We start from the raw sequence: 59,461 nt of genomic DNA, 5'->3' as shown, positions 1-59,461 counted from the left end.
CTAAAAAAAGCATGAAATCAGTGATTTGCAGGACAGATTCTGTAAAAAAAAATAAAAACAGCCGATGACGACTGCAACTACTTTCATTAGTGAATGCGTTGCTCATATCAAGTGGATGCTGGGCCGGAGGGGCTCAGCAACAACCCTTCACTTGTGTCCTCTCGATAAATATTAAATAAATACATTTTAAAAGACATTACACTTCGGCATTGGAACACCAACAAGCTGAAATGTACCTCTAACTGAAGGGAAGTCCATGTTTAACAGCAGCATCATTTACTCCAGTTTTATCGACATAAATATAAAGTGTAAAACTCATTTTACAGGCATCTCATAACCTCTTAAAAACAAATGGCGCTCTCAGACACAGGATGTTTCCGTGTGTTATGTGCATTTCATGTTTTTTTTAGCCCAAAGAGTAAAGAGTTGACTTCATGGAATGGATCAGGAAACTAAAATCTGTACCAACTGGATGAACAAAAAACACACAAATGAAAAGCACACTGAAGATGAAATGAAACTGAAGGAAGTTTGGAAAGGGAGAGAAAAAAAAAAGAGTGCAGAAACAAAGACACAAGCTGAAGTTTCACTTCACATATTTCATCACTTCACACGTCTGACTCTGGAGATTCATTTGAAGACGTTACTTCCCTGACCGGAACGAATAGAAATTGGAAGAAAGATACATTTAAAGAAAAGACAAGTGGAACTGCAGCTAGACGGCGTCCAAGAAGAGCCCCTCTGGTCCTCTGGTCTGTGCAGACCTGGGTCCGCCTGCTGAATGTGTGAGTGTGTGATACATTCTTTAGGGGTGGTGGGAGATAAATAAGGCCTCGTATTCCTTTTCACACCCCACCCTCGTCACCCTCAATGATAAACCCCCCCTCTAGAGTCCTGGTTTGGGTTGGAGCAGTACGCTCTGGGGAAGAGGTTTATCACAGCGTCTACAACCAGATAAGTCCCGCTGAGCTTAGGAGTTCTATCTCAGGTCCATGGAGCCTGCTGAGGGTCCACTGGGAACTGGTTGAGTCCAGTAACGTGTTAGCTCAGCGCTTCAGCACCGGGCTGCCTCGCTCCGGATCTCTCTGTAACGCCTGCAGGACCTGAGGAGATGGAGGGAGGGTACGGTTAAAAAAAGAAGAAGAAGAAAGCAACCTAAAAACCCTAAAATGGAAACCGCTGCGTCGTCCTACCTGTGCCCACTTCCTGTTCCGGCTGGTCATGTGGACGGCGGAGATGTGCTGAAAGAGCTGCTCGCCGGGGAGGAGTTCGGGCAGGCGGGTGAGGAACTGAGCCATGTGGATGAAGTCCATGGTGGTCAGGACGTCCTGGTAGAGACGCAGCAGGCCCAGCCCCGTGCGGAACAGGAACTCCTCGCTGTCTCTGCAGAACACGTCCCACACCCGACACGCCAGGTCCAACGGCAGGGACTTGCTGTACAGGGTGAAGATCCTGGAGGGCCGGCAGGAGAGGAGAATAAGAAACAAGAACGCATGCACATCTGAACCGAGCCTCGTGAGAGGGGAGCGGTTTGTTACTCACCAGTCGATTAGGTAAATATCGGGCGTCAAGTTGTTTTTCTGGAAATGTGCAAAGAGCTTCGGTAGGTTTTCTTCAAAGAACACTTCAAATGCCGCAAAGTAAGTCAACATCTGTGGAGAGAGGGGAGGCGGGTCTTACACACAAGAACCAGGACTGCTCCTATATGGTTTCAGCCCCAATTACAATGATGTCTCAGTTAAAAGTAAAATTCACCACGTTTTACATGGATGTCCCATCGGTGTTGATGGGAAATATAGTTCATTGAATCATTACATTCCTCAGCACATGCTATATTGACAGAGAAAGAGGGGTTGTCTTGCTGCTCACTGAGCCGTGCCAGCAGTGCCTCCACGTACCAGCATGCATTGCGTGCTAGCTTCAGATGCTCGGCTCTTCTTGCTTGCCTTTCCCCGCTGCATTTCTTATGCCGGAAACTCCGACTCCAATACATCCGGCTAAATATCAGAGTCCGCCAAAACACAGTGAAATGTATCGCCGTCCAGAACATGCTCTGTTCTCAAATTTTAAGATGACATTTTCTCTTAATACAATCGAAGAGGACAAGGAAGTGCTGAGACTAGAGATTCAAGCAAGTCCATTTAACATCAACACTTATGGGACATCTGCGTTTTAATAACCTAAACATATGACTGGGCGTGCCCATAAATATAAACGGTGATGTTTCTAAATAACACGTGCGTATTAACATGAGTCGTATGTTGAGTTTATGTGCACATTCTGATGGTTGAGAGAAAGAGAGAGGGAACTAACAAGGCTGTGGTCGACTCTGAAGAAGGCCATCTGACAGGGCTTGTTGAGCAGGTTGGCAAAAGCTATAAAGGCGTCAGCTGTGTCAAGGTTCAGGATCAGCACTGCTGCGATGAACGACATCCCCTGCACCTACACACACACACACACACACACACACACACACACAGTTTGTACAAGCAAACAGGAGGAGGAGGATAACTGTGGTCTAACAGGGGGCTTGCAAGCATAAAAAAAAGTGTTATAATGAAACGTATACTTTGACTTCCGTCCCTGAATGTGAGGGCAGAGAACAAAACACCGACGGCAAGTTAACACCTGCAGGAGGTGCATTTTGCACCAAATGTAAATCACATATGAAACTAATCTACAATGATAAACAGCTGAGCTCCAGTCTGGATATTTAAGATGGAAACAGAGATGAAATGCTGATGCAGACAGATGCAAAGAACGAAATAGAAACAGCTACACAGAGGTGAGCGCGCGTGTGTGTGTGTGTGTGTGTGTGTGTGTGTGTGTGTGTGTGTGTGTGTGTGTGTGTGTGTGTGTGTGTGTGTGTGTGTGTGTGTGTGTGTGTGTGTGTGTGTGTGTGTGTGTGTGTGTGTGTGTGTGTGTGTGTGTGTGTGTGTGTGTGTGTGTGTGTGGCAGCACAGGGGTTGGGGTCAGTGCAGGAAGTCAGTTCATTTCCACCAAAGCAGACGCACCGTGGGACTGCAGCAAACCGCAGCACCTCCAAGCACAATGCAACTTTGAAGAATTACAGAAGTGCAACCATGACTTCACTAGAAGAGCAAAGAACATCCAGCTCCTTTTTAACAGCACTGGCAACTTGGACAGGTTCACACTGGACAATGGATGATGATGTGAGGGTTAATGAGTGATGTGGAACTTCAGAGAAACTGACTGAAACACAACCACCACTATGAATCCATCACTGTCCTAATTTAACACATTCCTCTCGTTGAATCAAGCGCATGTGGTAGAATATATATCTGTGTCATTTATATTCTACATTCAGGATCAATAAAGCAGCAGGTTGTTGGTATTGGGACGTGGTGGACTGTTAGCCCTGTTGGCTCCTCCATTTTATGTTTACAACCTTCGCGCTCATAGAAAGATTATTACTAAAATATGTGAAAAAAAATTATCAAATATATATGATATGTTAGTCAGATATGTTAGTCAGATATCAGAAAAAGACAATGCCACTAAAAGATGCACAGTTCAACATTGTAAGAACATTTGAAAATGATAGCTTTCAGTCTTTAAGGTTGTATGCAATAAAGGTTTTCAGGTTCTTACTTGAATATAATCATTAAATGACAGCTCATACAGGCCACAATCAAACTTTGGTTATGGAAGATAATAAATAATAAGCTCCGCAGGTGTTGCGTGGGAGGATCCAGGTCTGTGCTCTGTCATTCCTAACCATCTACAATAAGTATAAAAATGTGCTTCTGTATTACAGCAGGATTTCATGGTGCGTGTGTGTGTGTGTGACTTACGTAGCCAACATCTGGCCTGTAACAAGTGTATGCTCCCAGAATGCTGTGCAGCACATCATGATATGGCCCGCCCTGACGATTAACAAAGAAATAATGAAGACCATGGAACAAAAAAAGGCAAAACATTTTCTCAAATCATGACAGACAACATGTTTTCAAACAATAAAACAAAGTACTTTGTGGGAGGGTGCTGAGCTTCTCTCACTGACCTGCTGGAAGATACACAGATGGGGGAAGGTTCTTGAGATGTCCAGCTTGATCAGCTCCAGACTCGACTCCCGATCTGACGAACCGGGATCTGGAAGGCAGAGCAAAACATAGGAAGAAAATCTTAAAACGTGTATAGTATAAACTTTCATCCGACATCCCAGTTCGCCCAGATGATAAGGAAAAGGCCACATGAGATCTATTCCGTCTCTACATTACATTACATTTAGCTGACGCTTTTATCCAAAGCGACTTACAATAAGTGCAATTCAACCATGAGTACAAACTCTACCTTCAGGTTCGATCTCTAAGGAATGTGCCGGCGTGCTGCTCCACTTCTCTTTGGCCCGGGCCAGACAGATGCTGTACAGCTCTGCAGGGACACAAGACAGCAGCACGGGACGATCAATACGAGAGAGCAGGAGGAGGACATGATGACTCGACAGAAACCAAATGAGGCCATGCTCTTCACATTACTCTGCAACAGTGACTCTCAAGGTGATTAAAAGGAAAAAGAGATCCCCGTCCCCTTCAATTGTTAAAAGTTTTACAGTTACTATAAATCAGTGGTTGGCCGTCAGGGCCTGCTAAGCCTTCTCTGCTGGCCTAAACAGAATCACAAAGTTATAGCTATTTTATAATTTAATTGTTTTTCACAAATACACTACATGTATTATAATATTTTTTCCCTATCAGCTTATTTTCTCATTCCACAGCTCCTGTCTTTCTCTGTTGCTCTGCTGGGTGTATTCTTTGATGTGCAGCGCTGTTGTTGCTGCCAGGAGCCAGGACTGGTCCCGCGCCTCTCCAGCAGCTGCGGCGGAGAGGTCTTGTTAGATTGTTTTGTTATAACTAAATGTGACTTGTTGTGTGGTTTTGGACAACATGCATTGTCCGTTAATGACGCAGCAACCCGACGGGGTTGGGCTGATCAAGTCGGTCAGCCAGGATGCCTCTAACCTTGTCGAGGCATGCTGCTCCACGGAGTGTCCGCTGTTAATAAAGCGCCTTTTTTTCTCGTCAAAGTGTTTAAAATAGCTCTGCAGGTCGGTCCACACAGCCTGTGTGACCTCCCTCCATGCCCGCAATAGTTTAAAAAATTGTCCGTATAGCAGAGTGAGGGTCTGACAGTCTGTATGAACGAGCCGTGTAGTGGGCAGCGCGTCGTCTATTGAGTGGGCAGCGCGCCGTGTAGTAAGTTGGTCGGTCTGACAGTAACTCCCGGGACACGGGCCTAGGTCAAAAATGCACGGCCCGCCACTGCTATAAATGAACAGCCAACATTTGTTTACATTTGGCAAATTGGCTTCAGTGAAAGCATGCAGAACTAGCTTGTATTACTTCCTGTCAACGATATAACCATGCATGTGCAGACGACTAGCACTGGATTCCTTTGATGCCGAGGAAAACCCAACGATTCAGGTAGGTTCTTGAGTTATGCACGTATTATTTGAAATGGACATCGAATGGAATGTGGATAAAAAGCAATCTAAAAATATTTGTATGCCGTCTGTGTGTTCAGATTTCCCCCTAACTTATATTACACTTCGTTCTCGAAATGCGGGAGCAATTGTCGCCACCTAGCACTATTATACAATAGTGGCAAACGCTGAGCTTTTTACTTGCATTAAAAGCAGTAATAGTAGTTGGCTGGCTGCTTTCCATACCAGTACAGATAGAAAACTTAAAGGGGGCATGTCAGCCTCATTTTCAGGCTCTTACTACATTCAAAAACACATTATTTTTCTCACACCATCTGTCTGAATGTACCTGTATTCATCCTCCGACTGAAACGCTCCGTTTTAGCGCCCGTCTCTTTAAGCCCCGCCTCCTGTCAAAACCCAGTCCGCTTTGATTGGCTTGCGAGAAAAATATGGTAAACTTTGCAATGGTAGTTCTCAAGCCGTGGGTGGAGATCCTCCGTAAAGCTACTTTACTCGAAATGGGGGTATACTGTCACTGAGCTGCCACTGAGACCGAGCTTTGTACGAGTGCGTTTGCGCGGAGTGATAACGCAGAGAACGGTTCTCCATGAAAGGCTGAGTCGTACAGAGCGTAGTGGACCAGCTCAGCAGGCAGCAAGCGCTTATCTGCAGGAAGCCCTCAGGAGCCCAGGAGCTCTCGCAGAACGGTTTGACGTTGGTGCTCTTTTAGTAAGAGGAGAATTAATCTGCAGTGTGTGTGTGTGATCTCCATCGAGACTTGAAAACTCATTGAAATGCTTCTTGTTCCCTCTTGTATTGGGATAATCATTGGACCATGCTCCTTAATGAACACTCTTCCTTCCACTCATTCTCTGTGTGTGTACATACTGGTGTAAGTGGTCAGGTAACAGTGCAGTGCAGTTCAGGACCACACACACACACACACACACACACACACACACACACACACACACACACACACCATGTGTGATGTTGAGCTCGTTGCCCACGGCCAGGCTCCACACTTTGCCTCTCACGCTGGGCGGGAGGCCCTGCCACCACAGGTCTCTCACTCGCCGGGATGTGCACCTGGGGGAGAGTGAGATGTGGGTTAAATGTGAATAAAGGAAATTGAATTTATTGATCAGAACCACAAGGTGGCAGACTTTTCCTCCACTGCTGCAGTCACCTAAGGGGAAGGAAATGATTTCCCTTCAGAGCAAAACTAACCCTTAACCCAAACATCTTTTACTCTGTGCGTTTGCCGCGTATGTCACAATGAATAGACTTAGTTGTTAAAACAAGATCACATAAACCTAAACGCTGGCCAGAACCGCTCCGAGTAGTACACTCAGTCCGAGTAGTACACTAGCGACAACATGGAGTGGTAAAACTCGGAGGCCCTGACATTGATGTTATTTCAAATCAACACGCTGGAAAGACTGTGCGGCAATTATGCTTGTTAAACAGGTTTTTGTATTGTTCATCTCATTATGAATCATAATGTTTGCATGTGATTTCTCCCCGTGGCACTCGTCTACAGCAGTTGTTCGCCGTACGCTCCCAATATGGTGCAGACTGGGACATCACAATAAACGGCAAAAAAAAGTTGCCTAATTATGATTTGGTGGAGAAAACAGACATATAGTGATGCCCGTGTCGGCATTAAAGGGATAGTTTGGACTTAACCAGATATGGATTTCTTTTGGTGTCTACTACTGTATGGCGGGGCTTAGAGTTCATCTCCGTCAGCTGTTGGATCAGGAGGACGACGAGGGAGATTACATTTCATTTAGCTGACGCTTTTATCCAAAGCGACTTACAATAAGTGCAATTCAACCATGAGTACAAACTCAGAACAACAAGAATCAAGAAAGTACAATTGCTTCAATAAGGTTAAACTACCAAGTGCTATAAGTAAGTGCCATTTAAGTGCTACTACGGTGCTTCTTTCCTTATTCAAGGTGTAGTCGAAAAAGATGTGTTTTTAGTTAGCGACGGAAGATGTAGAGACTTTCGGATAAAAAGGAAACTCTGCATCGCTGCCGTTTGAACGGCGCCCGGCCTCCCTTCTGCCGCCACTGATACATAAACACACATCACTTCCTGTCTCACTCCATATTGCTCGGGTAGATTCTAAACTGTTGTTGCTTGTACTGACAATGTACTCCAGTTGGGCAGGATCTCCTGGTTCCAGATCTGGGCGGCGGTGCCAATGCTCTCCTCCAGTTTACAGCGATCCTCCAGCTGCTTCTTTCTCTTCTGAGCCTCCTTCAACTCTACAGACGGGGGTGTGGAGAGAGTCGGGTCGTTAACAGGAGAGGTGGACAGCAGGCTTAAGAGAGACATCGTCTGGTCCGTCCCCCAGAAGCTCTGGAACAAGACCAGAACCTGGATAACTCACCTCTCTTCTTGGCCTGGGCCACCATCTCCTCATACTGCTGTCTGTGTTTCTGTGCCTCCTCGGCTGGCTTGGCAGGCAGGTTACTGTAACACACATACATCAAGCAGAGGAAATGGATTAGCGCCTATGTGTTCTCGGAGCTTTGCCTGCATTATTCATGTTGAGCAGGCTTGTGATGTAATAAAACACTGAACGTCCATTTAGCTTTTCTAGAGCTTCCAGTCATATTGCATCTCGGGCTGTCCCGGAGGTCATTTTTCAAACATTCCAAGCTTCATTTTAGCTTTGTTTTGTTATTGTGGATATATAAATCAAATGTATGGTGCCATTAGATTGCTGATGAATGACATAATTACAAACATTGTTTTTCAATACATTGACTTTTGAAATGTACAACACCCTGCACTTATTACTCAGAAACAATCCCACCACTGGAATAAGATAAAATAATCCTTTATTAGTCCCGCAGTGGGGAAATTTACAATTTTCTCATTCTACAACTAGTATAACACTACAAATATTCATGTAGCCTTACCTGCAACCGAAATACTGATGATTATACATCATGAACAGAACAAAAGTTCTGCGCAATGTTGATTGAGAAATTCGCCTGGGCTTTTTGTACTGATGAAGATCATGAGTGAAAGCTCCAGAACTGCTAATAAATTGACTCTGTCAAATATATATATATATATATATATATATATATATATATATATATAAAAAGAGGAAATGTACTCAAATTGCATTATAATCTTCTGACGAAAGCTTCAGAAAAAGCAAGTGGACGTGCAGTTAAGATTTATTTTTCTATTATCATCATTTTATGACATTTTCATTCTGTAAATTTCATTTACGCTTTATTAGCTCGTGTCAGTCGAGGTTCATGTGATTTCAGGACATTTTTCTGCTTCAGTGTGCTGAATCTCACTGTAGATTGCTTGTGTCATGATTGCACCACTAAAATACTCTTCTTCTGTCTTTCTTTAAATGGAGATAGATGGAGGGTGCGCTGGAATACTCTCGAATAATACTAAGTCAAAAACACTGACACTTTGCAATATACAGCATGAGCACTTCTCTAGATGAGTTTTACCAGCAGGGGGTGACGGTAAAGAAGGAAAAGAGGTGGGAGGTTGCATGCTGCAGCTGAACTTGCCAGTCATGGTGTGATAGAATAATCTTCCTTGTGTACACACAGCAAATCAGGCAAAATCTTGTGGCTGAGCAGCACCACTGAATGAAACATGAGGCCGAGCGTCTGTCTATCTGTATGTATGTATGTTAACAAAACGAAAAATGAAACAAAAAGAAACAGGGTAATGGAGCCAGTCTGAGAGAGGGCTATTAAACTTTCAGCAGCACCTCTCTTTTACCGTCTGTAATACAAACAGAGACGCAGCACAGCAAGCTGGAACAATACTGAAAGTCTAATGACAGAGGAAGGACGACTGATAAAGAAGGAATGAGGGGAAGATAAAGACAGAAAGGCAACATACGTGGCTTTGTCTCAAAAGCAAACTCCACTGGCAGTGAGAGAGAAAGAAAAATGTGGGATAGTCTAACAGGTTGAAGAGTGTGTGTGTGTGTGTGTGTGTGTGTGTGTGTGTGTGTGTGTGTGTGTGTGTGTGTGTGTGTGTGTGTGTGAGAGTGTGTTTACATACGCAGGTCTGTCCTCCAGTATGAGTGCGGTGGTGGAGAGCGGCTCAAAGTCCAGGTTTTTCCTTACACCGTGCCTGGGAGATGTCGGGTTGCCAGGTCCAGCTCTGCCACTCTTTGTTTCATATTCCTGACGACGGGGAAACCCCCCCCCCCCCCGCATATTTAGACAAAGAAACGTAAAGACTGAAAGAAGACAGCCATCATGGCGCTGAGTTCTATTCCTTATCAAAGTGCAGATAGTCATGCTTCAAAGCCAGAGAAAATTGCCACAAGGGCCACAGCTGACCGCAAAGCTACTGTTGTGGTCAGGCACCGAGTGCAAGGATTTAAAAGGTTTTGGAGAGGGAACGAAAGGAGATGATAAAAAAGATGCGCGGACTTGTAGGTGTACATTAAGTCACACAGAAACAGTGAGAAATGTCTCGACAACCTTGAGACAACGCTCTTTTGGCCTCTGAGCATTTGTCAGCTGCTGTCTAATGAGTGTGATCCAGGCCTATAGAGAGAGGAGGCCATGTGACACCCAGCCCGCTACAACCACAGGGCACTTTGGCACAATACTGACTATCAGCTGACAAACAGGTTTTGTGTGTGAGAGTGAGTGAGTGGAGCTCTGAACTTATATCCAGAATTAGGGAGGTGATGGGTCTCAAACAGTTCAGGGAAGACGTTACATTGTCTCTCTAGTTAATTAGGACGCCACTGTAAATAAGGCAAGTGCAATACAAGAACATGCACACACCCCACTGTGTGTCCAACATGGCCTCCAGTGTGCGTTAAGCTGGTTAATAATGCAGGCCGAGAGCTGCAGGCAAGCTTAACACTGTGCCGCCACAGGGATGTTCACATTGATCAGCACCGGCCACAATACAGACAGAACAATCCATTCCTACAATGGGAGTGTGTGAGTGTGCATGCATGACTGCTCGTGACGCGGCCCGTGTTATTAATCCGTCTTTGTGTTACTGCCTGTTGTACCAGAGGCTTAAAGACAAATAAAGGTAATTCAAATAGATTCAGGAAGGCAGGGCGTCAACGAAAAAAAGTAAGAGGAGGGACAGAAAAGACCTAAAGCCGGCATGAATGACTAATATTAGTCGTAATCTCTATGACTAATAGCAGGAACAAGTCTACAGCCTGTAGCCAGTGTTGGGGGTAACGAGTTACAAAGTAACGGATTACAGTAACGTAATTACTTTTATAGGTAACGAAGTAAAGTAACGCATTACACTCAAAATATTGGTAACTACACTACTTTACTAGACCTCAGTAACGCGCGTTCCTACGTTACTCAAGACATTTGTACCAGTCCGAAAAGAGTAAGAGTAAATCATGTAATAAAACAAGTTACACTGTCAAAAGGCTTTTCAGCCTGGGCAGTATTGTTCTGACCCCAAGGAGGAACAGGCTGTCGGGTAAAAGATTCCAGAGACTTTTACTCATGCGATACAATCGCTATTTTGAAGGGTTAGGGAATAGAGAAAAATGATAAACTTCATAGGATACAGTGCACTTTCTGTTTATTTAGGCAATGATGAAGTGGATTTTCTGTTTATTTAATTGCATTTTCTGTTTCTATTTTTTGGGTTAAGTGCATTTCTGTTTCTATTTTATGGGAAAAAGTGCCATTAATTTTTCTTAAACCACTACAATGATTCCTATAACAAGCTGGTTTTGTTCTTAGGAATCGGCCCCCATTTGGTTTAGTGGGGTCTCATGTTTCCAAAAGCCTGTTTTCAATGTGTTATGCTGTTTGACCTGAACGTCCCCACCATACACAGCCTCTTGTATCCTGTTGTTTGTGGATTTTAAAGTGAGGCATATTTCTTTGGTCAGACAGTGTGAACAGGGTTAATGTTCGTTCAAGTTAATGGCTGAGTTTTATATGCCATTTTGTTTTACATGTTTACAATTACAATACACTATGTGGAAAGGCTAAGAGATGCCCTTTATTGAAAATAAAGTGATGAAAGGGCCATGATGTTTGTCCATGTATCTTTGCGGTTAATTTGGACATTTGCTTAAAAAAATGGAAAGTAAAGTAACTAGTAGTGTAGTTACTTTTCAAATGCAGTAACTAGTAAAGTAATCTAGTTACAATTTTCAGAAGTAACTAGTAACTTGCAACTAGTTACTTTTTCTGAGTAACTACCCCAACACTGCCTGTAGCAGCTCTGTGAGGCTGCACTTCTTTTTGTACATGTGTGCTTAATCCAAAAACAAGTTGTGGTTTAATGGGCAGGTTTATGCAGGACAATCTGCTTATCTAAGGGGCAGATATGAGAGTGAATGAAACAGCGAAAAACTTAAAGTTGGCTTTAAAAAGGGGGAAGTAAACACAAAATATCAGTTCCTCATCATCTTATCTGGCAAAGACTCAAGAAAGGCCATGTAAAAAACAAAACAAAGACGGCTACATTTCAAAGCTAAGTTATCATATAGCTGGGAACATGCTAGCACTAGTCAGTCACGATAGCTCTCGAGCTAGTTTGTTAATGGCCAGTTCAAGGGGGGCCGGGGGGGGTTCAAATAATAGGACGCACACAGCTACAGGATAGCATACTCACTTTTACCGATAAAGCTCAAAATTCAACACCTATCTTTGTGTATAATTTCTTTGAGTATTAGCAAACAATTTGCTCATACAGCTAGTTAACAAATTGCCAGTTCAACCTGATTTACTTTATCTAAAACACTTTATTTTGACCAACAAGGTGGAACACGAGATAGGATGTGTGTGAAGCTGTAGTACAAGGGGATGAGTGGTCGTCCCGCAACCACAAGGTAGCCGGCTCGATCCCCAGTCCTCCCATAGCTCACATGTCGAAGTGTCCCTGAGCAAGACACTGAACCCTCAACTGCTCCCCAGGCGCCTCACAGGGCTGCCCACTGCTCCCTATCCAGGGATGGGTCAAATGCAGAGAAGAATTTCCCCAAGGGGATTAATAAAGTGCATGTTTCTTTTTCTTCTTTTCTTCTGAGAAGTGTGCGTGTGGAAGGGAATTTGTGATAATGAGTTGCAAATAGTGGTGTAAAAGTATTTCAAGTAGGTCGGGGTGAGAAACTGGATAAGTGATTAGCTAAAACAATAACAATTGAACATCGGCGCCTCAGCGAACACCGGAACAGAATCCTGTCAAGGCTAACCACGCTACAGCACATTCCTCCGCCACTCAACAACCAGTCTTACTGTCCTACTAGTGGCTCAGTGCTTCAGATGGAAGGTTTATTGGACTTCACACGGCTCCCTCTGGAGGTACAAACACAAAAGGCTCTGGATAACTTTTCTCCACATGTGTATTACTTTCTTCAACCTTTCAACCTTTCTTCAACCTGTAAACAGACTTTAAAGCGGAGCAATTGGTGGGATTCCCCCTCTAGTTTCCCAGCCAACAGATAGCGAATACATTCAGCCCATAGTTTACTTTCCATAAACAAGTGTGTATCTCAATGCATCCCTGTGACCGACACTCAGTCTTTCATTCAAGAATGAAATAAAAACAATAAACAAATATTGTCATCTATTCCTCAACAATGTTGATAAACCCCTCACATCTATGATGAACTGTACTCTCTCTGTGCGGTAGCTTTAAGCTGCTGCAATAGCAACGGTATCCCATGATAACCTGCCACCAGGGCAACCGGCTTCGTCACGCTGGCTTTCTGTTCTCCAATTTCCTGGAAGTGGTGAAAGAGCTCCCTGGGCGCCTGGCTGCACCGACTGACTGACTGTCATGCTGGCTGCTAATGGCCTTTAAAACCACCCCCCCACACACACACACACACACACACACACACACACACACACACACACACACACACACACACACACACACACACACACACACACACACACACACACACACACACACACACACATACATTTCTGGTACCGATTTAAAACTTGCCGTGTGGCCCTCTAGAGTCCGACAACAATACTCAAGTACGACTTGGGTAAATGCATGTCATATGCAAAAAAAAAAAAAAAAAGGAGCAACGGAGGCCTGAAAAGACACGGCTGTTCCTAGTGCTGGTGAAGCCGTCCTCCAGTACTGCCTTGGCTCGGCATCTTTGCATCACATCCTCATGAAAACACCTCCGGCTTTCTCAGTGCAAGCTGCGGGTTGAAAGGCCCCAGCAGGGCGCCTGGCCTGGTTTCACTGCGTGCCAAAAGTATTTTCCAAAGCCCATCAAGCGCAGGACAATGTGTGAATGAGTCAGTTGGCGTCTGCGTTGTTTGGCAACAGCTAGGTGCGTTTGTTTGGCAGCTACTGCAGGACGGGTTCATCAGAGACGGGACTCAAAATGTTGATTCCGCCGATTGCGTTTGACAGTTAATTACGTTTAAGAAAGAAGTTATTCGTGTACCAGCATTGAGAAACGGACTGGTGGGCTGGAAAATGTGAGTCACTGCAAGCGTCCCATTGTGGGATTTAAACACGTGAACTTCTGACACGGTCAAGTTTCAGCACGGCGTCCTTCATTTCGCTTCACACATATCTCCAGAGGAATATACCTCATGATCAACCAATTCCATTTACTGCAAAACTGTGCACAGATGTTGTGATCTGATTATTCAGTGACAGAAAACTGCAAATGACTCCCATCTCGGAGCCGATACAATATTGAATGAATGACTGATGGTTTAATTAGAGTCAGTATTTTGGTTGGCACACTGACAGCTGAGCTACAGTTACCACAGGGGAGAGGAGTCTGTTGGGAAGGCTGTGATGATCAAGACAAAGTGAGGAAAAGGCACCATATCCAGGCAAACCACGAGCACTGGCGTCAAACGCTCAGAGACAATCAGAGTGCTTTTATCGTTTGTATTGTCCAAGCTTTCATGGAAAGCGGAAATAAACAGTCCCACTGATTCAGCTGTCAAATGAGCTCTGCATCTCTTGGAGGAAGTCCCTTGACACTTGTCCCTTGTCTTTTACAAAGACGCTGTTGCACGTGCTTTTGTTGTACTAAGTTGAGATCAATGATGTTGCGTTGCGCTCAATAAAGATGGGTTGTCTCCATCGACACATTTCGGGAAACTTAAACGCGCTCGTCTTTGGAGAGACGTCGATGACTAATCATCCCCACCACGAAGCACAGAGCCACGGCGAGCTGAAAGAGGCTATTATGAGAAACCCGAGTCGTCCTCTTGCTCCGCAGCGTCCCGTTCACGCTTCGACTGCCAATGCCCTCTGATTCTGCCAGACAAGGAGAGCAAGACAGAGCGAGAGAGAGAGAGAAGCGGTGGGTCGGCCGAGTTGGTCTACTTGTCCTTGCGGCGCAAAATGCTCACTCACCATGAACGCTGCTGTTCCTTACAGCCGGCCAGTCCTCCGGTGGGGGTTCCTTTTTACAAAACCGTAGCCCAGCGTCATTGCTGCTCCTGAAGGGTGGGGGGTGTTGCTCACTCCTGGCAACAAGACACCCAGGAGTGAGACGACGAGGAGGAGGAGATCAAAACGGAGGGAAGATGGCCAGTCAAGCTGCCAACGTAGGGACACACCCCGCATTGGAAACGATGCAGCAGCAGCATGATACCCACGTTTTCCTCCCCCTCTCTCTCGCCCGCTATCTCTCTGAGCAGTGACTCACGCTACACTGAGCGCCTCTGCATCAGGTCTGCTGCTGCGTGCGTGTGCGTGTGTGTGTGTGTCAGCAAATCAGCACGGACGTGTGTTATAAGTCCCCATCGCTGCACCGAGAGGAGCTTTGCTTTCTGCTGTGTCCTCGCAGCCGCTCTAAATCAATCCCAGAGTAACGGATCAGGTTTCAGGCACTCAGCCTCCTGAGGTGCTGATACAGAGTTACAAAGCTGGTGCTCCGGGAGGATCTTTCCTCTTGTTTACAGCTTATTGGATGATTGTCACTTTTGGGAGTCTTGTAAGAGACGGACATGTTTTTATTTACTCTTCAGCATTCAGAACTTGTCTCAGTGTTCTGCGATTGTCAACCCTGGTTATGTCTAGTTATTTTATCCATAAACAGTGACAGGGTTCAGGAAATATTGCGGTTCATTCCCTAATCGGAAGATCCCCCACTCCTGTTTTATAGTTTCCTTGGAGTTCATCATTGGAGTGGTTTGGGTACCAGTGGCAGTAACAGGTATTGCTGCGATACAAAATGCCGGATTGGGAATCAGCGAGCACGCAGATCATAATTCAATATCCTGTTATATCATTTGTCGGCCTGTTTGCACGATTTCAGTGTAAAACTGTGCCAAACTGCTGACAGACTAAACAATAAAAGAAAACTCTATAGCCTAGTTGTTCATGTTTTACAAAGGATTTAACCTGAGCTAGGCCATGCACCATTGATAGCAATCATATCCATTTCCGCCACATCCATTCAGGGTTTATCGGTCTGTGTTCTTGGCGTATCTCAAGAACTGCTCATCCGATCTACTTCACACTTGGTGGGCCTTTTGCTGAGGAACCCGTGGAGTGCTTTGGCAAAAATCGATGCAATTTGGACATGCGACACGTTCAGCATCAATAAACATGCAAACAGTGCTTTATGTAGTAGTGGGGGTGGAGCTTCAGGGCTCTGCGGACTTTAGCAGGCCTTTAAAAAGGTCACGGCTCATTGACTGCGGTTCACTTTTGCTGCTGGATGCTGATTTCCAATGGAAAACCAGGAGGGACTTCATGCTCTAAATTATTTATTTTTCACTTCCCAGCAGTAAGACCCAGATAAATGAAGGGAAAACATAATAGCAGATGCTTCCATACAGGAATTAATACGCTACAACCCCAACAGTCACCAAACCGCAATCTATGCCAAAGAGCATGGAAGCTGCTCTGGAGGCTCGTGGTGAACCAACACCTCAGACTCTTCATGGTGGTTTTCCTTTTCAGGTCTCATCTGTACACGGCACATATACCTCTGATATAAAAAGATACATTTTCCTTCATTTACAGCTGAACTGAAACTAATTCTACACGTTACCACGTGACCACAATGGTCTAGTTCCTGCTTCAGAAACACTTCCATCCAGACCAGAACAAAAAACTAGAACACAAAAGATCCCTTTATGCCTTTAAAGTAGTTCCTATGTATCAGCACAAAACATTAGCTCTCAAAATCCCTCAAGTCTAAAAGTGATTTAAATTACTTAAATTAAAACTCCTGTTGGGAATATTGTCCAAATTCAATTCAGCCCCACTCCCAAATCTCAGTAAGGCACAGTGGGATTTAGACCGGCAGCTCAGCAGGTAACAGAATAATTACTTTCTTCAGCAGTGAGCAGGCATCGCACCGAGGCCTCAGATATATATTAAAGTCCCCAGACTAAATTAGAATGTTCTCAAAGGGGAAATGTTGCTGGTGGAAATAGTGTGTCTCGTAGCAGCTGAACAATAACCATGACAAATAATGCAACACACACACACACCTGACCCCGCCTTTGAACAGCAGCGTCGGAGCCAAGACAAAAGCTTGAAAACCTAGCCTTGTTATCCGATTCCTGAGGTTCAATATAAGGTTACAACCACAGATGAGGTGGACTTCACATATGAAGCACATGCAGGTGCGTGTGTGCGAGTCAGACAGCGTGTCAATCCTAGGAGTATACATAGCAAGCGATTTAAAGCCAGTGTGTGACATATTTAAAAAAGGACTGATGTAACTGATTGATGTAAACCGCAGGAACTGCACATCAACAGGCTTTCAGCAGCACAAAGAGCACGGGGTAAACAAAAGCACAATAACAGGCTTCTACGAGCTCTAATTACAGGCTGCCATCGTGTTCTTTGGTTTATGCCACCAGTAGGTGGATGCTGTGCTCTTTAAATCGGCCCAGAGACACGTCCACGACCGGCTTTTTGACTGGCAGTGGGAGATTATGCGAGTGTTCAGTCACCAGCAGGCGATTTGACAAAGAGCTCTCAAAGACCGTACATTTTTAATTTCAGCAAGCTGAGCTGCACCAACACTACACGTTTCTAAGCTGAGAGTCTAGCACAGATAAGTAGTAGGATTCTCCTCAATTGCTGGTTTAAAACAAATATCTATCTAAATCTATTTGAGCTAGTACAAGATTGAATCTTTTCATTGCATGTTGGCTTTTGTGTTGTATGATTCATTATTTTGTCTTCCATGTAGAGATAAAAATCCTGGGGAAGCTACTTGACTTTTTTTTAAAATACTTTTTATTCTGTCTGTATATTTAATATTGCAATTGTATTCCTCTTTACTATTTTTTATTACCGTTTATTTATATTACTTGATTTTTATTTACTATATGTCTCTTTACTACACTGCTGCTATAATCCTACAATTTCCCCATTGCGGGACTAATAAAGGATTATCTTATTTTAGCAAGTGGAGCTAAAAGCCATCCTTTGGAAGGAGTGATGCTAACTTCCTGCAGCACTCGACAGCGAGCTCCTGGAAATGGAGGGAGTTACAAGAGTTTAAAGTGGCTACATGTAGACCAGGGTGCCACACACTTCTGGGAAATCTAGTGAAACTAGTAGCAACACTGCGAGGAGCATTGCTACTCGCTATCCTAATCTGATTGTCTTAGATCCACTGTGGTTTAATGTGTCATTTCCATTATGTTTCTAAAACTGATAGGGGTTGTTTCTTTCCAGCATGCGGCGTTCTAAAAATAGCTGAAGAACCCAAATGTCACTGATGGGAGTGCTATTGCCCGGGGCATTGTGCTCCTGGTATTGGAGAACACCACAGAGAATGTACACGGTATGTTCCTGACATTTTAGACCTCTAGAATGTCTGAGCCTTCAGTTGGTGTGTAATCACGAGTCATAATGTTGGTTGATAGCACATCGTCTCATGGTATATTGATGAGCTCTGCTAGAAGATATCATTGCACCAAAAGCCAGTTGCTCATACATTTGACGTTTAAACAGCTTCACCGCTTCAATGGAGTTCTAAAATGTTAAATGTTGAAGTAAACTACACTTTCAATTAAATACCCATCTAATATATTCAATATTTGGGGTTTGAGGAAGTCAAATGTAATACTTCAGACATGCAGTTTGATGCTTTCCACCTTGAGGTAAGAGGCTGAGGTCAGAGCATAGAACCCTGGGATCAGAGAATCCCAAGGTCAGAGCATAGAATCTTGAGATCAGCGCATCGGACCTTGAGGTCAGAGCATAGAACCTTGAGATCACAGAACCCTGAGGTCAGAGCATACAACACTAAAATCAGAGAACTCTGGAGGTCAGAGCATAGAACCTTGAAGCCAGCGCATAAAATCCTGAGATCAGAGCATAGAACCTTTAGGTCAGCACATAGAACATTGAGGTCAGAGCATAGAACACTGAGGTCAGAGCATAGAACCCTGGGATAAGAGAATCCCAAGGTCAGAGCATAGAACCCTGAGGTCGGAGCATAGAACCCTGAGGTCGGAGCATAGAACCCTGAGGTCGGAGCATAGAACCCTGGTATTAGAGAACCCCAAGGTCAGAGCATAGAAACCCTGAGATGAGAACACAATGTCGGTCTGTGAACCCCTGAAAATAAAGATTCTACCTTCTGTATTCTCTTCGGGTCCTTGATGGCGCCCTCCCGCGGCGGGATTTTCCCGAACAGCTTCCACCCGGGATCCCTCTGCTCAGCCGGCCGACTGTCCTTCACCCTCCTGGCAAACAGGCTCCTGTGGGACCGACGGAGAGGAGCGGGAATTAGATTGGAGGAACAAATTAGGTCATAACGGCACAAGAGCAGATGTAGAACGCAGCGCCATGATGGCAGTCTTCTCTGGGTCATCGTGTGGGCCCCTAGGGAGTCGCAGGAAGTGTGTGTGTTTGTGTGTCTTCTGAGATTAGCTCGCAGGGATATGTGGACTTAAGAGTGGGAGCACACAGGCCATCCAGAGAGCATTTTAACCACCTATAGTATGTGACATCATTTGAGCTGGCAGGCTGGACACGGTCACTGGATTAATACAACTAGACCATGAACGCATGACACAATAATCAACCTGCAAGAAATGTGATGTAAAAAAACTGCCACACAGTCGAGGCAGCTGCAGGCTGGAGATCACTGGCTTCTGTGCGTTTGTTTTGGAGACGTTTCATCGACCCTCTGTGCTCACAAATCACTTGTTGAAAGCGGATTCATCCACGCACGGCCATAATGATATAAGCACAATAGGGCTTAGGGCTGCAACAACTGATCGATAAAATCGATTATCAAAAGAGTTGGCAACGAATTTCGGTATCGATTCGTTGTGTGATAATTACGCCATTCATAAATCGCGGAGAAGAAAGAAAAAAAAAAGAGCAGAGCAACTGGCCGCCAGCATTTCTGAGATTGGAGTGAGACACGAAGAAAAGTTTAGACCGTGATCTTCACAACAGAACATCTTTGATGTGACGTGTTGAGTCTTGGCCAATCAGCAATAAGATGTGTCCAGCGTCTTCATTTCCCTCCAAGTTGTTTTTAATGGAAGCTAGTCAGCTTGCTATCACGTTAGCTAACGTGTATTGTCGTTAAAGTTACGTTATGTTCCGTTACAGTTAAGTCTTGCTTGGAAAAAAACGTAACGTGATGAAACATGCCGTAATCTGGTTCAGTTCACGCTGTCACTCGTTAACGTAAAAACCGGCGGATCTGGCTGCAGGTTGTTTATTTTTTTACTCAACGTAGAATGAATCAAATCACGTACTTGGGCTTAGCCAACAACGTGATGTCGTGGTCATAAGAGGCCCAGATATTGATAAGATGATGTGATTGAAATAGTTTAAGGAAGAGGACGATATGTAGCGCAGCTTGATGCATGGCTGAGATGAAGTGGAGCTGGGCCTGGAGCTGGGGTCAAAACAGACGTGAGAGGAGCAGTACAGCTTCCCACTGTCCCAGTGTTTCATACATATTGATAAAGCAGGGCATGCTAAATGCAGCCTCTGTTTCAAGGAGATCAATTACATACATGTGTATGTTTTTTGTGTTAGTACATTTTTATTTTATTTCTGTAATAAACAGATCAGGGATGTTCAAGAAGCAACCTGTTTGTGCACTTTCTGAAGATGTTTTGCACTGTCAGCTCTGTTTTTGAATAAAGGGTTGGAAATTAATGCTTTTGTTTTTATCCGATTCATCGATAAAATAATCAACCAATTATTAAAATAATCGTTAGTTGCAGTCTTAATAGGGATGCTGTTGGAGAACTCTACTGTGTATACGTTAGTCAGGACTAAAGTGATCGGATTTTGACAAAAAAGTGAAGTGGAATTGTCAAAAAAAATACACCAACTGGATTAATACAATTTAAATTGACATTTTGGATGGGCTGCACCAACAAGGATTATTTTAATCTAAGATGACTTGACCAAAACGAAGGGGGAAAAAGTATATTATTATTCAACAAATAAAGACATTTGCATGCTTAACTTTCGACTGCGCTGTATTCCTTAACGAAACATTAGTTGTTTGCTAGCGAGCTAAAAGTCAGTTAGTTTGCCAACGTTACTCATGGCTCGCCAAAGAAGCTCTAATTTCTCTGAGAAAAAAAAAATTATGGTGACATGATCAAATCACAGAAAAAAGAGAGACAAAAGCACAGGAAGGAGAAAACTATTCACAGTAAGTAAAACAAAAACATCCTTGAGTGAAAGTTTAAAATGAATACTTGATCACATGTTAAACGGTGGAGCTTAAAGTTTACAATTAGAATTTGAAAAAGAATAAAATGTAACCAAGGTTCAGAGTAAAAACTAAAGAGGTTAAAATTCAAACCTTTTTTTAAGATACTTTGAGTGCACAAGATTTGAAGTGAAACCATTTCATAATATGGTTTTAAAATTAACAGGAAAAGCAAAGCGGTGTGACCTGCACCGTAACCCTCGTATTTGTACATCACGGCCGTGCTTGCTGTGGACTTTACAAGACTGTGTGGAACACAATCAAATAAATATATTAATCCTAAAGCGTATTTAAATGTGCAATTCTGCCTCGAGGATGATTATTTAAATTTTTTTTTTTTATTTATTAACGCTGACTCAGCAGCAGTTTTTATTTTTCCATTTTTATTTTCCTTATTAGAATCAAACCGTCTGTCGGGGTGTGTGTGTGCGTGTACTCATACTTAAGGCTTTAAGGGAAGCGGTGAAGTTCATACTGTACGTCTGCTGTGATCAGTCACACAGCTGCTCCTGGAGAACTTTTATTTTTTAAATAAATAAGGCAGGAAACTGCAGCTGTCAGTCCACGAAGAACCAAAAGGGAGAACGAAAAAGAGCAAAACTCTGATCCAAGAGTTTGACTAATAACAACGTTGTGAATTGACAAAGAAAAACAACTCACTCAAGGTCTGCTTACTAGTTTTTATTTGAGTGTTCAACTCCACTTCGAGATCTTCAGAGTTTAGACACATTCCTGACCCATGCTCTTGTCATCACATTTTGTCAAGTGACCAGAGTTTGATACATAAAATATATATATCAATATCTATATAAACAGAAAGACTTAGCTGAAGTGGTGAGCCACCGTAAAACAACGCTGCATAGCTCAAAGAGCAGAGGTCAACAGAGTGCCACCTTTACGAAGTTAAAACCTGACTTTAAGGCTCAACTTTGAACACCTCATACGGCAGATTCTCCTGCAAGAGCTCGTCGACTGTCGTGCTGAGCAAGTGTTCACAGAGCGGGAACAGGACTTGCATTCAGACCGGGTGCGACACTGAAGGTCTCGGCTATGGTCGAGTGCTCAAGTGGAGCGGCTGGGAAGCAGCTGGCTGCTCGTTGGTGCGTTGAACGCTAGCTGAGGCTTCGCACCCGCACCGGTTTGTGGTCGAACCGCCCGAGGATTTTTGACGGCTTTCACCAGATGTGTGCTCCGTCTAGGGGTGTGCAAACAAAGAAGGCCACGCACGTCAAGTTCTTCCCATCAGAAGGGACACCAGTGAGCAGGAAGAGGAGCTGTTTTTTACAACATTGTTTGGTCTGATATAAAAACAGACCGTCCAGCACAAAAGCCACATTATCCAACTCCTGCTCAAAGCTCTGCTGCTCACTTACTTACAAAAACACAGAGAAATTATCAACTTCAGACCACAGTGGTCAAGAAATGTTAACAAGATGGCAGGCATCCTACCTGTCAATGTACAGGAGAAGGGATGGTGATGCCATCCTGCTCTGTGGATCTAAATTCTTCTCCTCCACCCCTCACAAAAAGCAGAAACAGGCACCAGGAGGTTGAGCGGTGGATGAAGGAAAGAGCAAAAGGTGAAGCTCTCCTTTAGGCAAGATGAAGGCTCATGTCTTCCATAGCTTTAGTTTCAGAGAGAGGGGGGAAATAAAGTCCCACACAGCCGCGGAGTTGAGGCAGAGTGAGATTGTGGACTGACTTAACAAGTGGAGGGGGGGAGGAATGGGTGAGAGGAGACGGAGTCTGAAGGGCACCGAGGGAATGAGTAACTTCTCCACGAGAGGAAGGAGGGATAACAGAGAGAGAGATTATTGGGAGTGGAGGAGGGAGGTACGGCCCAGTAACGCATGATGGATCACATTCATTGATTTAATCTCAAATCAATCACGGTGACAAAAAGAACAAGAAAAAAACAGTGCCGCTGAAAACGAATGTTAGTTTTGCAAGTATTTGGTCAGAAATGTCAAACTTTGACCTGCAGGTGGCGCTAGAAGAAGAATCAGAGGATCTCCAGAATCACGCTCTGGCACCACAGATTTATGAGCCACATTCCATGATCACTCCATCGTGTACTCGTTTCACTTTGGACCAAAGGGTTGAAATAACCAACTGACAGCTGCAATTTTCCTGCATCCACTTAATATTATATCATTAATATGTAATAATCCAGCACTGCCAGGTTATGCATACCAGCTGACTGGTCCAAACATTAAGTTTGACTGTACGTTGTACAACCCTCTATATGTTCATTCGAGGAGAACTCTGGGCCTCAATGAAAAGAAGGAAATGAAAAGCCGACTGGATGATTAACGGCTTCATGTGATCGAACCACTTCAAGCAACTTCAGACAAACTGCTGAATCACTGATGTAAACTCATGCGTCGTCGACACCGCCACAGCAAAGAGCACACCTGTTGTATGTAAAGGACCGGCCTCTCTGGGTATTGATGAAGGGTCTTGGTTCGACTCAATAGGTTGACTGATGACCCAGCCGCTCCGCGGTCCTGGCTGATTGCTTTTTCAGTGAGCTTATCGCTTTCTTTGAACTTTCTCTTTGGTTATTCAATTTTCTTTCCGACGTTGTATTTTACAGTGTTTTGACTTCGTACAAACGCTGAATGACCGGGTTTCTTATTTCACTTTTTTTAATTTTTTTATCTCACCCCCTTTAAAGTTCCATAACTGCATCTTTGTGACGCAGCAGGTGCCCTAATCTGTCCACAGAGGGACAGGCATATGAACACTTGACATGAGTATGCTACACTTCCTCTGTGGAAGCTGTGCTACAGAAGTAGATGGGTAGAAAAACACTGAGTAGCGGGCCACCAGCTGGCCCAAACCCTGAAGTAATCACAGACGGGATGTAGCTGTAATGTGCAAGAGCGGTGGAAGCGGGGTTTGGAAAGCAACTTTGAGCAATGCCTCCTTCTGAAAGGCTACAATAAGGCCTCTGGACAAAGAGTCTAGAATGAGGCTGAGGCCGCCTACAGGCTTCTTTTTTCTATAATAAATAAACAATTACTGATGATTTAAGCTTTTTCAGATGTGCCGTTCAAATAGATTAAAATGTATTTAAGACATTTGACACGTTTTAATGTTCCGTTTTTTGTGTAAAGTGTAATTTTTCCCTCTCAAGATCAGCTTGTTAACATTAGTGGGACATTTGACTTTCGACCAGTTTAGCATTAATAAGCACGAAATAAACATTGTTTATACATCTGCTTTTAGTAACTTTTGTAGTGTATTATGACATTTTAGGGATTTTTTTTAGCAGTATTTGTCAACATTTATAATCCACAAAGACATATTTTATATTATAGACAGGAGTAATTATAAATGATGAATTCATGAATAAACGGTATACAACTACATTGCAGTGTGTTGCAGTTAATACAAAATCTATTACAATTTCCCCACTGAGGGACTAATAAAGGATTATCTTATCACGTGTTAATAAACTGTTTACTATTGTTAAATAAGGAGGGGTAAAAGTGGATAAATGCAGTGCAGCTGCAAACAAATTATATAGGAAGAAAGCACAGATGGGAATGATAATTCATTTCTACACCTTGAGTGTGTACGACTCGATGGAAGTGCCATATCTAAAATAGTTTTTGCTTATGAAAACAAAAAGCTGACTTGTCTTGATTGATTGAAACCTATTTTGACAAACCATTGCAATTAATGGAGCCAAGTAAATGATTGTATTAAGAGTATGGAGCCAAGGTAGGGAATTTACATATTTTTTTAGGGGGCAATTTTTGCCCCCACCGACTGAAATCCAAGGGCATTTCAATAAAAATTGGGGGCACTTTTTGAAACTTGTGAAATAACATTTAACCTTTGTTCAAAATAAATATACTTATTTAGGCTTACAGTATATGAGCAATTGTCATCAAATGGCAACAATAAGACTATTAGGCAGTAGTCTACAGATTCAAAGTGTTTTCTTAGATTTTTGGAACAAAAGAACAAACAAAACATAAATCAGACAATCATATTCAATTGTATTCTTATTTCTTTGAGGGAATTCATTGTTATTACATTTAAATAACTATTAACAATTATAACTTTGTTCTTTCTTTTTGTGATTTATTCCATTTTTTTCTACCACAAATTGTCCCCAAAAGAAAACTACATATTGTATCTCAGAAGAGTTTGATGCTTTTTCTAAAGTCTTTGAGCACCGGCGTGTCGCGCATGTTGTCCTGTGTTTCGTGCAAGAGCTGTGCAACAGCTAATTTCTAAGTTCATTAAATTATTATAGTTAGAGGAAATTATGAGGGCATTTTTTGCTCCTCTCCTAGTGATATCAGGGGCAAAATTATATTTTTTAGGGGCAGTTTTGCCCTTTGCCCTTGTGTATTTCCGACGCTGTATGGAGCCACGCATTTGTAGTGTGCGTCAAGCTAAACGACCGACTAATAAAATAAATGAAATGTCCTTTGGAGGCTGACATTCTGAACGTACCTGTTGAACAAGCTTGCTAGAGGTCCCAGTTTCTTTTGTCTGGCATCCTCTTCCTGTTGTGTGACATCGGATCCCGGTTGTGGCCGCGCTGGACTCCACAAGTCTCTGTGGTCTCCCGGTGACGAGGACTGCGTCACGTCGGAGAAATGAGCGGCACCGCTGTCGTCCGTCTCCAAGGTAACAATGGCGCTGGAGTCAGAAGTGACGGTGAGACCCAGGATGTCCTCATTGGAGACCGACAGCTCGGTGCTCATGCTGGACACGCTGCACACAGAGATGTCATCGCTTCGGTTCAGAGCTACGCCACCGAGACCCGTCCCTGTGGTGGCGGACAGTCGGAGGGCGGGGCTAAAGAGGCGGATGGAGTCGTATGCGCTGCGGGGGAAGGTGGAGGATTTGCGGATGCCGTTGCCATCAGAGGGATCGTCATCTAAAGTCAAAGTGGCAGGAGTATAGGAGCTGGAGTCCGGGACAAAGCCTCCGTGTCCTGGCCGCTGGTGGCCGTGGGGGATGGGCTCTGGAGGGTTGATCTCCAGAGTTGGGATACCAGAGTCCTGGGAGGTCAAGCTGTGGCTGTCCTGGTTCAGGTCTGAGTAGCTCTTCTGGGGGCTGCAGTAGTAGATGGGCGTGGAGGAGCAGAAAGGCCTGTAACTGGGAAGGGTGGACTCGCTGTGCAGGATCGTGCGGTTTTCCTGGTCGTGGTGGTTGGTACCATCGTGGAGGTCAGAGGCCGTCAGGTCTGTCACTACACAGCCATTCTCCACGATGACTTCTCCAGACACACCTTCCGAAAGAATAGGAGAATCAATTGAATTGATTTGTATACATTTTTACAACAGTTTGTATGAAGTTTACCATGAACTAAAATGAGTAAACGTACAATAACATTGTAGATTGATTGTTCTAACATCAAGATGGCGCCGCAGATGGCAGCCTTGGTAGTGCGCTCTCGTACTTTTTTTTCACTTGCATGTTTTGCTCTATACACCGTAGACACAGCAACAGGGAGCAATTAAGGGATCAAGTGTCTTGCTCAAGGACACAACGACATGGCCTAGCAGAGCCGGGTTCGAGCCACAGACCCTCCGATTGAAAGACGGGCGTGCTAACAACTGAGCCACAGTCGCCCTTTGGTTTAATGGACTGCAAACCATTTTATTCACCACAGGGGTTTTCCTCATTCATCCTGGCCGGTGTGTACATCCCACCTTTACTGTTTACATTTATCTTGCTTAATTAATGAATACACTCTGCGGCTGTAAATATATTTCATTCAAGTTAGTTGTGTTTGTTTGTTTGTTTGTTTGTTTGTTTGTTTGTGTGTGTATATATATATATATATACATACATACATACATATATATACACACATACATACATACATACATACATACATACACACACACACACACACACATTTCATCCCTGTTGCTGTATTTTTATCTTGTGCGTTTATTTGTATCTTCAAGTTGTACGGCGCTACTATGACAAGAAATTTCCCCTTGGGGATTAATAAAGTATCTATCTATCTCCGTGAGTGAGGCACTCCAACACCTGGCTGAGCAGATAAACAACATGGAGCACAAACACCCAGACTCCACTATACTAAAGGACGCATATCGCTCAGTCCCTCGTGCAGCTATGGGACTCTCTGATCATTGTCTGGTTCATCTTCTCCCGTCCTAGAAACAGAAATTAAAGCAAAGCCTGTGGAGAAGACTGTGAAGAGACCCAATGAGGCCAAGCTGGAGCTACAGTCCTGCTTTGCCGCCACTAATTGGAGTGTTTTTGAGACTGCTGCTACAGACCTGGATGAGCTCACTGACACTGTGACATCATACATCAGCTTTTGTGAGGACGTGTGTGCCGACTAAAACTTTTTACACATACAATAAACCCTGGTTCACTGCAAAACTCAGGGAGCTTCGTCGGGCTAAAGAGGAGGCCTACAGTGGTGGGGACAGGATTCTGCACAACCAGGCCAAAAAACACACTGACGAGGGAGATCAAGGGAGCTAAGAGCTACACCGATAAGCTGGGAAAAACGTTTTCAGCCAATGACCCCTCGGCAGTTTTGAGAGGCCTGGAAGTACTCACGAACTACAGGAGACAATCCCCCCCACTGAGGACAATCACCGACTGGCTGACGACCTGAATGTGTTCTACTGCAGGTTCGATAAGGCCACTTCCTCCCCACCCAACTCCCCAATCATCAAACAACCACCTCCACCCTCTGCCTCCTTCTCACCTCTCCCATCCAACACCTGTCTGGCACTGAGGATCTGCGAAGAGGATGCGAGTCGGCTCTTTCAGACAGAGGATCAGGAAGGCTCCGGGCCCAGACGCTGTCCCCCTTTCACGCAGATCTTTAACCTATCACTGGAGCTTTGTGAAGTCCCCTCCTGCTTCAAGCGCTCCATGATCATCCCGGTCCCCAAGAAATCCTCCATCACAGGATTAAATGACTACAGACCCGTCGCCCTGACTCTGTAGACATGAAATCCTTTGAGAGACTGGTGTTTACCCACCTGAAGGACATCACAGGGCCCCTGCTGGACCCCCTGCAGTTTGCCTACCGCGCAAACAGGTCGGTGGATGATGCAATCAATATGGGACTGCACCATATGCTGCAACACCTCGACTCCCCAGGGTCATATGCAAGGGTTCTGTTTGTGGACTTCAGCTCGGCATTCAACACCATCATCCCGGAGGTTCTTCAACCTAAACCCTCCCAGCTCACCGTGCCAGCCTCCACCTGTCAGTGGATCACAAACGTCTTGACAGACAGAACTCAGCAGGTGAGGCTGGGAAAAATCACATCCAGCACCCGGACCATAAGCAGTGGCGCCCCCCATGGATGTGTGCTCTCCCCGCTGCTGTCCTACCTCTTTGGTGAGAAATACTGAATGTAAAAATAACTTCAAATCCTGATCTATTGTGTTTTCATATTATGTATTTATTTTAAGTTTCTTTATGCATTTCATGGTGCTATAGTTCTTTTATTTCAGCCTCTCATATTTACATTTTACATGGAAACATTCTAAACTGCGCTTTTTAACTGAACATTAACACTATACGATTAGTTAATGAATGATCGCCAGAAAATGTATCGGCAACCATTTAAATCATCGTCCTTTATCAACCAACAATGTCAAACATTCACTGGTTCCATTTCTTCAAATGTGAGGATGTGATGCCTTCTCAGTTTATCTCAGGCTCCGGGGAATTATGATTACGGTAAAAAAAAAATAATTACAAAACGACAATAACAGCTCTGCAAAATACAAAGGTTTCATCTGACTAAGCAGGGCATCAGAGGAACTGGGTGTGGAAGCCTCGAGAGGTGAAAACTAATCCCACAGCATGAAACTGGAGTCTGCACTGTAATGTGAACACCAGCTGGCTAAGCTAAAGCTAGCGTGGCGGGCCATGGACTCTCGTTTCACCCAAATCGTTGACGCATAAAGCCAGATTCTTATCCAAGCCCTAAACCCTGACCTGCCAGTTGTCTCGTGAGTGTGGCAGACTCTGTCCCAAAACAAAACAGGTTTGATCCTGTGCCACTGTGGAAATAATTTACAACAATAATTAGTGTTAGTGAGCTGTGAGGCCACGCCAACATAGACATGCATGTTCTTGTCTAGGAGTCCTTATTAAAACAAAAAGGGATCGTCTACTCAACTGAAACACCCATATGTGCACACACGCATGTCTTTTTCTGCGAGTCATGATACTGTTATTACCAATATGACCAGTATGAACTCAACATGACAAGCGCATGTGGGAAACTGCTGGTTTTCTAAGAAAGTGATTTGGGTTAAGACACAATGTCAAATTCTAAAAGGGGCACTCGGGAGGGCCAAAGATTGGAATGCATGGTGTGATGCATTTAATACGAGGCACATGACAAGTTGCCTGGGTTTCCCAGTCTGTATGCCTCTTTTTTCCAAATCAGCTGTATGTGCTTTTAACACATTACATGTTTTTATTTTATGGCATTTTTAACGGTCTTCCGAATACATTTGGCAGAATGGAGGTTAGTCCAGTAAGATCAAAATTAAAAATATTATCTGAGCATTTATATGCATAATGCAATTCAAAAACTATTTTAATAGTCATGGCTCATTAACTGTGGGGGTAAACGTTTAAAATTTGATCAAACAATTAATAAAATAATACCACTCGATGCTTTAAATGTATGCGGAATTGGATACATTTGGCCGAATTAATGACTGACTCGTAATTGTTTGACGCCAAAATATTTGTAAACTGTGTGGTTAAAAGTTTAAAAATAAATAATCATAAAATGGACTTTAGTAATTTAAATGTATGCCGAATTGAAGACCGACTTTAAGTCATTCACAAAACGCCACATGCCATGGTGTATCGACTGTGTGGACGTACAATATTCTTGTTATTGTCTGATCTAATAACTTTGAAATGCACTTCGGCGTGACCTGGCACGTCCCCAGGGGAGACACGCGCGTAGTGTCGGGGCAGAGTTGGTGTGGCGCGCGTGTCAACTACACAGCAAAGTCTGTGACGGCGCACGGACGTGACCTACCACAGCGGCTGTCTCTCCGGTCCTGGGTACCGGGGGTCGTGTTCGCCATGTTTGCCGCCGGTTGATGCTACAGGTGGGTTGCAGGTCGCCGCCGGCTCCGGCTGGAGCGGTCCATGATGATGATGCTGTGACTACCGCCCTCAGCTCCCCGCCTCCTCAACGCAGCTTAGAGTTCACAAACAAGCACAGGGGTGAGTTCATGTGTCAGGACGAACACGTGAAAGGGGAGGCAGGGGAAAGCACAGCAGGCTGGTTAACATAAACACCACGTCTACCGGGACTTGCTCGCCCAAGTGCACTTGCCGCTGATGCCGACTCGACGGTTGTCGCAGCGCCTCCTTTATGAAGTGCGGAGAAATTAAGTTAAAATGCCGGAGACGTGTTGTTGCTCTCAGCGCACCGCCGCGGGAGACGAGACGCTGCTTCGGCGTTCCGGAAAACAAGCGCATTTCTAAAGTTCACCCGGTGTCGGTAACATTTCGTACCTGTTTTGACGTTTCCGCCGCCATTTTAAAAAACAAACTTGTGCCGTGAGTGCGGTGCAATCGAGTCCTGAATGCTCACCGTCGATAGGTTCACCTGTGTGGAACTGAAGGCATTAATAATCGACCTGCGCACAGGCTCCTATTGCGAGGATGTTTTGGTCGGGAAGAGGAATCCCCAGAATGCAATCGTTACACGACAATTGTTTAATGTGTCAACTGTCATGAAGGTTAACATTTTGTATTTAATTTTTTATAACATTTAGTATTTCAGGTTCCAAAACAGTGATTTCTGCCTCGATAGTACCAATATATACATAACATAACTAATATAGTGTATATAGTAAATAAAATGTGCATAGGAACTTTAATTCTAGGCTTTAAATACTTTGTTATAATCCAGATTACAGAGGTTAAACTATATCATATCAGTACATATTCATATAAAACACATCAGATATATATCACTCTATTCCTAATCCGGAAAATGTGGTCTAACACATCAAGTAACACCCAATAAATGCTGAAGTGATGGTAATATTATTTCAGTGCAACTATTGGATGCTGTTCTGGTCACCAGTAAATAAACAGCCCCTTTCGGTTTTTGAGTGACAACCCACAACTAGAATGTGACTTTCAATTGGAAAGGTCTCACAAATGTTTAAGGTTTTCACTACAATATTAAGCATCAATGAAAACGGTCTAAAGCCCAATATCTGACGTGTTCCTCCTCCGGCATCGTCACCCTGCCCTCTAGTGTCAATTCGAGGCCGAGGATTTGAAATGTTTTGGTTAAATACAAAAAAAACACAGGGACATTCATAGGCTGAGGTTTGGTTTATTCCTTTATTAGATGTTAAGAAAAATCCACAATGAAACAAAATAATTTTCTCAGGGTGAACATGAAATCAGAACAACATCGCTACTCGGGACAGATGGGGTGTGGGGGTCGGGAACAGAGGGAGAGGAAGGGAGGAGAGTTGAGGTGGAAATGAAAAGACAAGTTTTCAGTGTGGGCTATGTTCTTCAGACCGCAGAGCAAACAAAACCCAGCGACCCCGTCACAGTCGTCCCAAATGTATATACCCTCACTGAATACATTTTCCTGTCGTATGTGTTTTTTTCTTTTTCTTCTTTTTAACACGGCCTATCAAAATGGAAATCAAATGGAGAAAGGTGTGACGCGTTCCTTTCAACTCCCATGTAAGTGCTTTCTTGTGTGACTCGGCTTCTTCTACACATTCACTCAGATTCACACGCAGTCGTGAACATTCTTCCAATCACTGATTTAACCTCACTTTTTTATATTTTTTGGAAAACCAAAATATTTAGTTAAATCCAACATAAAAAAATAAAACAGTGTGATGTTTGCATGCTGCATTTTAAAAGAGACAGTCCATGGTTTGTTTGTTTACCTCAGGCGTCCTCTCACTCAAAAGGAATCAACATGCAAAAAGAACTGAATGAGTTTTCTCCGTATATTCTTGGATGTTTACATGCCAACGTATTGCATAGGACTCGGGGCTATAGAACTCCCCTCCACATTGCTGATGCAATCTACAATGGCTTTGTTATTTCCCCCCTTAAAACTATAGCTAGAAGTTAATGACTGCCTCCGCGGTTTGAGTTGAGAAGCTTCCGGTCGGGTCTATGCTCCGATTCGATATCAAGTTCTAGTATCATTTGCCAGCTCGTTTACATTGCTCAGGAACTGCCTGATCGGTACATGTGCAACTCTGGCCAAAGTGCGATGTCTCACTCGTTGGCTACTTCCATCATCGGCTCCATGGGGGCCTTAATCGATAGACGTAGCTAACTAGTGAGCCATCTCGCTTCTGTCTCACCTCTGTTGGAAGTTGCTCGCGAAAAGTGTAACGTTAGCCAGAGCAAATCGAAAAGTTACAATGAAATAAATCTGCTAAACTCAGAAATAAAAGAAAGTCGTATACCATTCATTCCCCCTATGCATTTGTCTGGTACTGGGCCGATAAGCAGGTTCAGGTATCAGAATCGGGAAGGAAACAAAAAAAAGATGGTATCGGAACATCTCTAAAGTCCTCCAGTCTATAACTTCTGCTCTACAATCAAAGAAAGGTTTTACACAAATGCATCAATGTCACAGGTCTGAGTGTAGAGTATGCAGTATGCTCATATCAAAAAATTCCTGAGTGTGGGTTGACTGTCAAAGAAAGGTGACAAGACCCTGAAGTTGGATTACCTTTCGTTAAGCTACTCGTGGGGGGGGGAGGGTGGGGGTGTCCTTTGTTTTTAACTGCTGTGGCATTGGACTGAACAAACTTATGCCTGTGCATATTCAATCTCTGCATTGTTACATGAGGAGGCCATTTCCAAAGCCACGCCTACACTAGAGACACCCATCACACAGGGTTTAATAGCCCATTAATGGAGGGATGCTTTCAGTTATCAGTTTTATTTTCATGGTACGTGACAAAGAAGTCACCCTGCTACAGTCCTTGTGACCGATTTTGGGACGATACAAAAAAAAAAAATCATGGACTTTCTTCGTTCTATATTTACTTTAATATAATATTCCATCTCTGCCAATAGATCTCACTCCTATACCGGTTCCTTTAGATAGAAAGAAAAGACCGTTTGACTTTCAAAGCACAGGTCACAAGGGGGGGTGGGGGGCAGTCAAACCACACAGGTGCTCTTCAAATTCAGGGGCCACTGATGCATTTGCATTTCTGTGGACGCATGTCTTCTGCATACGTTCACACTTCCGAGATAAAGTTCTCGTACACTCATTCTGAACCAGTGCCTTCACAAGTTCTGTTGCCAATACACACACACACACACACACACACACACACACACACACACACACAAAACACACAAAGTGAAACATTACTCAATATTTCAACAGGATATATTGTAAACCAAAAATAAAAAAAACACACCTTCTATGGAGAGAAAAGAAAAAAGCATTTGTACCGTAGTGTAATTAAGCCATGTTTTTGGTTTTAACCTCCACTTGTTTTGTTACACGTGTGTTTAGTTGCAGCCTGGACAGCTAAGCGTCCGTCCGGTCTGCTTGGGGACAAGTGACTGAATGGAAGTAACGTGAGATTTAATACCTGCAAGTATTTCGGCTTCGACTGTTACTGGCCCGACAACTAGAGGTTACTGTAAAGTCAAAACCAGGCCACATTAAGCGAGACCGCGATCAGGCTTAGCTGTTTTTTTCTTTTCACAATTTTAGCAAAAAAAATAAATAAAAAAGTATTCATGGAGTCTGACGGTCCGGACTACAAACAATAATAGGCTACACCGTCTACTTATCATAGCCATATTATGGAACTGCAACTTCAAAAAAGGTTTTTGAACATATTCATAGCACCAAATAGTCTGTACCGTATAAATTACAAGAAATTAAAACAAAGTTTCATTCAGTTGTAACACAGGCGTCTTTTTATGATGGGCCTTTACCCAAAAACATAAACCTTTCTTTTTATTCTTCCCAAATTATTTTACAGCATTGCATTTCAAGTAGATTATTAGTATTTTATTTTCAACAAAACTCCTTTTGATTTACTGGGTTTTTTTCTTCTTTTTTAAAGGATTTGTTTTGCCTCACAAACCATACTATGTCTACTAGCTTTTGTAAGACTATCAGCATTAAAAAGAAAAATCGGACTCATTTATGATAACTTTTCACACATGGGGAATTTAGGGATATTGAGAAGAAAGCTGCACACATTCTCTACTTCACATTTAGAAAGTCATCCCAACACACTTTTTTTTGTTTGTTGTAATTTTTTTTTCTTCTTTTTTTTTATTAAACTCAAATTCTTACACAACATCAACATCCTTGTATTATTCTTTCTGAACACAAGATGGAAAGTAGAGGATGCGATAGCAGTCATTTCACACAACATTATGTTCAACTAGAAAAAGAGGAGTGAGACTGGCTGGACGAACACACATGCACAACCATTCAGATACCACCAACTAGCGGGATCCTAGCTCAAAAGCAAAAAGGTGGGAACAGAACCGACGAGGAAAGAACAAAAGATTGTCCCTACTAGCTAACTGTGAGACTTGAATGAGGACCAGTGTATAGAATAATCAAATGGAACAAATTCTAAAATGCCTAAAATGCACGCCTGCACATTGCATCACTCGAAGACAGAACATATTTTTTGACTTTTTCATATTTTCTCTCGCTTTTTGTTGATCTGATTGTTGATTACACAAGGTTTTAAGTTAGTAAATGAAAACCTGCAGGGTTATGTGTGGGTTGTTTTTTTTTGGGAGGGGTGTGTCAGAAAATTAGCCTACATTAGGTTTTTACAGCTCTGAGATGACCCTGAATCTTTGCTGGTAGAGGTCCAGTCACCAAAGGAGAGGTTGGTTTCCCCTCTATGACAGACATCCTCTGCAAAACTGTAGTATTCAAATGTTGCTGCTCCCTGGGAGAGAGAGAGAGAGAATTCAGGCAAAAGGGTTACGAAATGTTTAAGACGGAAACACGTAAAACTCCACGCTGCATCCGACCGTCCTGCTGCTTCCTTCACCTCCGGCAGTGGTTGTGTTTTCAAACTGACCGCTCAGGTTCTGTGACCATAAAATGGGGATTCTATTTACATAGCTCACACGTTTTGGTGGCCAGAGGTTTACAGGTCTGTCTGTTGGATGTTTAAGGGATACTTCGGAGCTTCTTTAGTGCGATTGCATGCGGTCTTTACGTTTTGTTTATACTGCTGGAGGTAAAGTGCATCATACAACCACCACTTAAAACATCCAAACTATCCCAGCCAATATTTATCCAACACGTCGGCCTTTTCTTCCACGAGCTCCTTGTGTGTCATGGAACCTCAGTCACACATTTCTATGTAATGCCAGCAACACATGACAATGAAGCATTTCAATGTGCTGTTCACAGAGCACCGTGGCCCTGTGTGTCTGTTGTGGGAGATGGATGACCTCTGTTCAGCCCGCCACGATCTTCATATTCACATGCCGTTTTCAATAATAGGGAAATAAGTGGCAGAGGCAGTGCTCACTGTCACTTTGCTGGTGAATATAATTCGAAACAATGTAAATATTAAATATAATAATATATAATGTCGTACTGCACTACAGATGTGTGCAGTACATTCTGTCGTAGTTCGGGGACTGAGTTCAATAAGTCGCATGTTGCCTTCTGACTTAAACTCTTGAAACAAGTTTGTCAATACTGATCATCTCTCAATTTGAAATTTATATTTCTTTTTTTTAAAGTATGAACTGTTTGATGTGAATAAAATGGGGGAAATGCAAAGTGTGTTTTTGAAGGCGGGTGTACCTGTACACTGAGATCCAGGGAAAAGGGGTGAACAGAGTGTGTTCTGCCACCAGCACTCGTCTTGCTGGTTGCCAGTTCCTCCCTGTCCACTTATATTTAACAGAGGGAACTAAACGAGACAAATGAGAAGTGGTTAGTGAGTTTCTGTTTTTTTTTTTTTTTTTTTTACAGGTGATGACAGATTATGAAACACTGTGTGGTTAGGCCAGCACTTTTGTTCAAAGGTTTTACTGATTACGAAATGTTAAGAATCTTAAAAGATCATTTAAAGAAACCCTCACCTCTGGTACATCTCCAACAAAGTCATAAGCAATCCCATACTTGGGGATCTGACCTGCTGGTGCAGATAGATAGGACTGCTTTCCTCCTGAAGACTCCTCCTCCTTCTGAACCTTGCTGACAGAGACCTCAGTCTGTCCACCTGCAGTTGATGCAGCTGCTGCCGTTTTGCAATCTAAGCAAATCTCTTGCTCAGCGATGGGCAGGAGGGTACTGGAGCCCTCCTGTGAATCCAGAGAGGTCTGGGCACTCTTCTCCATGCCAGACTTCTTTAATCTGGGTAAGAATTTACCAGATTCCAGTTCTGATTTCCCGTAATAAGGGCCCTCGCATTCTGCATCCTCCTCCAGAGGTTTGAGATCGGCCTGAGGATCGTCGAAGACGTCCAACGGCGCCTGGACGGGGAAACTCGTCTCCTCTTTGTCAGTCTCAGCCTCTGAATCACTCACTCCACCAGGAGATAACTCTGAGGCCGATATCGGTCGGAAATGAGTCCTGGGGGAAATGCGAATGGCCCTGTACTGTGTCCGGTTGATGCCATATATTCGTGGGTGGAAGGCATCGTTCTCTGAGTCCGAGCAAAGAATAGATTTGGGCTTGAACCCCGGACTGAACGAAGCCATGTCCTCAGGCTCAAAAGAACACTCAACGTGGAGGACTTGAGAGAAGGGACTGTTCAGGTTAAAGGATGCGAACGGGTAGTCTAAACCGTGCTCCTCACTTTGCAAGCCTCCGTAAGATCCAAGCAAATCTTCATGGAAGATGAAAGAAAATCCCTTGTTCAATCCATCTCCGCCTCCTCTGATGGCCTGGTCACTCTGCCCGAAGGACACAAGAGGCCTCCACAGGGGCCTGTGCCCGGGGGCAAAGCAGCTGCCAGTGTTCATGAACACGTCTGTGCCAGTGATGGTAAGCATATCTGAGCTGGAAGCAGATGCAGCGGCACACTGGAGCAGGCTATCTTGGGTGTCACCTGGCGGCACGACAGCCCAATTCTTATCACCACTTAGTGTCTTCAGCTCTCCGTACACCCCTCCGAGAATGAATGATGTACTCTCCTTGTCAGAGTTCAGGTCCCAAGGCTTGGACGGAGTCATGTAATCCCCAGCACCATCTACCTTGGAGAGTTTGTTTTTGGCTAAGTCCTGTTCTTTCTTGCCTTCCCAAAGGTGATACTCTGACCTCTGCACCGCTTTTTTCGGAGGCCCAGGAATCGGAACTACCTTTGCCTGCTCTTCCAGACAGCTGCCGCAGTAACCGCCTGACTCATCAGAGAATAGCCCCTCGCTTGCCTTTTCTGCTCCTGGCTTTGACGTTACAGATTTGTCATCTCCTATTGCCGTCCAAATGTCCTTTATAATCCCTGAGCTGTAGTCATCACCGTGTTGTTTTGCGTTGTCCGAAAACATGCCAGTGCTGTACTGTTTACTCTCATCCTTCTCCAATGCGATACCACAAATGGATTCCAATTTGGATTTTTTAGTGAGGGTCTTGTTGGATGTTGTGCTAACACTGACCTCCTCACACTTACGGCCAGAGTTTTCTTGCAAAAAATCCAAGATTTCCTCCTCCAGATATGTACCAGAGAGAGGAGGGATTATACAATCAATCTCCTCGTTGCCAATTTGAGCAGCATCCTCTGTCGGAACATTTCCTTGCTCGTTGTCTGACCGAGTCTCCTCTGAATGCGACCACGGACTGCAAGTTCGCGTTGAAAGGTTAGAACAGTGTTCAGTTTCGTCAAAGGCACTATTTTTGGTCCATATTAGCAAGCGAGACTGTTTATTAGAATGTGGGTCGAGACAGCTACTAGAATCTGTGTTGTTTTCGTGTCCGACGGCGAGCGAGTCACGGGGAAAAGGAAAAGTGGGGCTGTCATACTGCAGCTCGAAAAGAGAGAAGCAGGATGAGTTCAAACCGGATGGTTCACTGGTGGCTTCAGAGACGGCTGGCTCCTCCAGATTTCCAGAAAGTTTGCTCAGAGCGAATGAAACACTATCGAGGAGGGGGGAGAGTCGGATGGGAGAGTCTCCCACGAAGCTTTCTCCATCTATATCTTCTGAAGTAGATGGCGAATAACATCCCCACACTTGAGCCATGCTTTCAAGATCCTCCATTAAGAATCCAAGAGATCCTGGAGCTTCCTGTGAGTCTGCCCGTATTGCACTTTTCCCTTGCTGCTCAAAGCCATCTAACACTAAACAACATTCTGCCTCTACGTCTCTTTGCTCTTTGCTTTTTTGTCGAATCATGCTTAAGATCCGACTCTCTTGTATAGAGTCTGAGGCACTAGTATCCAATATGGATTGATAAATGTCAACTTCATAGAAGTGAGTGAATTCAGACAGATGCTTGTCATCTAAATCTCTACTATCCTCTGTCTGAGGGCAGCTTGAGGTCCCGGTGAGTTCAACAGTGTCATCTTCTGCGTCGCCAGGCCCTTCCACAAAGTGCCCATCCACAAAGGAGCCTGCTGCTAGGTATGCTCTCTGGTAGCTCTCATTGGCAATGCAGATTCCCTGGATCCTCTCCGGCAGCCTCTCCATGTCGGTTGACAAAAGAAAGCCATCAGGAGAGTCTACCTTGTTTCGATATTTTGTTTCCAGCTTGCTTTGTCTGCTGCTGAAAGGTACAAAATACTCTGTGATGGGCTCAGTGTACCAAAGTGGCTCCTCCATGTATTCTTTTTTGTTTCTGACCTCAGCTCCGGACTCTTTTGTCTCCTTCCAGCCTGGATCTTTACGAATCTCCTCCAGAGGTCTCTTCCCCTTTTTGTGAAGCTGTAGTTGCTTGGCAGCGCCTCCAGTGGCGCTGCTACTGCTCCCTCCTGTGATTCTACGCTCCTCTTTGTTGATTACCTTCACCTGGAGCTTCACCTGCCCGCTGTTGCGTGTTCTCTTGTTCTTTGCAGCCTCCCTGGATTTGTGCCTGATTCTAACTGCCTTGCTTCTGGATGACTTCAAGTCACCCTGGTTCCCGCTTGAGCTTGAGCCCTCCTCGCTAGAGCCAGAAGACCAGGATCTGGGTCGGTATTTGCCCTCAGATCTGTGTCTCGTCTGTCTCTTCGATTGGACGGTAGATTTCTCCTCCGCTGCTGCACCCCCACCATGGTATCTGTTTTCTTTCTCCTTCTTGCTTCGTCGCTGCAGGCCTCTTTCGTTGGTCACAGTAGTGATGGTGCCACAGGCTTCAATGTTTCGCTCTTTTGCAGCCTCACCTTCACTGTTGCAATCTTTTGGGGAAGAGGTGTCTGTGCTGGTCTGTGGGGCTGCGGAAGATGATGAACTTGAGTATGTGCAGGCCTTAGCCTTGTTCCACACCGTCATGATCTCTTGGAGACAAACAGGTTTCTCTGACAAAGGAGGAAAGGCTTCATAATACCTGCAGACACAACAGACAGAGAGACAACTTGATTGAAAGGCAATTCAGACAGCAGTAATGTCTTGTAAATACACATTTATAGATCCACAATATTCATGTTGTAGCTTACATTTCCACCTGGTCCTTTGAAGAGGGGGACTCAGCTCGCTCGGGAGACTGAGAGCCATCAGATTTCTTTTGAATCCGTTTTTCCTCTGTAAAAAGCATTGAACATTAAAACATCAGCAATTATTATTCCAATACTTCCCTTTTTCTTTTCCAATTAAAAAGTTTAAAATGTGATGGTAAAGGGTATGAACCAAACCTTTCTGTTTGTTTTGGATGTCCTTTAGTTTAGAGCAAAGCTCTTCAACCAGGCTCTCAATTCCAGAGTTCTGCACAAATGAGAAAGAGAAGAAACAGATTTTTGAGAACTCAAACGTAATATCATGAACAGCTGAGATCAATTATCTTATATACTTGTGAAAAGTGACAAATAGGGATGCACAACTTTTTCAGTCCCGATACTGATATTAATACCTGGGCTTTGGGTATGAGCCGTACCGATCTGAAACCAGTGTTTAATTAATATGCTGCATGCCTCACTGTGTGGAAGTGACTGGGATCATTCTTTTATGTGTGAGGCGACACCAGGCTTTACTTCATCAATATGGCTTTCCTAACTTTGTCAAATTAAATGTAACAAATAAATAAATATATAAATTAGATGTAAATTTACTGAATTGTTATTTATCATTAAAATAATAAAGAGAAGGTGGGTCAAAAAAAGTCTTCAAAATTAATAGGAATTACAATTCAAGTGTAAAACTTTTAAAATGCAGCAACAAATTAAAAAGCAACTTGGATCAGTGTTTTTTTTTTTTTTGACACTTCAAAATGCAGACAGGAGGAATCAGGAATCGGACCGTCAGTTTTGTGATTAAAGGACAAATCCACTCTACCTCCTGAGCCACATCTGCACTCTGGTCAATGTCATGGTACAGTGTTACTGGTACTATATTATAGTTATATATTGTAGCGATCAGTTGACATGACAAAATCCTGCTCGGAGATTTTTAAGCGGACACCGAGTACCAGCCCTCAAGTCTTTGCTGAAGTTTTGCCTTTCGTGAAGAAAACCCATTACAATATAAAATACAAGCCATGGCCCAAACACAAAAATAATATATATTTTTCTTACTCCAAGACCACAGGAGTAACAAGATCCAGTAGCCTTAGTTAAGAATGCCGTTCCCAAAAGCTACAATGAACCTTAATGTGACCCAAAAGAAAGAATGAAAAGGTATGAGGTTGACACAGGTCAAACCAGCTGACTTGTGAGAGCTTAGGCATGCTCGGCCATAACAGTGCTATATTTAGCTATGGTGCAACAATGCTTTAAAAAATAAAAAAATAAAAAAGGCCTAAGCAGCAGTACAAGTGATTGCCTCACTATGTTTTGAAATACTGAACATTTACTACATATCCTGTTTAGCTTAATTCCCTCTCACATTGAGCCGGATGATGCGTGAAAAACCAATAAACACAAGCTTAGATCAAGTAGGCCCTGTCAAAGCGAATGGTCTCAAAACAAAATCACATACCGAAACATATCTGCTCCTCACGACCAGCCCTGCCAGACACTTTAGCTCACTTGTTTCCTGTTCACTCTTCCAGAAAATAATATTCCTTACCATGCCACCACATGAAAAGCGAAGCAAAGTTTTGTCCTGCCCTGCGTTTCCTCTTGCATCATTGTGCTAATGCCGGTCAGCTGACAGCCGACCGACTACGCTGCTCACTGCTGCAATTCTGTGCAGCGTGTGCTGGTTAAAAAATAGACTGCAGAATCCAGTCCCCGGAGAGGAGCTCAACACTCCTGCTTTTGCCTTGCAGACCCTTCCCCCTCCCCTCCAGCTTAATGTTGTGTCATTCTCAACTAAACTCACCTCCCTTACTACTGCTGGCCACAGACAAAAATGTCAGCAAATCTCTCTGTAGCTTTTTCTGTCACACAAAAGGTTTTTGAATGCATGCATTATAAGTAAGGATAGCATTTCTTTTATGTCAAAAAACTACTTTGAAATACTGACCTTAATATAATCTTTCTAATGAAGACTAATTTAAGGTATGGCCACCAAGGCAAATGAGGTGACGATGCATGGGCAATGAAGATCTTCCCTTGTTCAATGCTTTGGCCTCGCACATTGACATGGCTTTATTCAGTGTCTATTCACCGTGATTTATGCAATTAATATCTGCATGACTGCACCATAACAAACAAGGAATACTACTGCAACGTGTTCATGACAAGCCTTCTGTACTCTTTCTCCTCTACAGTTTCATATAAGACGAGGCAGGTCAGACTGCTCCTGCTTCAATGCATGAGTAATGACTAATTTGCATACCTCCAAAGCCAAAGTGATTCAAGCTAACCATTATTTTATCCTACAGTAAGAGTCAGGCTGAGTGGTAATGATGCTTACTTCATCAGATGCAGAGCGGAGGCATTGCACAGCAGCTTGCTTCTTCATTTCCTCAAGACTCAGGTCGGTCCCTCCTTTCTTCTTGCTCTTGCCCCATTTCTTCCCAGTTCCCTTCTCCCAGCCCAAGAAGATGTCGTTTTCCTTTTGCACAAACCGTGAAAAGTCATTCGCAGAAGACAAATGAGTGTTTAACAGTGGAAAAAAAACTTTCAAAAAGCATAAAAAGATTACAAAAAGTATATAATAAATGATTATCAACATTTCTATACAAGCTTTATACCAAACTTGCATAGAGCCCTTTGCACACACTGTGGGGTCGTTATTTCGCCTCGCCGTTCTGTACCAAAGGTATGAACAGAGTTGCTCCGCCATTAAGCCGGCGTTGGAGGTATCTCAGAGCCGAAACGCACACATTAGACACACACATTAGACACACACATTAGACACCAGCGCTGTTGTGTTACACGTCCCGGCCTCTTTTGCTCATGGAATGCTGACATGCTATCTGAAATCACACACTGGGGTGACATTGCTGCTTGGTTCAGTGTAAAAGAGCTAAGCCGTCGTAATGGCAGATCTTCTTTACCTCTTTAAGGTGGAATCTCTGTTTGAAACGGGTTTATGAGAGTTTAGCCATTGATATGAGTGCCATGATGTGAAAGAAAAGCTCCATTGTTAACCTCTCCTGGCAAATTGATGTCTTCTTCTAACGAGGCCATTATGTTGACACACTATCTTCCCTTCCTGAATAAAGCCCACGGCACAATCATTTGACAACGCAAAACACAAACAATGACAAACAATAATTTTCTAAACTTTTTGACAAGACGAGGAACTTATATTTAAGGTTGTGAGAGCCCACCTGGTCCTGCAGGTCATAGTCGTAACTGTCATGCAGGAGAAGGCTGAGGACGTAGCGGGTGTAAATCATGGCATCAATCCCGCACTTCTCAAGCTCCTGGCCCAGCCAGCTTTGTACTGGACCCAGTGACTGGAGCAGGGACATCTCTGAGGCAGGAAGGGGGCCTACGAGGGGGTAGGGGCAAGAGAGGTTTTCAGGAGGAGCAGGACCGTCTGAATCGGTGCTCACTGGACGCATGGGACCTCAGGTGTTGGCCATTCTCAGGTGAAGCAGCATTGTGATGGGTAGTTACTGTAGGGTGGTCGGTGGAGAAGGGTACAGAGAGAGGACGAGGCAGAACCTTAGGAAGAGGGGGCAGTCACTCCAGCCGGACGCACTGAGGGGGCTCTACATGGGGAGACATGTAGGATGTTTTTTTTTTTTTATTATTGCTTTAAGCAAAAAGGGGATTTTACTCGTCAGGCATGGCTTGTGCTGCTGATAGCTCACAGCTGCTGAGCAAAACACGGGACGTGTTTGCGTCTCAGTCAGAAGGGTCCATTTTGGGGCTTCGTCTTACTTCACCGGCACAACCTGAAACAGAGCAAAGAAATAAGCATCAGCTTCACTGCAGTATTTTCAATGTTCAATGCAAGCGCTTGGAAAAAAAAAAAAAAAAAAAAAAGATATAGTCAAAGACCTTACATCCAACCCCGACACAAACCCAAACAGCAAGAATCAAGACTTCTTCATATTAAAAAATGCATGAAGGGATGATTTCAATTATATTTCCCATGATTTAAAAAAAGTGAGAGAAACAGTGAGACTAATGCAGATCCTACCAAAGCATATACATCGTTTTCCTTCTCCCAAAGGATGTAGCCTGAGTTTTCATAGCCTTGTGTACCAGCAAGTTAATAGGCTCCCAAGAGAACATGAGCTCCATAAATAATGTAGACAACAGTCACCATCATGATCACACATATGGTGGTAGGCCCTCTTTAAAGTGAGTAACAGGTTAACCAGGCGATGGGCATGCAATGCAACAAAATAAAGTGAAAGGGCAAGTGGTCACTATCATGCAATTTGAAACACCTGGATGACAGCAAGGGTTTATAAAACTCCTACAGTAGGACGCACCACGTAATGCCTCCTTTACAACCACAACAAAAATAGCTGCATAGTTTTAATTGTGAGCAATACAACCAAATACGTCCTGGATTAGTACCCATGACAAAACAATAACCAGCAAATTCCAGAAATTGGGTATAAAGGGGCCAATGAGCAGGGGGACACTTGCTGTCAAGCGCATGTGTTCCGTACGGCAGCAGCGGATTAGGGAACCGACGTGAAGAGCAAATGGAGGCTGCGCCAATTTCATTGGCTGGGCCGGTCGTCACTCATCAGTTGAATATTAAAGGCTAACCATAGAGACGTCAAGGGGGCAATAGTTTAGTCGCATGAAACCACACTGTTTCAGCAGCCATAACCATTCAGCCATATAATTCTGTCAGTTCAATAAATACAGATGGACAACAGCTAAAAGCTATATGAACTAGCTTCATCGTTGATTGCTCATGCTAAATATGGCTGACCAGCGTCTACAACCCAGCTGTTCCTTATACGCACACTAGCCCGTCAGCTAACGCTAGCTCCCGACTGCATCGTCCACATACCAACTTTAGCATACAACCCACTATTTAATGCGATTTCTATGACACCGAAAGGAACGAAATAATGCAGTCGCCTGCTTTACTTCTGGTGCATGGTAACATGTGTACCTATGTTATGGATTACGGTCACTGACATGAGCGTTATGTTGCCGGACTATAACGTTAGTGCAGCAACGCGACCACAGAACAGCCAGGCTATACATTTAAGATAATGTTACGTTATTGGTGTCATCGGTATGATGATTGACCACAGAATGGGTGATAAGGTGACCGCTGTCGTGTCAACTAACGTTGCTCTGACTGTCGGTATTATCGTCGGTTAGCCGCCGTCACTTTGCAGTCAAACGGCAAGGTTAGCTGGACCACCGACCTTTAACGTGAGCTAATGCGCTAAGTTAGCCAAGTTAGTAAGAGCTAACGTTACCGAGAGCTGCTCGTCTGCTGTCATTGGACAGTTTATTAGCATTACGTACATACGCTTAAAGTTAACGGTACTTAACACGCATGATTTGGGTTGGACAGGATAAGTTACCGTATTAACGTAATGCTAATGGCGATACAGTTTATATACAGTACATTAGAGCCCGGACGGTTCTCCGTTAAATAGTTAACAGTTAACGTTAGCTAGCAAGCAGCAACACGCCTACGTTAGGCCAAGTCTCAACTTTCAGTCGGAAACGGAGCTAAAGTCTGTATTTCAGAGGAGTCCAATATAAATTAAAACGAACGATAGCTAACGTTAGCTTCCACACAGGCTTGTTGTTGTGACCGAGGGGAGGAGCGGCTGCCCCGGCAGGCTAACGTTGCCGGAGCACTGTCAGACGTTTCCCTTCCAAATGTACGCCATATCGTCACACAGCGAAAGAGTAAGCTGCCTAAACACTAAACGGGGACACAAAAAAACACCACAGTGCGACCAGAAACCTGCCCGGTTTTTCCTACCTGCCGTGGGCTGAAGTAACGAAGAGCGGCGAAAGGGGAGCGGCTATTTCTCTCCCGCTGCCGTTCCGAGCTCGAGCTCTGGAATCCGCTGCGGTAGCATCCCGTATCATGGACGCCGACAGAAATGGCGCTGTTTTCACATCCAGTGCTTCTTCAACAGCGTCAAGGAAACCGGCGACATTTCGGCTCGAGCTAGCGGAAGGTCATTCGTCGATGACACTTAATACCCAGAACCACAATGTCCGCTATCGAAAATCCGGTTTCATTCAGAGAAGGACTCCGGAGTGCGCCGCCCTCCGCGTTCGTATCTAGGCAACAAGGCAAACCTCTGCCGTCCTATTGGTATCGGCTTGATTCCTCCGCTAGAGTATTGCATCAGAAGCCCAACTAGTACCTACCATTTGTACTCAAACTGAAGACAAATTATGAATGACATTGAGGAGATTAAAATCGGCTCTTAAAATGTTATTAGTGATTAAATCCTCGCTCGACACTGGAACACAAATAACTCTTGTTTCGTTATATATATATATATATATATATATATATATATATATATATATATATATATATATATATATATATATATATATATATATATATATTTCTCCAAAATAGACATTACAATTTATTTTTATTTTATTCCAGTTTAGATTACTGTTATATCATCAGGCAGATGCACAAATACAAAAGCCTCTCTCACTCTCAAAGCCTTTGGGTTGCCACTAACCACGAAGGGTGTATTGTATGTATGTCGGGGGTTGGAGCTCATTATTTAGACCGAGCACCTGCCCCTGATCAAAGCTCCATAGTGAGGCACACTTCATGTGCCTTCTGGCGCCTGGGGTTGTGACCTCTGGGACGAGTTGAGCCAAGGCCTATTGACCAGCTGTACACAACTGCCACGACAGACACACACAAACACACACACACACACACCCATGCTTCATTAACAGATGTAATCACCTTTAAGTGTATGTGGGGTGAGCGAGAGAGAGCAATAGAGGTCAAGACCTGAATGTGTAGAGTCTCTGTGTGTGCAAAACTACATTTCCCGGGGCCCCAACAAACAAATTCTGAGTTCTGCTTTTGATCTTTATCGGAAGCCAGAGTAGTGCAGACAAAGGCCGAACACAAATTGATTCTCTGCCACACTGAGGCCTGATCGATGAGGAAGTTGTGCTGGTTTTCAACACCATCCTGCTGCTGATCAAATCTTAACCGAACCTCAGCCACGAGTGCAGTGAGATGCAACAACATTCGCAGACAAACATCTTAATCTGGTTGCCCTTTGCGCTGACAGCTTTCTCGTTTGCCAGCTTTAACTGAAAGTCAATGTGGAGCAGATGGCACAGTTAAAAGATGCTCCCTAATCCTCTCCCAGGAAGACGGTTAGGTAGAGGGGGGCATAAGAGGTGATTTCAGGTCAAGATTGTGAAGGAAACTTGTTTCCCACAAAGCTTTATTGTTGCTTTCCGCCTTAACAGCGAGTTCACAGAGCCGTCTGAGGTGAAGCTGGTTATCATCCACAGGGTGGGTCATTGAGGTAAATCCTTTATGAGTCACAGCTCACAAGCGAGATAAATAGGCACGGTAAACTGTACATGCAAACTCGTTTACACAGTGTCTGTGTTCTTACCCAACCTCTTAAAGCATTTTGTATGCTGTCAATCAAAGATGACATTTATTTGGCTTTTTCCCTCGAGGACCAATTAACGTCAGTCTAAATACATCAGATGGTTTGAATTGCAACTTGTATTTTTCCCCAAGAACACTAGCTCATGTCTTTTGTTGTTGTTGTTTTTTTGTTCATTCATCCGGGACATATCTCAAGTGAATAAGAATACTACGAAGAAAAATATAATATAATATAATCCAAATGCCTCATCAGAATTAATTCCATTTCCAGGATTGGGTATTAACAGTTTTTTCGTAAATCTGTGTCTAAATTCCTTCCTAAATTCTTTGAAACAATTAGCTATTAAACGCTTGAGTTGCACCATTAAAATGTTGCTACTAAGGACTTTACCTGTAGTATTACCTCCAAAAAATACATTTTAAAGGAGAAAAAACAATGTATTAAATGTAACTCCTAATCTTTTGTAACTTACTTTGCTTTGTTTATATATGCATACATCTAGAATTGTATGTGTTTCGAAATAATAGTGCACATGCATCTTAAAATGAGAGGGAATATCAGCATTAGCATTAAATGTTGTTATGCTAATACCTTTTTGTGTGAAAAATGGTGTGGTTCAATCATTAAATCAGCATTTTATTAAAGTGTAAGGTCAGACATTAGCTTTGTCAGTTAGCTACTCAACACTTATGCCTGGCAACTACTGGGTGTACATTTATATTTAGTAACAACTATTTTCTAGATAAAAACTTAAACTAGTTTATGTGGCTCAACACGTTTTTATTTTGTGATGCCTCATGCTAAATCTCTACATAAACACTTGCATTAAGTTAACATTTATAAATAGCAGATTATGTTCCTCCTTTGGTCATTTCTGATTGAAGGGATTTGAGATATTTTGTGTAAACATAAAGTACTCTTTAATGAAGTCTCAGGTCAGATAAACGTAGAATATGTATGTAGACCATATTCCATATTAGTTTCTTCCTTTACCTTCTGTAAACAAGCCATATTAGCAAGCTAACTTTTGTTTTGTTAATTATCTTAGTTGGCTACACAACAGTTACTGGCAATTACACCTGGTATGATGTAAAAAGCAACCTGGCCAGGAAAAAAACTCAATAGCAATGTCTCCTTCCAGAAATCATGACCGGGTTACTCCACAGTCCTTACTGTGAGCAGTTTCACTGAGGAACTTTTTTCTTTCTACCAAATCACAACCAACCGTTTCGCCGTGTAGAAGTGAGCGTGTGTTGACGAGCTCCGGTTAGCTAGCTAGTTCAGCTCAGCCGAGAAGGCCTCTCATAGGCTTCTTCCATTTTTCTGTTTTTCAAATAAGTGTTTAATTCAGACAATACAAATGAATCACGTGTTTTCCACATGATGACCCAACTCACTCATCATCATCACCACCTGTATTTAGACATATGTCAGGATTCATCAGAGGAACTGCTGCAATACGTGTGGCAAAACAGCAAACAACTCCCTTGTTACATTGACACTCTCCTTGCGAAACTAATCCTTAAAGATCTTGTTGAATTGAAATACTTCCCTTTGAATTGATCAATCGCAGCTTGAGCCATTAATTAAAGAGACCAATAGGATCTTTGTGAAAGAAACAACTCCTGCCCCAAACAAAGCCATAAAACTTTGGTTCCTCTTTCTTGTCTCTAAAGCTGTTTATCACCGTCTGCTCTCTGTCTGGACTTTGACTGCATGCCTGATTGCAAACATGCACTTGTATGTGCTCACACCCAGACTGATGTAACAGTGACTTGCCTGCCTGAGTGATGTTTTGTTTTCTGTGTTTCACGGTGGCACAGTGCTTCCACCGGCCCTCAGCCAGTATACCAAAGCTCACCTACGGCCATTCAGAAAGGTAAACAAACTGTAGAGTGACGTATGTATTTCATCTCTAGTGCTGAAAATCTAGTCCCTTTTTCGTTTTATTACTTAGTTACTGAGACGGGAAATGGGTGTAGTTGTGTGTTAGGTTGAGCATGAATTGTATGTATTAAAGTTCAGTATAAGAGTTGAACCATATTGTTGCTTTTTGATGCATATCTTTTGCAATTCTTCACTCATTTGCAACCAGGGTCTGTGGTGGAGGGACACACTGTGTGAGTTCTGTCTCGGTGTTGCACTTGACGCTGATCAACAAGATCTCTTTCACTCTTCTGTGGTCTTGCCAATGCTTATAAGAAATTACCCTTCTGTGACATGGTGCACCAGCAGAACAGTTTGTTCCACCAGCAGCCTCCTCCTGACAGATACTGTGTCCACTGGCGAAAACTCATGTCAACTTCAGTGGCAAACAAACATGATTGTTAGCTCATGCAGAGAGATCGATCAGTGGGTCGGTCGACAGGGATCAATCAGTCGGATGGCTTGGGGTCGTTGGGCTCACCCTACAATCACACAACAAAGCAGCAGTGCATCAGGACTAACAGTGGACATTACACAACGCAAGTCAAACACATGTTTATTGTCATCATTTGAGGACGTGATAATTGACTGTTGAGTGAAGGTGGAAGGGCGTATGATTGTTGTAGGAATGACCTAGGCCCTGGAGGATGCGGACGGGATTTAAACAACTCATCGACCGAACAGCTGAGGCCAAACCTCATGCGATGAAAAAATACATTGGTAACATGAAAGCATTTCTATGGGTCCAATGGCTTCGGCTGAATTCAGACATGACGGTGAGAGATAGCTCTGACAGTGTGTAGATGTGTCTGTGCCGAGGGACCTTTCTAGCGCTGCTGACGATAAAGAAGGACAAAGTCTCCCTGTCATGTGTTTCACTGTGTGTGTGTGTGTGTGCGTGTGTGCGTGTGTGTGTGTGTGTGCGTGTGTGTGTGTGTGTGTGTGTGAGTGGATAAGGGAATAAGACAGAGAGCAGGCCTGTTTGCATCAGCACTGTGCACAAACTGGCTCGTTTTACTTACGTCACAGGCAAGTGGCTGTAAAAGTGTGTAAATGTGGATTACATCATGCGGTCACAGTCGATCCACAGAGAGCCTGTTATCAGCACAGCACAGACATGGATGTGCTCTCAATGCAAATAGCGCGCCCTCACAGCCCTCTGTTAACCTGCCTGCACTTCTGCAGTAATGAATGGTTACTGAGAGGTGTTTCCACAGGTTTACAACGTGCCCCCAGTCAGACAGTTTTGTTTCCTGTCTGTCTCTCTCTTCAATCAGAGCCTTAACAGTTTGAGGTTATTTAAAGGAACAGAAACCAATCTCAAGTAAGTGATTCAAGTTAAAGGAAAGCTCCAACAGCAGCACCAACAATGAATGTATCCTACTAACAACTATTGTCTGCGTATCCAAAGGTTTCACATATTCTTGTGTAACTCTGCAATCATTTAGAATGGGTGAATTTGCTCATTTGAATTTTGAAATGTCCTTAAACTTCCTCTTTGTCATTTGAAGGGAACAACAAAGCAAAGCAGTCACACCCCAGGCCAGATGGTAAAAAGACATATTGTTATTCCACATTTCTGCACAAGGATCCCAACACACCACAAGCCTGCTTATCATCTTTGTAGGTCAAAGGTGACGGCGCTGAGGCTACTGTCTGGTATGAATGTGGGCTGTTTTGCGTTTCATTCCCTTCGGTATCAGACTTTAGAGACTTTAAGAGCTTCTCTGTCCTGTTTATAAAGATAACACAGTGAATCTTATCAGTGTGTCACATATTTTGCATAGAAAAAGGGATCTGTCTGTGGTGCTGCGTTCAGAGGCCATACCTTCATCAGATGCCGGCATACTGTTTGACAGAGACAGAAATGGCCTCTGTGACACTAAATTGAAAGGAATGCTTGGTATGCGATGCACCGTTGTAGAAGCCCTGTTGACTGTATATCAGCTGGTACTCAAACCTCCACTCCACACACAACAGGCCTTTCTTGGGAGACAGGTTTTCATGGAAAAGGTAACGACGTGCCCATCAACCCAGCCTTTGTTCGTCAAATGATCCTCACACGTTCTGCTCTTTTGCAATGCAAAATGAATGCTTCAGTTATTCCAGTCATGCATAATCATAGAGACTCACTCAGCAACTATTTATGGTATTAAGAAACGTCTCACGTGGTTTTGACCGCTGTAATTTAAAGGGCCATTCAACAGATTTTCATCTCTCTTAAAATTAACCTAAATCATCTAACAGACCTGAAGATGGAGTTTGGTTTCACTCTCTCCATTTACAAATACAAATATAATGTTTACATTATGAGCCCCATGCTTGTATCAGCAAGGAGAGGGTTTTGAAATAAATCAGTGGTAGTCATTTGATCACCAAACCATACCAATAAGGTTGAAAACTGAATATTTTATTGAATTATTTAACTGACAACAGACCAAGATTGCCATCCCATAGATTCACATTGGTAGTGCGGCTAAAACATAACTTGTGTTTTCCATATTGCCATTTATTAATTTATCCACTTTTGATTAGACCAATTTATTAAAGGAAATCAACAAGGAATAATAGTAAGGTTCACTTTTGTTTGAATGGCTTTTTTAACCACTTGGGAGCAGCAGAAACGTACCTTATAAAATTGATTGTTTGCACACAGTTGATCATTTGGATCCAGCTGACACGGAGCAACATGATCATTCATGTTTCAGGTGACCTCATGAATGGAAGTCCAATAATTACTTTCGCTTTTGCTCTGGTTTGGTCGCAACCATCTTCTGTGAGAAGCATTCATTTCTCCCATTTGGAGTCAGCTCTATGTTCCCTCAGCATCAATGTTCACTCAGCTCTATGTTCACTCAGCTCTACGTTCTCTCAGCTCTACGTTCTCTCAGCTCTATGTTCACTCAGCTCTATGTTCCCTCAGCTCTATGTTCACTCAGCTCTATGTTCACTCAGCTCTATGTTCACTCAGCTCTACGTTCTCTCAGCTCTATGTTCACTCAGCTCTATGTTCCCTCAGCTCTATGTTCACTCAGCTCTATGTTCACTCAGCGCTACATTCCCTCAGCTCTATGTTCACTCAGCTCTTCTCACAGACCAATGTTCCTACAGTCAAAGTTAAGAGACAAAGAGCAGCAGTGTGTATATTGTGTTTCTCCTGCTGAATGTCAGGCCACGAGACAAGCGGGATACCACGGCAGCTCATATGACCAGAGATGTGTGGCTTAAAAACAGATTGGGGTATTCATAACTGCTTCATACCTCCTCACATGGACCAATGTGCACGTGTGTGCGAGCTCGCACACACGTCGCACACACGTGTGTGCGAGCACTCGCCGTAAAACCTCAAACCACAAACATCTTGCATCGACACACTCAGTAGATTGGAGCCTCTGGGAAGGAGTCAGTAATATGAAACTGTGCTTCAAAAATATATTTATAATGCCATGTGTTATGAAATAATTCTTATAGAGACATAGTAGAATGTGGTGGCAATGTATCCAAAAAGCAATACAAATGTATTATGTTTGTGCTTCTGTTTACATTGTGTAAATAACGCAGTAAGAGCATATTATAAGACAAATAAGCATCAAAATTCCTTGCACCACAAAGCATCGTATACTCCTCATACCACCACCACCACTTTCTCTTCCCACCTGAACCTCCTGACTCCAGAGCTACATCCTCCTCCACTCTGGATACCTAATCCCCATAAGCCTTTATAATGCCCCGGACAGAGAGAGCGAGTGAGGAGAGTCTGAGCTTAATGACCTTGCAAGCCGATTACAGGCCAGCCAAGTTCCACAAACAGCCCTGTGAGACTTTGCACTCTCTGCCTGCACCGTCAAATCACACTGCAGTCACATAGAAAAGGGAGGCGATGAACCCTGATACTCCGATCAGGGCGGCAGTGGAGATACTTAAGATCAAAGTGAAGCTCTGCACTACTTGTACAGGTGGTCCAGGATATCAGAGGGAGCACTGCACTGCCACCAGAGGGCAGCAGGGAGGCTCTGTAATTACACAACAGCTGGAGAAAGTGTGTCACTTGGCCAGTGCTCCCTGGTGAGCTATTAGAGCGCTCAGAGACACAAAGTATCACAGGTAGAGGCAGGCCACCTCAGACCAGCGGTGGAGGTACTCAGATCCTCTACTATGGTATTTATACCTTTATACCATAAGATTGTTAGTTATCACTAATGTGAAAGCAGGATTGTACTGTTGTAGTTGAATGAGGTGGGCTCACACTATTTTCATTATGGATTAATCTGCTGAAATAATTTGAAATAATAAAAAACAATTTGAAATGATTTGAAACATTTTGATTTAATTTAATCTAAAAACATTTAAATGATTACAATCAGTAAAATGAAAAACAATAAAATCTCACAGCTGTGAAGCTGGAACCATGACATGTTTTCCATAAATGTATTCGTAATGATAATACATAATAAATAATAATAAAAATAGCTGGCAATAATTTTTTTCTGTCAATCAACTAATCGTTAAACCGAAATTCACCTCGTCCATCACCATCCTGAATAACACTGTGTCTGCTACATGTTTCAGGGATCCACCATCTCCCAGGACCTCAGTGGACTTCCAAGATATAGACACCACCAGGAAAAAGGCCCAGTTCATGAAGTTCAACCAGCCGCAGGAGCTGCTGATCTGGTTCTCTACCAAAATGATCCGTGAATCCATAAATGTGTTGGATCAGCCACCAAACATGTCAACAGACTAAAAGAAAAAAGATCACTGGTGCCAGCCTGCCCTCTATCCAGAGTCAAGGTAACATCACTTCAGTTTCAACTCTCCCCTTTGGGAGGCGCTACAGAGCACTGTTTGCCAAAACAAGCAGTTTCTTCACCCCACAGTCCACAGAACAGTCAAATACCACACACCAAGCGTCCTCCTTAACAGTAAATCATATATTTTTTGATAGTTTGAATAAACATTTTTCTTTAAAATATGTAACTATCTGTCAATTATAAAGCGAAGCGGTGTGGGAAATACGGGGGTCCGAGACTGCTGACCACCCAAAAGCGTAAATAGCTCAATTCCGTCACTGCCGGTTATTTCCCATTTCACACAGTGAGTCTAGTCATGATCTAAGTACTGTATGTATACTGTCCATAGACTGATACTGTCACATCTACTTCACATATACAGAGCAACCTGTTACATTAGTTATTAAGTATGTATATATCTATATACTTATAGATGTAGCCCCTCAATGTTTATGTTCATGTTTGACATTTGTTCAGCTTTGTTGTTCTTGTTGTTATGTTTATGTACATTGAGAACAATAAAAAAAAGAGCCAGATATCAACCGTTGGCCAGTTCCCACATGCATTCTCTACTTGAGTTTCTTTCTGGTCGACATAAAGATCCTGTTATTGTTTTTTCTTTTCTTGGTGTGGGCTTTTAACACCTACTAGAGTGAGAAATAGACGTGCATGTGACCGCCAACATGTTCGCAGGACGCAGTTTGTGAAGCAAATACGCACTCATGGCTCATCAGAAAACCACTGCTCTGACCGTGGGTGCTTGAGATTGCTTCACGCTTGTGGAGGGGCAAGATGGCTTCCAACGTGTGCTGCTGAAACATTCAGATTTCAAGTTTAAGCTCGAGGCGGAGGCGTGCTCGTCAAACTAGTAGTATTTGATCAACCAGTAACTCGTGTTGACTAATCCTTCAGGTGAAGGGACAGTGTGAAAGTACTGATGTTCACCTGTAAGAAGCACACTGTGTACATGTGCGCCTGTCTCCTGTTCACATGAGTGTCCACCTGCTGCAGTGCTCTGAAAAGCATTTCCTGTCGCACACACCATCTACCACATGATATGTCACCATTCATCTAGTTCTCCTTCCATTATCATTTTTCTCATCCACTGCAAAAGTAGCTGTACATTTTTTTTCAGAGCTGTTGCACACTTATTTGCATTTTTATTCTGATATATAAATTATGTTATATTGTATATGTGTTCTTTGTCTTAGTGTGATCCTGCATGTTTTTTGTTGTAATAGTTTTTTTGTATCTATCGTTTGATCACTCATGGGGGAAAAAAAAACTATTATAATGTACTTCCTAGTCTTTAGCAACTAGAGTACATTTTATGGAACTAAAACCGTAAGATTGATTACTATACTTTTCTTATGCAATGCATAATGTCATCATCCCAAGAGGGTGTATACATTTGTCCATCCAAAGAAGAGCATGTAAAATACAAAACTATTCAATTTCAAAAAGCACAATTTGCCCTTTTGTTATTTATATTGTGTTTCTTTTTCTTTTTTTACCATCCTCCAATGGTAATATTAGAGTAGGTGGTCACCTATGTATGACCTAAAGGGATCTTCTTATTGATCGTGATTCCCATTGGTCACACTCTGCATGTAGACAAGCCATTCATGGTTAAATGAATCATTTTATTCAGCTGTTACAGAAAACAGTCACCAGAGGGATTCAATGTCACCATTGCTGAGCCCCACCCATGGGCACAGTCGCCATGCTCACTTCCTACCACGGTTGCGGCAGGCGCACATGAAAGCGGATATCAGCACCACGAATTCGTTGAAGTCGACCTCATTGTCTCCGTTAACGTCCAGACTTATCAGCAGCTTGTTCACCTCTTCTTGGTTCTTCGTCGTCTGCGCAGACCAGGGAATCAACATTAATATTGTTGGATGCTGTTAAAATGCTAATGTTAAAATTGTACTCGTGGTCCCTTTTCCAGACAAACACACACACACACACACACACACACACGCACACACACACACACACACACACACACACACACACACACACACACACACACACACACACAGGCACATCACCGTATCATCACTTTTTAATTTAATTGAGTTTTTATAGTTCATGTTGAATAAGCACATCAATTTGATATTTGATATCACTACCGACTACCGACTGTTCAAACTGGTCAATAAAGCTAAATCCACCTCAACAAAACCGAGAAAAATGGGCAGCGACAAAGCTGGGTCTGGGGATTATTCACAAATCCGCCATGGTTTTAATGTTCAAATTTAGTTCCACCAAAACTGGACGTCACAAACATTTCGGGGTCAAGAATGTTATAGAAGTTAAAACACCTGTTTTTTGTAATGTGTCTAATTAGATTGAAAACACCTTGAGTACCTTAAGCAGTCCAGGCAACTCCGCCTCCAGCAAACTCTTGGCCTCAAGGTTGCTTAGGGTGTTGCTGTTGCCCTCCACAGCAGCGTATGTATCAAAGGTCTTCATCAGGATGGCCATGGCTGTCTCGAGCTGGGTCATCGTTGCTGCTTAAGAGGTGGATAAATACAGAAAAATGTTATACCAATGCCGATGAACAGAGCAGTGAATGGGTTGGCACTGGGAGGACTCTTTTTATACCTTTGGTAAAAGGTGGAAAAGTAAAGAAAAAATAATCAAGCAAAATGTCTTTCAGTGTTTGATTAAGGCGGTGACTCCAACTGTTTCGACGCAACTGCACACCGACAACGCCCAATATACACATTACCTCATAGCCCACATGGAGCTTCAATCATTAGCTTGTTGATGCAAGGTGAGGTCTTTTCATTAATTAGTCTTGTATATCCAATTTATTACTGTAGGATGCGTTAAGAAGTTGGACTCCATCAGAACTTAAAGTGAGATATGTGTATTTAACAGGGAGGCAAAAACGTCTTTCATGTGCTGGTCAATTTTGAGATCTTGGGCTATTGATTTTACTTCTTTTAGAATAGTGGAAAGAAAATGTAGGGATTTATTTCACTAATTAGCATCTGTAGATTTCTATGGAAGCCCGTTTCAGAAATTATGAGATTAAAAAGTCATAATTATGAGATAAAAAGTCATAGTTATGAGATAAAAATGTATGAAATAGTAAGTGTGCATGCGCTTCAGTCACTTTTTCCCTTCCTGTTATCTGTGCTGTCTTCACAAAAAAAGAAGTGAAAAAGTGTTGTGTTATTGACTATTTTTGTCCCCTGTAGCACTGTCCGGTGTGAGCTGGGTGTGGGGGTGATGGAGCAAACCGCTCTGGGAAAAAGCTGTTCCTCAGCCTGTTAGTCCAGGTTTTAACAATTCAACAAAACTGCCGCACTAAAACACCGCACACTCAAGAGCACGAGCCACGATCTCCGTTATCCCCGTTATCATGGGGGTAACGGAGATTCGTTACAAACACCATAGATCACAACATAGAACACAACGCTACTGCAGATGTAAACACAAAAAAGCAGTTCATCACCACATACTGTTCACTTAAAGACTAAGTCCATCCTCTTCTCTTTGTTAACAAACAGTTCAATGACTTATATATTTTTTGTATTTGTAATAACTGGTATTTCATTATCTGATATGTTCATAAGTGTTGTTGTTCCAAAAGCACTATATTTGTTTTACTAGTTTGAAAACATCTAGGCAATATTTCAGTAATTTTAGTTATTTCAGCACTTTGGTTTTACAATACCTTCATTTAATTGTAAATATGTATTGTTCATATAACAAAACAAGTACAAGTCACATAATAGTACAATCTTGTTTCGATTTACTTATTCTTTTAATTTAACATTGCAAGCACATTGAAAGCAAGTGCTCTTATTATTTACCAAAAGATAGCTTGGCATTGTCAACCATCCATAAACCTATTGATGGGTTACTTTAAAGTCTTGCAAGTTAAGGATATTGCAGTTAAAATGAAAACATATGCAGTTGTGTATGCTGTGATTGTTTAAATATCTGAATAAATAATTCAGTTAATAAATGTGTGGACTTTGCATTTTCCTCAGTTCTTAAAAATAGTCAATGGAAAGTGTTTGTCTGCTCGGCTCCCCATCTCTGTCAGTTGGAAAGAATTAGAACACGCGCGCACGAGCACACAGGTAGCTACGGTATAGCTACGCTGAACACAAACCCAAAATTACACAGAGATACGAACTGAACACGATTTGATGATATTCATAATCTGTGTCTACCTTAATCTGGTACATTTACATACAGGGCATGCGGAAAGCAATCCGTGAAAAACCAGAGTGTGCAGCTATATGTGCATTTCACAGAGTACAACGATAGTACAAGGCCTCACATTGCTGTCACCTATTTAAGACCAGGATGCTACTAACACCAACATGTAGATTTATAACAGCTGACCACCCACAAGGATGGTGAGTAACCAGCAAAAAAGATAAACTATAGGCCTATGTATTTATTGAATACTAATGATTTATATATCAGCTTGCCAGGAACACTTCAACACATTAACAGCGCTTACCAATGCTTTCCTTTTGCCCTGAGCAATTATCCATCCAGCCTGTCAATGGACCATCACTGTCTACACAATCGGCAACACCATGGACAGAAGGCAGGTCAGGTACTACAACTTCGTCAGAGCCTGAGGTGTAAATCATCCAGCACTAAGGACAGCGGCCTGCGCAAGACACCTGAAGTGCGTTTGGAATAGCATTGCTGGTGTACTTTGCTGTCCATCGTGCTGATGTACGCTACATATTAAACCTGAGCTACATCGAGTTTGTCTTTTATAATAGCCATCAATAAAACATTTTTAACAAATTACGGGATTCCATCCACATAAATGCTCAAGGGCTGAATTTCATTTTTTGTGATATATTCTACAGACATTGAAACTGTAGCAAACCTTGATAGATATATTGACATCATAGCAGCCTAGCTGACAGTTTCTCATAGCACACATTTCATTCTCCCAGCCCAGGACGGAGTCTTAGATACAAGTCTGTAATTTCATACACATCATCAGACATTGCCAGATTGTGCACAGCCATAAGTGAAACACATAAATGAAACACATTCTCATCACAAGGATGGTCTTTATTTCCCCGCGGGACCTATATAGGTGCTTTTATAGACATTTTAGTTAAACTGTTTAAAACATTACAATAATCATGAACAAATATATTGATGCTACACATCAAATTAAACAAGAGAACCTGGGCTACAATAATTAGTCAGCCATTTCAACACAACGCAAACACCAACAAAAATAATTATTAAAATATCATAGTCATAATTTTGTCATGAGTCAGCCCACTCTGCATGTTTCCGGAACTAGCAACCCGTAGCTTGGTGCTATCAGAAGAAACCAGATGGCAAGAAGCAAACCAATTCCACACAGATTCCAAATCTATTCACCAAATCCCTCTGCTGCAAAGCATCACCGAGATATGAACCAAAGAACACAGCAACATAAAGTCAGCAAATAGAAGAAAAATGCATTTCCCCCAGAAAATCCACACTGATATAAATGTATTGAACACCATAAGTAATATAAAAGTGAAATATAAGGTTTGCTACATGAAAAAATTCAAATGTCA

The 59,461-nt window shown here is 43.1% G+C and overlaps 3 protein-coding genes across 3 annotated transcripts; all 3 read right to left on the bottom strand.

Moving 5' to 3' along the window:
* Positions 1 to 1,046: 1,046 nt before the first annotated feature.
* tbc1d14 (TBC1 domain family, member 14) lies at positions 1,047 to 30,214 on the bottom strand (the record flags this gene model as incomplete). Its single annotated transcript, XM_079216130.1, has 14 exons — positions 1,047 to 1,103; positions 1,194 to 1,452; positions 1,543 to 1,652; positions 2,314 to 2,442; positions 3,816 to 3,887; positions 4,025 to 4,113; positions 4,315 to 4,395; positions 6,429 to 6,535; positions 7,608 to 7,725; positions 7,851 to 7,933; positions 9,515 to 9,639; positions 19,014 to 19,137; positions 25,602 to 26,385; positions 30,166 to 30,214. The coding sequence occupies 14 exons, from the start codon at positions 30,212 to 30,214 to the stop codon at positions 1,047 to 1,049; spliced, it is 2,187 nt and encodes a 728-aa protein (XP_079072256.1).
* A 1,266-nt stretch (positions 30,215 to 31,480) lies between these two features.
* kiaa0232 (KIAA0232) lies at positions 31,481 to 43,179 on the bottom strand (the record flags this gene model as incomplete). The annotated part of the gene is made up of 7 exons (XM_079215549.1): positions 31,481 to 35,080; positions 35,956 to 36,064; positions 36,237 to 39,615; positions 39,725 to 39,809; positions 39,920 to 39,989; positions 42,081 to 42,221; positions 42,943 to 43,179. The coding sequence occupies 7 exons, from the start codon at positions 43,177 to 43,179 to the stop codon at positions 35,064 to 35,066; spliced, it is 4,038 nt and encodes a 1,345-aa protein (XP_079071675.1). The 3' UTR covers positions 31,481 to 35,063.
* Positions 43,180 to 55,519: 12,340 nt separating this feature from the next.
* Positions 55,520 to 56,454, bottom strand: LOC306733692 (protein S100-P-like). Its single transcript, XM_079214973.1, has 2 exons — positions 56,265 to 56,454; positions 55,520 to 55,756 (listed from the first exon to the last, which is right to left on the bottom strand). Exons 1-2 carry the CDS (start codon positions 56,400 to 56,402, stop codon positions 55,619 to 55,621), a joined length of 276 nt encoding a protein of 91 aa, XP_079071099.1. The 5' UTR covers positions 56,403 to 56,454; the 3' UTR covers positions 55,520 to 55,618.
* Positions 56,455 to 59,461: the final 3,007 nt, after the last annotated feature.

The sequence above is a fragment of the Taurulus bubalis genome (genome assembly GCF_910589615.1).
Source record: "Taurulus bubalis genome assembly, chromosome: 3".
NCBI classification, from domain to species: domain Eukaryota; kingdom Metazoa; phylum Chordata; class Actinopteri; order Perciformes; family Cottidae; genus Taurulus; species Taurulus bubalis.
Note: the sequence above shows the minus strand (reverse complement) of the source record. Positions and strands in the feature narration are given on the sequence as shown.

Bases quoted from the DNA above. Each gene is read 5' to 3' on its own strand.
- LOC306733692 (XM_079214973.1), bottom strand. From the start codon at position 56,402: ATGACCCAGCTCGAGACAGCCATGGCCATCCTGATGAAGACCTTTGAT. The intron at 55,757-56,264 runs GTACTCAAGGTG...TGGTCTGCGCAG, and splicing joins AGTTGCCTGGACTGCTTAAG to ACGACGAAGAACCAAGAAGA.